Source organism: Pinus tabuliformis, chromosome 7 (assembly GCF_031772625.1).
Source record: "Pinus tabuliformis cultivar Carrire ecotype Pingquan chromosome 7, CPIR1, whole genome shotgun sequence".
Lineage (NCBI taxonomy): Eukaryota > Viridiplantae > Streptophyta > Pinopsida > Pinales > Pinaceae > Pinus > Pinus tabuliformis.
In genome coordinates this window covers 1,286,729,795-1,286,801,883 of record NC_142293.1, presented here as the reverse complement: position 1 = coordinate 1,286,801,883, position 72,089 = coordinate 1,286,729,795, and positions in this window count along the sequence as shown.

Here is a 72,089-nt window from a genome sequence, read left to right as displayed (position 1 = left end):
ACAAAGGATTGTAATAGGGTATGGACAAGATATGAAAGGTTGATGACAATAGTAGCATGATCATTTTTGAAGACCTACATTGAAGAGGAAGTGGATCTAGTTTGAAATGTTGTGAAAAGTGGTCCACACAAAGTTGAAGAAGGAGGTTGGTGCCTTAATTAGGTTGTATCCTACTACTAGTGACTACTTGCACATCTTTAGAGGTTGGTGCCTCAATCAAGTTAGTGCCTATTGCAAGTGGCTACTTGCACATTTTTGAGGTTTGTGGCTCAATACGGCGGTAGCCTATTGAAAATAGTTGCTTGCACATATTGGGTGTGGGAGAAGGTTTGTGCCTACACTCTATGTATTGAATTGAAGAATAAGAAGAATAATTTGTAGTTTTATCCCGTAACAGGTTCCACGTAAAAACTTGTGTACTCTTGTGTTTATGTAGTGATGGATTCTTGATGCATCATTTCATTTGTTTTTATGATGTTAATTGTTATGATGCACTATTTCATGGTTAATTATTGATGAAAAGTATTAAAGTTATAATCTTGTTGTTACATTGATTCAACCCCTTTCTCATTGTAATCTTTAGTCTAACAAATCATCTTTTGGAATATCACTGGCCTTAATTGCAAAGGAAAACAGAGGATCCTCAAAGAAAAATGGTACTCTAAAAACCCTGTAGTCATGATGATTCAAGAAACCAAAACTTCAAGTGATGTAATTACCAAGTTGACAAGCAAATGGGGAAGAGACGACAGACAAATTGTTATTGATGCTTAGGTACAATCAAGCAATCTTTCCATTATATGGAATGCTCATGAAATTCTCATTCCTAAAATGTTCATCTCCTTTTGAATAATCACCGTCAAATTTCAACTCATTAGCTCAACCAAGACCTATTACCTATCCAACGTTTATGGACCACCCTTGCCTAAGGAAAAATTCGTCTTCCTCCAATCCATTTCAAGCACCTACAATCTGTTTTCCCCTTCTCCCCATATCCTTGGTAGAGATTTCAACCTCATAAAAACCCTGGAAGTAAAGCAAAGCAAAATAAGAATATTTGATGTATATTCCATTCATTTTAAAGAAACAATGGTATCTTCTCACCTAGTAGATATCAAAACTACAAATGGAACTTTCACTTCGAATAACAAAACAGGACGATCGTAACACCAAGCTTCTAAACTAGATCATTTATTAGTCATGGAATCCATTATGATCTGGGATATCTTCTTAGAAGCATCCATACTCTCAAGTCACAACTCATACCATTGGCCTATATGTCTAAATATTGACATAAAGTCTTGACCCATAATAGGCCCTTTCTCTTAGAGAAGTTTTGTCTACAACACCTATACCTTCAAGCTTACATAAAGTACTGATGGGAGGAACAAACATCATTGGAAGGTACATGAATGTACAAGCTCCAATAAAAAATTAAATACATTAAATGACAGCTTAAGGTTGGAACAAAACCAAATTCAGTAACATTTTGGAGGAAAAGCGCAGAATGGAAAAGAAGATGGAGGAAATACAATAGGAAGTATTCTATATGGCTGATCATAATCATTAATTAAATAATAGGTTTCCACTCTCACTAATCTTGAGGAGTTCCAAAAGTAGGAAGAAATTCTTTGGCAAGGGGAAAACACAACACTTTTCCACAAATCCATGCTTCAACATTGCCATCACAATTGTATTTCATCCCTCAAAAATCCTAAAGGAGTGAAATTGTAGGAACATAAATTTATAGCCCGGGAGATAATATGTTATTATCAAGATATCCTTACTAAACCCATTTCCAACAAACGCCAAGCAATCCAACAAAATACTAAGCACACCCCCTCCTTGGTAACTCAAGAACTAAATGATGCTTTACTAAGAGAAATATCTTTTGAAGAAGTGAATGCAACAAATGAAATGATTCCAGGTAACAAATCCCCTAGACCAGATGACTCCACAATATAATTATTCCAATTTTTTTGGTCCACAGTGCATCAAGATGTTTGGCAGATGGTGGAGGGATCTAAACAAACATGATCCATCTTAAAATCTTCATATGCCACCTTTCTCACATTGGTGCCAATAAAAAATAAATTGGAGGACCCTAATGGATACAAACACATTACTCTTTGTAATGTCATTTATAAATTCATCACTAAAATCATGTCAAATAGGCTCAAAGCTCTCCTTCCAAAGCTCATCTTACCAGAGCAAATAGGATAGTAGAAGGTTTCTAAATACTAGATGGCATCATGGTTACCCATGAAACCATACAACCTTTGAAAATATAAAAAAACAAGGTATGTTGCTTAAACTAGATATTTAAAAATCTTTAGACAAGCTAAATTGGCAGTACCTCTTCAACATTCTCAGAGCTTTTGAATTTAGTGAAGACTTGACAGACTAGATTAGAAATTTGTTATCATTGGCCTTCTTTTCCATTCTGGTCAATGATTCCCCTACCAATCCATTTAAATCCTCCTGAGGCATTTGACAGGGAGACCCACTCTTGCCTTTCCTCTTCATATTGGAAGCGGAAGGGATGGGGAGAGATCTCAAAGAAAAAACTACAGAGAATAAAATCAAAGGTTTACGCCTATTAGGAGAGGACCTCCCAATAACTCATCAATTTTTTTTTGATGATATCATGGGCATGGGGACTCTTACCATTCACGAGGTGCTCAACATTCATGCACCAACCTCAATCTTACAATAACTTCATCGAATACAACACTCCTTCCTCTCGAGAGATACCAACTTAGAAAAAAATGGTCTTGGTTGCATGGGATAAACTTTGTCTGAGGAGGATTGGGTTTGTGTAGCCTCACCACCATGGAAATAGTAATGGTAGAAAAAATATTGTGGGGTGGATACAAGGAGGCTTAGATCTCTAGAAATACACTGACATTGAAAATATTCCCCCCACATGCCCCCACAACATCTTATCTGAATTCACTCTCCACTCCTTAGCTCATCTATATGGACCCTGGCCAAAAAAGGAGTGCTCCAAATTTAGTAGCATTTCTTTTAAGAAGTAAAGGATGGTTGCACTACTTTTTTCAGGGATGACTCATGATAGAAACTCCCTAAACTCTGAGATCAATAACAGTTGAACAATATGCATATGCAGATGACACCCAATAATTAATAAAACTAATTTATTACTAGATTGACTCATATGCAAGTCAACAATGGAGACATTGGTTACCATCAAAAGACTAGCATCCCAAGCCAAAGGGAGAATTGTAGCAAAAATTTTGGTGTAATCTCCAACAAATATTAATCCCTTACTCCTCCCATCCAAGTAAACTTATATGGGGCTACAATTCAAAAGGTTATTTTCCCATACATGAAGCCAATTATTTGGAAGTTGGCCATCAATAATTACCAACAAATGAGTTTCGGATCAAAATTTGGTAGAAAAACACATGGAAAAAAAATTCCTCTTTTTTTGGCTCCTAATTCAAAACAAGACCTTAACATGGGACAACATATAAAAAAAAACCATGAGGGACCTTCTAGATGCCCCCTCTATCTTCTCAATGCAGAAAGTATTGAACATTTATTCAATAATTGTGACTTCCCTAACTACCTCTAGCTTTGATTGGAAGAATTCCTCACCCACTATGATTGGGACCCTCTTAGTATTCCCAACACCATCATAAATTGGAGCAATCATGCCTTATCCAATTCCATTTTCAACTGTATTTGGACACTCTCTCCCAACTTTCTATTATGGGAAATTTGGAAGGAGTGTAACCATTGAATATTCAAGCGATCCTTTACTCCCCTCAACTCTCTCTCGTATTTAATACTTAGGAATATAAAATAAACCATTATTTCCTTCCTTGAGTCCCCCCAAGACTAGTAAATTTATGGTCAAGAAACCTAGCTCCTCAACAATTGGTACCTGGTTCCTTCTCCCCCTTTCCTTTCACCCACAACCTCTCACTCACCTAATATTACTATCCCTAATGTCTAGTCTCTCCTTACCTTCTCCTTCCTCAAATCGAATTTTGATGATGCTTCAAAAGGGAAATTGGGTCCAACTAGTTATGGTGGTGTTTTTAAAAACCAACTCTATCTTCCACTCTTCATATAATCTGGTATGCTTGGCCTCAACAACAATGATTCTGTAAAACCCACTACACTCATAACATGAATAGATATAACACAAATTCAAAGATTTTCCAAGCTCTTCATGGAAGGGGACTCCCAAATTATTGTCAACATGCTTTGCAAACTCCAAAATGGCACTCTTGTTCACAAAATTACCAAAAAGTTGGTGATTGTAAGAATTATTATATAGGGTCTCCTCCCTAATCATTAACATCCCAGTCATTTTTCCTTCCCATGTCTACAGGTTGGGGAATAAGGTTTCTAATATGTTGGATAATTATGGAAGTTTTGACTTTTCACCCAATATCTCATCCACCTGGAGCCTCCTACAAGGCTCTCCTCTCAAGAAAATGTGTTGGAAACTTATACAAAAAGACATGTTTCTCTTGGTTGGGGTGTTATCTAAGCAAAAGGTTGGGGTCAGAGACCTGGGGATGTGGCAACATGTCCCCATAGTGGATGTTAAAGGTTTGGCTTGGTACAAGGTGACACCACTTGAAAACACTCACATGGTCATTAAACACCTCTATAGGATTCCACACTCATCACATATTCTTCGACTATATCCTTATTCTCCAATATGTACACCAGAGCCTCTCTCATGTGAAGAATCATTCTATGCAAATTCCAAGCATTGAAACTTCACTCTATGTTTTGGCACTCCACGATTTTAATGATGTTAGTCATCAAAGGATCTTGTTTCATAAGCATTTCCAAGAAACGACATTTGTGATAAATTATTGGGTTCCTCTATTGGTTCATCTTCCTTTTAGTCACAAGATATTTCTAGGTGAGGACCTACATACTCTGGTTCATCTATGAAAACCTAGTGATGAAGGGCCTTCAGTTCTGAAAAAAATTGCTATTAGTTCACTCAAGGGATTTTCTTTGCAAAGCTACCACTCTTTCCCTACAAGCTCGTTGGTAACTCTATTTTTTTCAAGATTAGAACTCAGTTCATGAATGGTTATAATATCTCTCGATGTTGGACAAAGTATATTGCCACCATGGAACTATTTTATACCTAGCAAGGAGACATCTACACATGATCACACCTCTTCCTTTTTGGTTCCTTATTTTTTTTTTTCTATCCATAGTATCATTGCTTAGACTACAAACCCCTATGGTCACTTGGTGTTAAGACTCTAGTTGATTCTATGTGCACTTCCTCTCTAGGATACCCTCTCCCCTTCATGGCTCTCCTTCTCTGATACAATGCCCCCTTCAAGGCACTTTTCCTTGCATCTCCCTTCCCTTCTCTTATGTCATCAATTAATCCCTCCTTTTTTAACTAGCTACTTCGTGGCTTTGTCCTGCTCCCCTGATTGTCACAAGCATGGGTCTCTATCAACCCCATTATGTCCATCTTTTTGTCTTTTGGCCTTTTCTCCTTTCTTTTCATCCCATCACATGTTAATGTAGTCATATCCATAGGGGAGTGGCAGACTACCAAGAATGTGCTAGTACACATACTCATAACTTATTAAAGGAAAGTGTTGCTTGGTTTAGAGAGATTACCCTAGGACTTATTCAAGACGAGCTCACATATGCCATGAGAGAGGGGACCTCCCAAAGGCACCACCTCTCGGATACCAAGGTTCTAACTGAGTTGGTTGATCGAGTGTTGGACATGGGGAATACACTTGGGCGCTTTAACTAGTACATGCACACAATGGATTTGTATTGGTATATGAAATTTCTCTTAGGAAGGGTTATCTTGGGTACACATGAGCATCAAGAAAATATTCTTCACTCCATGGAACACTTGCACCGTCATATGAAGAACCTGGATCAGTGGTTGGAGTGCATTGAGCAACACCTTGGCATACCTCCCCCAACTAGAGGCACTCCAGACAAACAATAAAAATCCCATCCAGGTCACATTTATTGATTCATACCCCTTAGTTTCATCTCTTTCTATGTCCATGGTGTCTTTTTTTTTTTTTCCATGGCCAAAAAGGCTCATATTTTAGTGTTAGCTGGAATTCTACGAATAGGTTAGAAAAAAGTCCATTTTTCTATTGGTGATCGAAAAAAGCTAACAACAAATGAGGATAATAAAACCCTAATTATAATTATTTTAGTTTCTCACACACAAATCTGTAGAAGAAGATATAGTGACACAGGAGGCTACATCCTCCTTCGTGGGAGGGTCCTTAATTTGTATCCATTTTCTGTAAACTGTGGTGGCTTTCTCTTTTTTCGGTATGCAATGGGAAGATATATGGAAGATAACTCAAATGGAGTGTTTGCAAGATCGAAGTTTCGATGATGAAAGTGATCACGGTAAAAAGAGTGAAGAAAACCTCTCGATTTATAATAAAATGCTAGATTAGTCTTGATATGGTCAAATAATAAAATATTTGGTAAACTAAATCAAGGTCTAATTGTTATGAGTATTTTATTATTTTTAGGAGAGGAAAAAATTAAAGAAATAGTCCATAATATTTATTTATTTGACTAACTGGAAAATAAATGATTAATTGAGTTAATTAATAAAAGTGGGTGAAATAATTAATAAACAAAAATGAGTTTATTAATTATTTCTAGGTGAAATGGTCAAATGAGTTAGAAATAATTATTAAATAATGATTTAATAAGTTATTTCCAATGGAAAGGTGAAATTGTTAAGGAATAATCCAAAATAATGATTTAATTATTCCTATGGAAACGGAAAATGTGGGTGAAAATATTTTTTATTATTTTCACATAAATGAGTAAATATGAAAATAACATGAAATGAAATAAATTTTTGGCTTATTTTCATGTGTATAAATTATTTAAACGAAAATAACTTGGAAAAAGTGGTTCGCTATTATTTTCTTTGGTGAAAGTGGGTTTTAATGTGTAAAACCCATACTACATGGTGTATTTTGATTAACCTAGTAAAATATGGCTAGATGATCATTTTTTAGGTGATAACAGATTCCTCCCCACTATTTGAGTTTCAGGAGCACATTGTATGACCAAAATACATTGTATTTTTCCTTTCAAGAGAAATAACAGGAGGTCATAGAGAGAGAGAAAGCCACTTTAGCTAAGGGAAGGACCACATCAGGAGGAGGCGAGACCTACTTGTCAGTAAAGAGTCTCTAGGTGGTGTGTACATGATCTCAATGAGGCAGGGGAGGCATACCCATACTCGTTAAGACAATTGAGTACAAATAATAATGATGTTCCCAACAAAGTGGGTTTGAGCAAAAAAATACATAGTATATGATGTGTTGGCACCAATGGGCCACAAAATGATACAATAATATGGAGAGTCCCATATATATGTGCATGGAATAAAAAGGTCAGGTGTAATACAACGAATGTTGTTGAGATGAGTACATAGGACCAAATGCCCCCCAAGCTAATGAGATGGAAAGATCACAACCGAAAAAGCCGCATTGAATAGGAAAAGACTCTGAAGATCTGAATGAGGCAACTGAAGGAGGAATCATGTGGTGGAATCTGCGAATAACGAAAACTGAGCTAGTCAAATCAATTGAACTGTATTTGAGGCTAGAAAATGGACTATAGATTGTCGGCCATGTGGGGACTGCTTGACAGGCAACCCTCTCTTGAGGTTTAGGAACATCTCACAGATGCTTGGGGAATGCTGGTACAATTTGATGAAGCAATGAACCTTCAAGTGTATGATTATCAATCATGTGATAATGAGTTATATTTGAGCATGAAAGAAACAACCAAGTCAAAGGGAAATTATGGTTCCCTTTGATTGATCTAAGGCACTCGATAATGAAGAAACTATATCCAAGGTAGACTACCCTCTAAGCTGCTCTCCTGGAATAAATGTGTTGAAGTAGATAGGGGAAAGACCACAAGTGTTGAGGAAATGACGAGTCTGAAACAAAGGCACAAGGAAAATAGGATAATGTGACCAATATGACTAACACCAAGGGTTGAGAAGAAAGTGGTATGATGGGTGGGCTTATGACTCCCTTTACAAGAGCTTAACATGCAAAGTTGACATGACAGTGACTGAAAGAGTTCCAAAGGGGATGGTCAATTACTCAGACAAAATAATTTCAAAGATAGATCTGAAGGTCAAATCTCAACAATATAGGATGGGTACGATACAGATAGTGTTGGCTTGTTGGGGCCTGACCCAGGTTCGGAGTTAATTAGCCAACAAATACTTGTACTACTGGCCCTTTTGGCAACAGTCCGCGGAGCGTGGATTGAGGTCTCACCCGAAGAAGTATGGGGGGATGCTGGAACCAGGTTTCCGCACCCTTGAGATGTCTGAGGGGTTGATTTAGTCCAACTGTGAATACTTTCATGTAGGTTACTTTGCGCCCTTCCCTAGCCTGCGAGGCCTTTGTGGCCTGGTTATATTTGTCTTCGCGTAGCCCTAACTAGGGCTGTGAGGCTTTCGCGCTGCTAGAGTAGTGATCTGCGCTATTTCCCCAAGTCACCCCACGGATATTACTTATCTTCTTATGACAGTTAGTTATCTTTGCATCAACAGATACCTTATATTATATTCACTTATTCAGCACATTCATATAAGTTCGCGCAACAAATAAATAGTAAACTTGCAATTCATACCCAATATACTTCAATGCAATAAATAGGAAAAGATACATAGAAATATGGTAAACTTCTCTCTATTAATGCTTCCAATAGTTATAGACTCAACCTGCCCCACGCACTCAGCTGCAGGGGTCCGCGCACTCAGCTGCGGACTACTAGGCCTCTGTGCACTCAGCTGCAGAGCCTTCTCCTACTCTATGACCTAAAGACACGACTCTACACTTCGACTCAATGTTTCATGGATTGATTTCCTTAGATCATTGTTATCTCTTTTACACTTAGAGCCTCGCTCTATTTATACAATCCCATGGTCCTCGGAACATGGGTAGATCTCTCAAACCTACATTACATTACAAAAATGAGGGTGGACAACCCTCTGACTCATTTACCATCTGTTAGCACCTAAATCTGCCTTAGGCTGAAGGAAGGCAAAATTCAGGGTAACCACAAACCACGCTCTGTCTGGTAGCTAGCCCTACCAAAACAAGAGAGGGCTCTCTCCGAGTCACACTTAGCGAATAAGTAAACGGAATGGTCTAAGATGACTAACAATGAAATAATGATCTTAGGCTAGTAAGTAAATATGGATACAAGAAACAATTTTTTATGAATGACTGAGTTTCTGGGATGGTATGGGACCAACGGACAACAATGAGCAGAGAATTTAATACAAAGGCACAGATTACTTCGTGAGGCAAGGCAGGCTGAAAGTCTAGCAATTTAGTTTGAAATAACGCGGAATGGAGGAATTTCTTAGGAGGGTGAAAAGGGCATAAGTACATGAATCCTTTTCAACAGAAGAAGAACACTGAACATGAAATTTTCCCACAGGCAGAGCAATAAAATTGAATTCTACCTTATCTAACTTAGAAAATTTCACTGGAAATGAATATGAAATGAACTGTGAAACATTACGAAATGCATATGAAACATAAGAGACACATTTGCTACACTCACAACCACATGAATCTCATGAAACAAAGCCGCTGCCTTTCATTAATCCTCTGTCAAAATATACAATGAAGAACTGAGTTTCTCTCCCACAGTCTCCCAGAAATTACAAGCCAACCCACCCTTTGCAAATAGTTTGCATACAATATATAGAATGTGCCATGAAGAGATAGAACGCCCAAGGGTTGGGGAGTTACTCGAATCATTACAAAATGGAAGTGGAAAGCCAACCATTAGCTACAAGTGCAGCGTTACAAACATGACAAATGGTTGGGTGACCGTTTTCCTTCCTTTGCCACTTGGATAGAAGCCAATCTGGAGTGAAAATACCTTAAATTATGCCTTAGGTGCCAAAAAAACTGAAATGTAGATGAGCGGGCCCACTTGGAGAAGTCGCGAATCGAAATTTCGCGAAACAGAGGTAAAATTGGGCTTTTTCCCTGTATGCGCCGTGCCACTTTGGAGCCTGTTATGAGGTACTTGCAGGAGTCCAAAATGTGCCCAAGTGTGCTTGTTGGAAAGATTGTCCTGTCTACTTTCTAACCCAGGTGGAATTTCTAAATTTGGTGCTCATTTTCCCTTCCAAATCTTCATTCTCCCAAGACTGCTTCCTGTGTGTCAAAATAGGGGCAGAGAGGTCATTTTTTGGGTGTTTTTTACCTCCTGGAGACTCAGATCTTGCCCAAATTTCTTGTCCAAGCACCAGTAGTCATGATTTTTCATGCTGAATCCAAAAATGCAAACCATTCTTCATTTGGAGCTCCCAATTTTTAGCGCCGCGCCACAGGGAGAAAAAACCTGTGTTTTGCCCAAAAATTTGTCATGTGACCAAAATTTCCCCAAATTTCTTGAAATTTGGGCTGGAGGTCCTCTATGAAGTGCTATGCTGTGCCAAGGAAGCTTCAGCCAAGATTCGAAGCCGATCTTGCTCTTTTGCCTCTTTTGTTGCTTTGCTCAATTTTGCCTTCAAGCTCTTTATCCGGGCCTTTGCACTCATATTTCGTGCCCTGTAATGGAAGGCCATGTGTCTCAGTAAGGCATGGTCCTTGTCGGCCTTGTCCAGCAGCCTCTCCAAGTGCATGTTAACTCTCTCGAGATTGGCCTCCCGATCCTCATTGATCTCTTGCTCCAATGATGTGAGCTCAACTCTTCTCCTTTGTGCAGCTTGGTGATGCTCACGAATGTTTTGTAGCTCCATAATCGCCTGTTGATCCTCCAGCTGTTTGTTCCTCTACTCCAGGTATTTCATGTTCCACTTAGCCCTCTCCAAGTCAAGGGATAAGGCCTCAATCTCTGATTGCTGCTCCTGGATGATCTCTCTAAGCTCTGCATTTGTCGGTTCTGTATCTATCTCATCATCATGAAGGAGAACAAATTCTGTCTCTCATTCACCTGATGGCTCACCTGAAGGCCCCTCATCATGCATTGGCTCCTTACCTCTGTCCTGTTCCTGTGTCGTTGATGTAGGAAGCGAGGCCCCTTCCACCCCGGGTGGAGATAACACTCGCTTTGCCGCTGCAAACAAATGTCTACTGCCTCTCTGATAGGTGATGAATACTGGCATAGTAGCAGTCTCATGGCGCTCATACTGATGAGAAGGACCACCTATCTCATGCTCTGCCTCTGATACTACCTGTGGAGTGCTAAAGAAGTCACGGGAGATGAAGTCCTCCCAAGCAATTCCCTGCAATCCCAACTGATGATCCACCAAAATCCGGATAAGAGCAAAGTGATAAACACTGTTAAGCTGCTGCTAAGGGGTCTTATGCTGCATGAAATTGTTCATCCTCTCTATGTTCCTGCAAATGAAAAATGGGAGGTTCATCATCCACGCCATGGTAAAGTGCATGAGCAACCTGATGTGATAGGCATATAGGCGAGAGAACCTCCCCTCACAACTGAAGTACTTCATGATCAATTTCATGAGCGGAGCATACTCATATTTCAAATACCTGAATGGGAAGACTCTTGTGAGCTGCCTCAAACAACTGGCCTTAATGTAAGGCTCACAGTATTTCCTATCCACCTTCTTCTTTTTATGCCACTGTTCTCCAACATTTGGTATGCCTGTTGCCACTGAGATAGTTTCGAGTGTCAATGTGAAGGTGACCCCGACCAAGGTAGACTGAACTCCATGTAGGTGAAGCACAAAAAGACGGGCCAACTCATGATGAACTCTAACATTAGCCACCCTTTGACAAAATTCAAAACATGCTAGGTGCTGGAAACATGACATAGCAAGAGGGCATGCCTGCAATTCAGTGAGGGTGTTTGGCTCATCCCTAACATGTTTGCCACTCTTGTGATGTCTCCTGGGAGCCTGTTCTTCCGGGGATGTATCACTTTGAGTCTCCACCTCATACTCTGATGAACCCTCAGATGCCATGACTGTTGTTTATGTACTGTACTTAGGTTTCCCTTTGATGATGGTGAAGTTGGGTGTTGTTTTTGTGATATCTGCCACCAAGGGGAACAATGAAATAAAGGGAGTATTAGGAGGGGAGTAATGTGATGGGAATAGGGGTTATGGGGAGAAATTGGTTTAGGGATATGTAGGGGGTTTGGGTATTTGATAGTGTAGGTTTTTTGGTGTTTTAATGAGGTAGGGTTTGGTGTTTGTATTGACCAAATAGTGGAGGGATAAGGAATATGAGTTTGGTAGTATTTTAGGGTAGTGGGAATAGGAAACAATAGCATAGGGGGATAAGGAAAAATGGTAAGGAAGGAAAATGGAACCTTGGCATCAACACCACACTTATACAACCCTAGCAACAATGACTTTTTGGTATTTTCTTGTGGTTGGTTTTATAAGTTTTTGTTGCATTCAATTATAGGCATAAAACCACCATATCATTTATGAAATTTGATAAACAAGTGATGTTATAGATCCTACCTTGCAATTTGATGGGCTTCACAAAAGATTTGAGGAAGTTTGGCAAGGTTTTGAGCGCTTTGTCTGTGTGCGCTGCGCGCAAAACCTAGTGCGCCGCACTAGTTAGAAAAATACACTGTGGGCCGGCTTTGTGTGCGCTGCGCCCTCTGTGTGCGCCGCGCCCCTGTTTATATGCGCTGCGCCCTGAAATCGCCTCCAATCTTGCTCCAAACCACGCACGATGCACACTCAAACCTTTGCAATGTTTCCTTAAGCACTTGATTTGAAAAATGACTTTGATTTTGGTGGGAACTTGTATATAAAGTCTTAGAAGTCATGGGTTAAATTTTGCTTTTTCAAAAACCCATTTTTCTAATGTTATGTTTTGACACTTTTTCCCTGATTTAAAGCAACACTGATTTTCACTTTCCCTTTGAAATTTTAGCTCAAATGATGAAATTTTCGGCACTCTTTGCAGGGATTGCATGACAGGGCATTTGGCCACGGAAACCATGATTGCACATGAAGAAATCAACTGAAGACTTTTTTGGAAATTTTATCATCAATGACACTGCTTGACTTTTCCTCAAAACAGAGTTTTGAAGAACAGTCGCATTTTATCAGTATGATGATGAAACTCTCTGAATCATTACTTTGTAAGGGCATCACTCTGGCCTGCATGGCTTTACTGGACATATTTAAAGACAAAATTGATTAATACCTAGACCTAATGATCAAAAATGACTTTTGTCCATTAAAGGACTAGACCTTGACTCTCATGGACTTTGGTGATCATTGACAAAAGACTAAAGCCAGCAGGAGCCAGACATGAGGGGAAATGACTAGCATGACCTTTTCCGTCAGATTATGGCATGCCCTTAGCGGAATGTAGCTGAGTGAATGGAGCGGGACACCTAAAAATGAAATGCATAAAGAGTTTTGATTTCTGACAGAGGACTGACCAGACCGAATCTAACATTGGCTCCAATGGGGGATGGTAGCTCCTTGGAGGTGCCAAGAACGACAGATCTTTGGGTGAGCAGATAGTGCCTTCTTCCATTGGGCTATGGAGTCATTATTTCGACAAACAACACAAGACTTTGACACATTTATTGACTGGAACTTGACTTAAACCGACATTAATTATGAAATCAACATGACTGAAAAAACTGACTCAATGCAAAAGGAAATGACTCATGACTGACTTAACTAAAACAAGAACTGACAAAAATTATTCAATGGCAGCAGTCCATCAAGAGTCGAGGGTTTCAAATTATGATGTCAACCACCTGCATATTAATGCAATATGTACAATCATGTGTAATTTGTCCTCCAATATAACCAATCAAGCAAATGCCTTCTTGATTGATTCTCCTGATCAGATCTCCTGGTCAACAACAGATACTGGTAACTGGGCATCCAAAAACATGGTCGACCATGATCTCCTTCATCACTGAATACTGCAATAATTACCTTCATTGCTGACTGCAACAGATTTGCCATTGGATCATGAAAAACATGAAGATTTACCTCCTGTTTAGGAAACAAGATGTCTTTTTCTTTTGATGTTGATCTTCCTTCATAATGTTCTTCAGAAAAAGTATGGTCCTGGTCCTCAAAAATTTCTGAACAAGTGGATGAGCAGATTTCCTCTTCAAAAAACATTTCAAAACATGAGACATATGAGGAAGAATCTGAAAGGGAATCCTGAATAGTCTGGTCTGCTGAAGTCTGAATATATGGTAGGTCATCTTCATACGATATGACAGCCAGATTCTCATTACATTCATCACATTCATCAATCATGAGAAAAGCAACTTCAGATGTTTTTTGAAACCTAACACTAACATTTCTATCATCTACCATAAATTCATCCAGAGGAACTTTTTTACTTGCTTGAGCAACGATCTCATCTTGCTGTTCATGAGCTAACTGGATTACCTCTTCATGAAGACTGTGTTTTGCTGACATGAGAACATTCGGATCCAAAACTCTGTCTTCTTCATCCCAGATGATTTCAGTAGCAGAGTTCTCTTTCATGGTACTTAGTACAAGGTTTTCTTGGTCATCACAATCTGAATCTGAATCTGAGATGGGTGACTTGACATTATCACATTCTGGAATTAGAACTGGACTTCTTTGCATGCTGTCTTCTTCTATGGATAGATATGAACCGACACTTTTTCTTTCATCACTTTCAGCCATATGGAACTCTTCAACCTGCTGATCTATTTCATGTAATTCATGTTAACTGTCAAGATGCAAAATTCCTTCATTTTCCACCGTACAAAGATCTTGATTCTGCTGCAACGTTTCCTGAGCATCTTGATGGGACTCCTTTAGTTTCTCTTCATGTTGCTGAAATGGATTCTCGTACAAGGCTTCCATGATCTCATCATCCATAAAATTATCATCCTCATAGTATTTTTCAAGGCTTTCAATAAAAGTAGAAGCATGTTTGCAACAATCATGAACTAGATTTAATGATGGATAAGATTCTTGATATCTTTCAATGAACAAGGCATGAAAATCCTTTAAACAGTAAATACAAGCAGGCGGCAAACTTTCATACCAAGATTGGGCTTCACCTTCCAGAGTGGCCAGGAATATCTTCATCAAGCAATCTTCAGGAAAATCAACCTTCAACTTGCGAATATGCATGTGAAATCGAACTAGATGTAAAGCAGCGTCCTTCTTACCATCATCTTTAAACGTAGGCAGATTCCTTGACCAATCTACCTTCGGAATTTTATTTGGAAAACCTGGGATGTGATCTCGGCTCATGGGAGCGTATCTTCTTGCAACCCGCTCCATTTTGAAAATCTCAAAGCTACTGATCTCTCTGCAGTGGAGTCACCATGAAGGATTGATTGCTGGATTCTTCAGTGAATGGAGTCGCCAGGTGAATGATTTCAGCCTTCTTATGTCTGATCACTGTTCACCATCAACAATCAGCTCTGAACTTGAGATATGTATTGGGGCAAAACAATCTTCGAGCAAACTATTTTCTTCCCCAGTATGGTCGCCACTATGTTAGCACCTAAGTCTGCCTTAGGCTGAAGGAAGGCAAAATTCAGGGTAACCACAAACCACGCTCCGTCTGGTAGCTAGCCATACCAGAACAGGAGAGGGCTCTCTCCGAGTCACACTCAGCAAATAAGTAAACGGAATGGTCTAAGATGACTAACAATGAAATATTGATCTTAGGCTAGTAAGTAAATATGGATACAAGAAACAATTTTTTATGAATGACTGAGTTTCTGGGATGGTATGGGACCAACAGACAGCAATGAGCAGAGAATTTAATACAAAGGCACAGATTACTTCGTGAGGCAAGGCAGGCTGAAAGTCTAGCAATTTAGTTTGAAATAACGCGGAATGGAGGAATTTCCTAGGAGGGTGAAAAGGGCATAAGTACATGAATCCTTTTCAACAGAAGAAGAACACTGAACATGAAATTTTCCCACAGGCAGAGCAATAAAATTGAATTCTACCTTATCTAACTTAGAAAATTTCACTGGAAATGAATATGAAATGAACTGTGAAACATTACGAAATGCATATGAAACATAAGAGACACATTTGCTACACTCACAACCACATGAATCTCATGAAACAGAGCCACTGCCTTTCATTAATCCTCTGTCAAAATATACAATGAAGAACTGAGTTTCTCTCCCACAGTCTCCCAGAAATTACAAGCCAACCAACCCTTTGCAAATAGTTTGCATACAATATATAGAATGTGCCATGAAGAGATAGAATGCCCAGGGGTTGGGGAGTTACTCGAATCATTACAAAATGGAAGTGGAAAACCAACCATTAGCTACAGGTGCAGCGTTACAAACATGACAAATGGCTTAGGTGACCGTTTGCCTTCCTTTTCCACTCGGATATAAGCCAATATGGAGTGAAAATACTTTAAACGCTACCTTACGTGTCAAAAAAACTGAAATGTAGATGAGTGGGCCCACTTGGAGAAGTCGCGAATCGAAATTTCGCGAAACGGAGGTAAAATTGGGCTTTTTTCCTGTATGCACCGCGCCATTTTCTGTGTGCGCTGTGCCAATTTGGAGCCTGTTTTGAGGCACTTGTAGGAGTCAAAAATGTGCCTAAGTGTGCTTTTTGGAAATCCTGTCCTGTCTAATTTCTAACCCAAGTGGAATTTCTGAATTTGGTGTTCATTTGCCCCTCCAAATCTTCATTCTCCCAAGACTGCTTCCTGTGTGCCAAAATAGGGGCAGAGAGGTCATTTTTTGGGTGTTTTTGACCTCCTGGAGTCTCAGGTCTTGCCCAAATTTCTTGTCCAAGCACTAGTAGTCGTGATTTTTCATGATGAATCCAAAAATACAAACCATTCTTCATTTGGAGCTCCCAATTTTTAGCGCCGCGCCACTGGAAGAAAAAACCTATGTTTTGCCCAAAAATTTGTCATGTGACAAAAATTTCCCCAAATTTCTTGAAATTTGGGCTGGAGGTCCTCTATGAAGTGCTATGCTATGCCAAGGAAGCTTCAGCCAAGATTCGAAGCCGATCTTGCTCTTTTGCCTCTTTTGTTGCTTTGCTCAATTTTGCCTTCAAGCTCTTTATCCGGGCCTTTGCACTCATATTTTGTACCCTGTAATGGAAGGCCATGTGTCTCAGTAAGGCATGGTCCTTGTTGGCCTTGTCTAGCAGCCTCTCCAAGTGCATGTTAAATCTCTCGAGATTGGCCTCCCGATCCTCATTGATCTCTTGCTCCAATGATGTGAGCTCAACTCTTCTCCTTTGTGCAGCTTGGCGATGCTCACAAATGTTTTGTAGCTCTATAATCGCGTGTTGATCCTCCAACTATTTGTTCCTCTACTCCAGGTATTTCATGTTCCACTTATCCCTCTCCAAGTCAAGGGATAAGGCCTCAATATCTGATTGCTGCTCCTGGATGATCTCTCTAAGCTCTGCATTTGTCGGTTCTGTATCTGTCTCATCATCATGAAGGAGAACGAATTCTATCTCTCGTTCACCTGATGGCTCACCTGAAGGCCCCTCATCATGCATTGGCTCCTTACCTCTGTCCTGTTCCTGTGTCTTCGATGTAGGAAGCGAGGCCCCTTCCACCCCGGGTGGAGATAACACTCGCTTTGCCGCTGCAAACAAATGTCCACTGCCTCTCTGATAGGTGATGAATACTGGCATAGTAGCGGTCTCATGGCGCTCATACTGATGAGAAGGACCACCTATCTCATGCTCTGCCTCTGATACTACCTGTGGAGTGCTGAAGAAGTCACGGGAGATGAAGTCCTCCCAAGCAATGCCCTACAATCGCAACTGATGATCCACCAAAATCCAGATAAGAGCAAAGTGATAAACACTGTTAAGCTGCTGCTAAGGGGTCTTATGCTGCATGAAATTGTTCATCCTCTCTATGTTCCTACAAATGAAAAATGGGAGGTTCATCATCTGCACCCTGGTAAAGTGCATGAGCAACCTGATGTGATAGGCATATAGGCGAGAGAACCTCCCCTCACAACTGAAGTACTTCATGATCAATTTCATGAGTGGAGCATACTCATATTTCAAATACCTGAATGGGAAGACTCTTGTGAGCTGCCTCAAACAACTGGCCTTAATGTAAGGCTCATAGTATTGCCTATCCACCTTCTTCTTCTTATGCCACTGTTCTCCAACATTTGGTATGCCTGTTGCCACTGAGATAGTTTCGAGTGTCAATGTGAAGGTGACCCCGGCCAAGATAGACTGACCTCCATGTAGGTGAAGCACAAAAAGACGGGCCAACTCATGATGAACTCTAACATTAGCCACCCTTTGACAAAATTCAAAACATGCTAGGTGCTGGAAACATGACATAGCAAGAGGGCATGCCTGCAATTCAGTGAGGGTGTTTGGCTCATCCCTAACATGTTTGCCACTCTTGTGATGTCTCCTGGGAGCCTGTTCTTCCGGGGATGTATCACTTTGAGTCTCCACCTCATACTCTGATGAACCCTCAGATGCCATGACTGCTGTTTATGTACTGTACTTAGGCTGCCCTTTGATGATGGTGAAGCTGGGTGTTGTTTTTGTGATATTTGCCACCAAGGGGAACAATGAAACAAAGGGAGTATTAGGAGGGGAGTAATGTGATGGGAATAGGGGTTATGGGGAGAAATTTGTTTAGGGATATGTAGGGGGTTTGGGTATTTGATAGGGTAGGTTTTTTGGGGTTTTAATGAGGTAGGGTTTGGTGTTTGTATTGACCAAATAGTGGAGGGATAAGGAATATGAGTTTGGTAGTATTTTAGGGTAGTGGGAATAGGAAACAATAGCATAGGGGGATAAGGAAAAATGGTAAGGAAGGAAAATGGAACCTTGGCATCAACACCACACTTATACAACCCTAGCAACAATGAATTTTTGGTATTTTCTTGTGGTTGGTTTTATGCGTTTTTGTTGCATTCAATTATAGGCATAAAACCACCATATCATTTATGAACTTTGATAAACAAGTGATGTTGTAGAGCCTACCTTGCAATTTGATGGGCTTCACAAAAGATTTGAGGAAGTTTGGCAAGGTTCTGAGCGCTTTGTCTGTGTGCGTTGCACGCAAAACCAAGTGCGCTGTGCCCTGGGTGTGCGCCACGCCAGTTAGAAAAATACACTGTGGGCCGGATCTGTGTGCGCCACACCCTCTGTGTATGTTGCGCCCCTATTTATATGCGCCATGCCCTGAAATCACCTCCAATCTTGCTCCAAACCACGCATGATGCACACTCAAACCTTTGCAATGTTTCCTTAAGCACTTGATTTGCAAAATGACTTTGATTTTGGTGGGAACTTGTATATAAAGTCTTAGAAGTCATGGGTTAAATTTTGCTTTTTCAAAAACCCATTTTTCTAATGTTATGTTTTGACACTTTTTCCCTGATTTAAAGCAACACTGATTTTCACTTTCCCTTTGAAATTTTAGCTCAAATGATGAAATTTTCGGCACTCTTTGTAGGGATTGCATGACAGGGCATTTGGCCACGGAAACCATGATTGCACCTGAAGAAATCAACTGAAGACTTTTTTGGAAATTTTATCACCAATGACACTGTTTGACTTTTCCTCAAAACAGAGTTTTGAAGAACAGTCGCAGTTTATCAGTATGACGATGAAACTCTCTGAATCATTACTTTGTAAGGGCATCACTCTGGCCTGCATGGCTTTACTGGACATATTTAAAGACCAAATTGATTAATCCCTAGACCTAATGATCAAAAATGACTTTTGTCCATTAAAGGACCAGACCTTGACTGTCATGGACTTTGGTGATCATTGACAAAAGACCAAAGCCAGCAGGAGCCAGACATGAGGGGAAATGACTAGCATGACCTTTTCCGTCAGATTATGGCATGCCCCTAGTGGAATGCAGCTGAGTGAATGGAGCGGGACACCTAAAAATGAAATGCATAAAGAGTTTTGATCTCTGATGGAGGATTGACCAGACCGACTCTAACACCATCTTCTTGCTCTGCACCCCCAAATTGCGGAGTCTTTACAATGGAATTAGTCCAAACTTGGGCATTAAGCCCCAAAACTTGCCTTGGGGGGAGCCCACACCCAACAGGCCCCCAACACAAACATCATGACTCGTCCTCAAGTCACTCTGTCAGTGCAGAGATTTTCGCATGGAGACCTCCCAACGTTGCTCGGATGGCTGCAAGGTCAGTAACGAACTGGGCGACTGCCTGATGTATCTCCTGTACGTGTTGTTTCGAGGACGCGATGTCGGAACTGCTCCCCTGTATCTGTTCCTGCATCCCCTACATCTGTGCGAGCTTGCCTTCAATTTTTGTTGTGATTATGAAGGCCTCGTCGATCCAAGGCTAAACACGCGCCTTCAAAACTGTTTCTTTGTGTCGCGCTGCGTCTACTTGCTCTTTAAGCGCTTTGGCCTCTTGCATTCGCGCGAGCCTCTGAGTGAGGGCCACCATTTGCGCGGTCCCTTTGACGTTATCATTCTACTGCTGTAGCTCACGCGCCTCTAATTCTAAGCTCTGTATGTTCGGGTCCTCCTGCAGATTTGTGAGGACCTTGAATGATTCTTCCAACATTCTGGTGCAGTCCCTTACTGCACTTCTGATCTCCTCCATCCCCGATGTAATGGCACTGGCGCATTGTTCCGTTACCTCTGGAGGAGTTGAAGGTTGCGCCTTCAACCATAGCTCTGCTATCTGAAGGTTCAGGTCCAACTGAACCTTGCCCATTTCTTCTCGTGCCTCATGCACCCCTCCTGCTAATATTTGGATGCACGCCTCTGCTGGCGCGTTTGCTGGGATGGCCAACTTAGGGACCATCTGGAAGGCTTCTTCAATTACCTATACCATTTGCCTATTCTGAGACACGACCTCGTCGCGTTGCAAGCTCAACTGCTCCATGTTGATCCTCTGTTCACTCAATACCTGTAGTGCGTGGCTCTCCCTAGCCTGTAGTTCTGCAGTAATCCCATCCTGCAGAACATAGAGCATCTCCCCGAGGGAGTGCAACCATGTTGATCCCTATCCCCTTCAGTGTACTAACCGTAGGCCTGTTGGCCTCATTTGCTGTAACCAATACCTGTTATCACTCTAGGAAACTCTCTGAGATTGTAAATCAGAGATGCCTGGTAACATATAATCTTCAATATTGTTCTCTGAACTATTGGAATGAAAGATGGTTTGGATCAAGTCGGATAACCATTCCAGCTCTATTCACACTCAAGACATGCATGAACACCCCCAACAATACAAGGCTTTAGACTGCTAATGCTCAATAGTTTGTAGATTAATGGATAGATGGAGAACGCTGACTATGCCAGAAGATAGCATACATGGACTTATATGAATGGCTAGCTACAGGATGTAAAAGAACTCACTGACTATACTGGCAGATGCACATATAATCACACATATAAATGGCTAGCCATAGGTAGCAAAAGAAGCTTGCAAATATAGTATATCAAAGCAGAGATAAGATGACAGTTATCTGGCCTTAAACACACAGAAAACCTGAACAAACTATTCAAGTGCAAGCATAGAACAGAAGAGAAATGGACATTAAACATGTAGCAGCAAAAGAAGCTTGTATTACTAAAGACTGCAGATGAGAAGCTTGAGAAAACAGGGGAGGAATAATCTCCAAAAGTTGAACCCTTGTTACATTTAGTTTTCTGCCTTTTATAGGCCCTTTACAATGCTCCTGAGCTCTCTAGAAGGCTCGGAGTCTTAGACTTGTCTGATCTGTCCCATAGCCGTTTGATTCCCTCAATAGGCAGGCATGGCTCGGAGGTTTTCCTCTTCTGACAGAGGAATAACCATATTCAGATGTTTAGGGCGGCCTGTTGTGATGCATGGGAGCTCCCTCGTGCCAAAGATGCCCCATCATGTTTGTTAGGATGACTACTGTGATGGCCGGACTGTTAATGCTTCGTGATTTGATTTGATTTGGGTTGAGGCATGTAGTGGCCCTTCTCCTTCCCTTTCCGAGCTCTGTTTTCCGGCCGCTGCCTTTCCACCGAATCCTTTTTCTGGTATGTAACATAACTGCATGATTCCTTTAAGGATGGCTTGTCGCTTGAACCTGCAATGGAGTGGCTATCGTTCCTATGAAATCTCTGCACCGGTCCTTTTCAGACAATAGCTGTGAATGTTTCTTTTCTGTTATTGTGTCTGTTCGGGTCATAAACAACGAAACACTGCAATATTGCTAAATCCTGCCCATTTCTGCTTCTTTCGGACTTCAAAAATCCTCAAACATGGTTTAACTTTCTATCGGGTGCGCCCTTTATCGCTGTCGCATATCATAGCCGGCCGATCCTTGCTTTCCTTTACATTTGCAAATCCATGAAAAAAAGCTAGAAACACTGAGGAATTTCCTTTGGCGGACTTCAAAAAATATATATTTCACTTCCGAACCCTTTCGGATCCGAGACTCATCGCTATCGGCACTCGCCCAAGGCTTCCTTTGAAAGTCCTTTATCGACCGAAAACATATCAAATACATTGAAAATGGCTTGCGCGCGGACTTGAAATTTTATAAAAATCATTTTAAATGCCATCGGGTCCGACCCATCGGGTCGCACGCATGCCTTATATAAAAGCCCCGCCCCTTTGGTTTTGCCGATAGCGAAAAGCCGATGCAGCGTGAGTCGTTGATCTGTGCATGCGATAAATGATCCTTGCTTAAGTGCTGATCTCCATTGCCACTGACCTTTTGAAAGTGCCGATTGCGATGCGCCGATGCGACCATCAGCGATCACTGATCGGCAGTGTCCCACTATCTGTAAGTCCTCCTCTGCGACCCGCCGATCCGATCATCGACGATCGTTGATTGGCGGTGTCTCGCGTCACTGCCACTGCCCGCCTGCGCCGATTGCGAAATGCCGATGCGATCTGGACCGTTGATCAGCCAGATCGAACGGCTGTCGCGCATTTGGTCCTTTAAGCCTGCTATTTGGGTTTTTGCATGGTTTTGGAGTGTTTTTGCCTCCCGATAGTGTATTTCCGCCCTCCCAAGGGCTTTCCTCTTGCGATAGTTCTGATCGGTAGAAGGCCTTAAGAGGATTTTGAACACTTCCATGTATGCTTTGAACCCTTTTTAAGCACCACCAAGCGGATCAAGCCTGTCTCTAACCATAGGGAATCCTCGCTGTATAGCAGAGCTAACACTGGCTCCTTCTGGGGATGAGATCCTCCCTGTGAGGTCTCAAGAACCTGCAGATCAATGCCTTTCCAGCAGCAAACAAATTAGCCAAAATTCCTAGTGTTCCATTGGGCATGGAGTCTACTACACCTAAAAAAAAAAACTGATAAAAGCACAATATTTACAGCTTTAAGGCCAAAGACCTTAAATCACATAAATTTTTAAAAACCGCCCATTAACTGGGCCATCAAAAACTGTTTCTCCTCCCATACTTTTCAGTATGAAGGTATTGTTCCCTTGAATCTGTGAAATGATGAAAGGGCCTGTCCAGAGAGCATCAAATTTCCCATGATTGCCTTTCTTTTCTTTAAATGCATCCCATTTCAGAACCAAATCCCCAACCTGCAAATTATTTCTTTTTGCCTTCTTGTCAAAGGCTTCCTTGATCTTTTTCTGATGTGCTGCAGCTTTTTCAACCAACTGTTCTCTAATCTGATACAACTCTGTTAAATCAGTGATTCTACTTGCCATATCATCTTCTTCATCCTGCTCTGTTTGGAGAAACTTTGCCACAGGGAGGGTAAGTTGAATAGGAAAAACAACCTCAGTACCATACACCAGCTTGAATGGAGAACTTCCTGTAGATCTCTTGATGGTCACTCTGTCCGCCCAAAGTGCATACTTGAGCTTGGCATCCCAATTCTTTTTATTATCCTCTAACAGCTTCTTAATTATCCTGACCAGACTTTTATTAGAGGATTCTGCTAGACCATTCCCTTGAGGGTAATAAGAGGTGGAATGAACAAGTTTAATGCCCATTGAATCACACATTTCCACCAACTCTTTAGCCCTGAATGCTACTGCATTATCTGTTATTAGCTTATGTGGGCAACCAAATATGCTAAAAACGTTTTCAGTTAAAAACTTCATGACCACATTATGATTAGCTTTCCTTGTAGGGATTACTTCAATCCATTTTGTAAAATAATTAGTGGCAACTAATATCCACCTGTGCTGGCCACTGGAGTGTGGGTTAATTTCACCAATGAAATCCAAGCCCCACTGCTGAAAAGGTCCTTTTGCAATTATTGGTTTTAGGGGCAGGGATTTTAACTGCTGCTTACCTTCAAATCTTTGGCACTTGTCACAGGATTTAACAAAAACAAATGCATCAGAAAATAGAGAGGGCCAATAGTACCCAGCTCTGAGAATCTTATGGGCTGTAGTTCTCCAATAATGATGTCCTCCACACATGCTGTCATGGAATTACTGCATAACCTCTACTGACTGTTCTTTGTCCAGGCACCTTAAAAGCACTTCGGATGGATCCCTCCAGTAAAGCAAGTTATTATTGATGCAATATTTTGTTGCCTTGAGCTTTAAAGTTCTTGCTTGACTTTGAGAAAATTCTGAAGGAACTTCTAGCTTTAGAAGGAAATTAATTATTTCAGCATACTAGTCGCATGAAGCTAGATTCTCGGCCACTGATTGTTTTCTCTGTGATTCAGCTGTTTCATCTTCTTCTGTTTGACCATTTTCTGCCATAGTGAACAAGAAATCGATATCCCAAGACCTACAATTTTCTTCAGCCAATAACTTGGCAAGCCCCTGACCTCTTACCAGCTTGGTGGGCTTTGGCTCTATGTTAAACTCTATCATTTTTGCAATCCATTTTGCTCTTTTTCCATCAGCATCAGGTTGCGTTAAAACATCCTTTATTGCAGCAGAAGGCACGTATGTAATTATCTTGGAATGCAAGATATACACTCTAAAAGATTTCAAAGATTTGATAAGAGCATATGCCTGCTTTTCAATAATATCATACCTTAGTTCAGCATCCCTCAAATTCTTGCTGAAAAAAGCCACTGGATGCTCTGGACCTTCTTCATCTTGCTGCAACAGAACAGCTGCAATGGTATCCTTAGAGGCAAATGAAAACAGGTGAAACTCCTTGCTATAGTCAGGGCTTATTAATGCGGGAGCTTCCATAATAGCCTTCTTAATGGACTCGAAAGATTTTCTTGCTGCATCAGTCCATTTTACCTCTGCTCCCTTTTTCAACATGGAGGTTACGTGCTTGACTAGCTTTGCAAAATTCGGAATGAACCTCCTTACAAAGTTAATTTTGCCCAGAAAAGACTGTATATCTTTCTTTGATCTTGGGAGAGTCAAAGCCTGAATTGCTTTGACTCTTTCTGGGTCAACTTGAACGCCTGCAGTAGACACTACATGTCCCAACAGCTTACCTTCTTCCAAAGAAAATTGGGATTTTTTGGGATTGACTGAAATTCCAAACCTCCTGCACTTCAAAAACACTCTTTTCAAATGCTATAAATGATCATGATGGCTGCTGGAATAAACTGTTATGTCATCAAGGTAAATTAGCACAAATTTGTCCTTCTCTCCCACAAAAGCTATATCCATAGCTCTCTGAAAGGTGGCTCCAGCATTCATCAGCCCAAATGGCATTTTGGCATACATGAACGTGCCCCAAGGAGTGGTGAATGCAGTCTTTTCTTGATCATTTGGGTGCACAACAATTTGATTAAAGCCTGAAAATCCATCTATAAAAGACATTACTTTGGCTCCTGAGACTTGTTGCAACAAATGCTCCATTTTTGGCAGAGGATAATTATCTTTTTTGGAACATTTATTTAGATTCCTGAAATCAACACACAGTCTGATTTCTCCACTCTTCTTCCTCACAACTACCAGATTGGCCACCCATTTAGAATATCTGAGAGGCACTATAATCTTAGCAGCCAACAACTTTTTAATTTCTTTCTCAACCAGAGGAAGGAGCATAGGATTCATTGGTCTCAGCTTCTGTTTGAAAGGTATGGTGCCCTTCTCTAAAGGGATTTTATGCTGGATGATATTCTTATCATAGGTTTTCAGGTCACTATATTCCCAGGCGAAGACATCAACAAATTGCTTCATTAATTTGCAGTATTCAGAACTTTGGTCAGCAGATAGATGAGAAGACAGCTTTATATATCTAGGCTGACCTGGACTCCCTATATCATGCTGACAGACTTCAGATGGATCTTCTTTTTGGGCAGCCTTGTAGGGTACATCGTTTTGGTCAAACAGTCTTTCTAGAGGAATTAGACCCTTAGGAATATGATTGCTGGGAAGCTGAACAATGCTATTCTTGCCAATCTTATTTCTAAGCTGGGACTTGGGATTTTCTAACAAAGCATCATTATTTTGGTCAATTTTCATTTCAGAGAACTCATCAATGACTTGAAGGAACCTATTTATCTCGTCATCGTCATCAAAAACCTTCCAATGGTGGACATTATCAGGCAAGGAGGGTCTATATTTCATTTGTACCTCATAAACTAGTTTGGGAGGAGATGGAGGGATGAACAAACTAGCTGAAATAGCAAGGGAATCAGCAAGCTGATTTTGGGCTCTAGGAATATATGAAATGCAGAAAAAATAAAAGAACTCTTTGACTCTTCATACCTCATCTCTATATGCTCTCAGCCTCGGATGCTTTGCTTGGAATGTTTTATTTACTTGCTGAATTATCAGATCAACATCTCCAAATACCTTCAGATTTTTTATTCCTCTGTCTTTGGCTTCATGAAGGCCCAAGAGCAGTGCTTCATATTCTGCTATGTTGTTTGTCACCTGAAAAACCAGCTTTAGAGACAATTGAACTCTTTCTTGTCGTGGAGATACTAGCACCACCCCTGCTCCTGCAGTCTCCTTGGTACATGCTCCATCAAAGAACATCTCCCAAATATGACTTCCTATATCATGCTCGGCCTGAGCTGTTGGTTTCCTGATCTGCAATGAGGCCTTTTGAGATTCTTCTATTTGGAGAATGCATGCTCCAAAATCAGTGTCCACTGAATATATGGGGTGGTTTAAAGGATTCTTTTCATCACTAATGATATATGCCAGTTGTGCTTCTCTATATAACCTCCTGCTTTCTCCTCCAAACACTGGGATAATTGCATAAGATAGATCATTCTGTAATGTCCCACCTAGTCTCTTAATCCACCCTCTAGACAACAACATACCAAACTTAGGAGGGACATCAGCGACCACTATATCCATCATCATGCTCTTCATGGGCAGCTGGGTTAGGGAAATGGCTAAATCTTTAATCAATCCCAGACATTTCACCTTCCTTGAATCAAATGAGAATAGGTCATGATATGGTCTGGTGATGTCAAGGCCTAACTCTTCCATGACAGTTTTAGGCATCAGATTGTGACTGGCACCTGTATCTAGGAGGCAGTTGTGGAGAATTTTGTCATGAATGGTCAAGGAGACATAAAAAGATGGGGAATTATCCTTGGCAGGTTCAGTCATTGGGCTTAGCACAACTGCAGGCCTATCGTCTTGCAAATTGACAGAATCAATGGAGGTTTGTCTAGATTCTAGTTCAAGGGCTTCAAGGATGGGTTTTCTAAATAATTCACTCTTCACCAACTCAGCCAGAGGCATAGATATTTTCAATTTCTGAACTTCTGACTCAAAACTAAAAGAAGAGAATACTTTATCAGTAGTTTTTACCTCTTGAACTGGAGCTTTGAGGATGACAGGATCAGCTGCTGGTCTTCTTTGCCTGGTATTCTGTGGCACTGTTCGGGCAGCAGCTTCTTGTGCGACATTTTCTTTGGCATTCTTTGCATTGGATCTTAGATTATATTTTTGCTGCTGCTCACCAGATTGCAGAACAGCGCCGCTGTCCCACCTTTGACTGTCTTGCTCCTGCAGCAAAGACTCTTCGTATGCAGCCAATGTCAAAAAGGCATCACTGCCTTTATCTTCCATACAGAGAATTTCATCCTCATCTTCAATCTGTTCCTCCTCCATGACCACATTTTGGAAAGGAGCCTTAACTCTTTGATCTTCGTTAGTTTCTTTACCCCTCTGAATGATTTGCGATTGTTCGCTTGTTCTTCTAAATGGATTCGGATTTCTTGGTGCAAATGTGCCTGGGAGCCTTGTCTTCCCAGAGTTCTGCTCAACCTCCAGCTTAGAAATTTTAGCAGACAATGACTCGATCATTCTAGTCATTTTATCAAGTTTGGTATCTGAGGATGAAGCAGAGGAAGAAGAAGCCTCACCTCTCTGCCTCCTTCTATCAGCGTGACTTTTGAGCTTTTCTGCAGCCATAATGTTAGATTCGACCTCTAGTGCCGCATCCTACATTTCAGCTAGGGTAGCACATCTTCTTTCTCTCAATAGCAAACAGAAATCAGAGTCAAAGGCACTGGCGTAGGCAAGTTTGGCAGAGGTGGGGGTAGGCTTTACCTCAGCTGGTATCTTACTATACATACGGTTGAATCTTTTATTAAAATCAGGCAAGGATTCCCCATTTTCCCTCTTCAGGTTTCCAAACTCCGTATGATAGTATAGCAGGTCCTTTTTATCTCCCCAATGTTTTAGGAATGTATCATCTAAAGCTTCGATATCTGCTATAGATCTTGAGGCTAGTTCTCTAAACCATTTCCTAGCCTCCCCATCTAGACTTTGGACAAAGACTCTCATCCACACATCGTCTTCACTAATATCCAGATTATTAGCATAGCTATAAAATGAATCAAGGTGTTCTTCAGCAGTGACACCTTCAGTCCTAGTGAACTTAGGAATATACTTCTGATATTCTCCAGTGGACATAGCATTCAAAGGAGTGGGCAGTATTAGAGGTCCATACCTAGCGGCTATGATTCTTTCCATTTTGGTGGGTGCTTGCGGACCTGCCATAACTGTGGTGGCTAAAAGGGTACCAAGAGTCTAAAAGACGGAAGGCAGAGGAGTGATTTGTAAGACCAAAGGAGTATGGTGAATAGAAGGTGGGGTTCCCTTTGGGCTAACAACAAAAGGAGAAACTATAGAACAAGGAACTTTATGAATTTCTGAGAGCTTTTCTTCACTACTAGTATTTGAATCTGTACCCTTGACCTGTATTTGTTCTATTGCAGGATCTTCCTGAAGAGATATAGAGTATTGTTTAGGTTTACCTGAACCCGATGCTCCTTTCTGCAATACTTTCTTCTTCTTGATGGTCTTTCCCGGGTCAGGTGCTGGGTCAGCTTGCGATTTCTGAGGATTTCTCCGAGTATGCCTCACAAACTGAGCCAGAACTTCAGTGTGGAGTCGCCAAAGGATGGTCTTCCACCAATGGAGTCACCAGACAGATGATTACAACCAACGTCTGTGTTCAAACCTTGTCTGTCATCAAAGCTTGAAACTATGTCGTTCTCCCAGGGAAGCTTGAACTTCGATTCTTCTTTCCCGGCAGTGGCGCCAATTAATGTTATCACTCCAGGAAACTCTCTGAGGTTGTAAATCGAAGATGCCTGGTAACATATAATCTTCAATATTGTTCTCTGAACTATTGGAATGAAAGATGGTTTGGATCAAGTCGGATAACCATTCCAGCTCTATTCACACTCAAGACATGCATGAACACCCCCAACAATACAAGGCTTTAGACTGCTAATGCTCAATAGTTTGTAGATTAATGGATAGATGGAGAACACTGACTATGCCAGAAGATAGCATACATGGACCTATATGAATGGCTAGCTACAGGCAGTAAAAGAACTCACTGACTATACTGGCAGATGCACATATAATCACACATATAAATGGCTAGCCATAGGAAGCAAAAGAATCTTGCAAATCTAGTATATCAAAGCAGAGATAAGATGACAGTTATCTGGCCTTAAACACACAGAAAACCTGAACAAACTGTTCAAGTGCAAGCATAGAACAGAAGAGAAATGGACATTAAACATGTAGCAACAAAAGAAGCTTGTATTACTAAAGACTGCAGATGAGAAGCTTGAGAAAACAGGGGAGGAATAATCTCCAAAAGTTGAAACCTTGTTACATTTAGTTTTCTGCCTTTTATAGGCCCTTTACAATGCTCCTAAGCTCTCTAGAAGGCTTGGAGTCTTAGACTTGTCTGATATGTCCCATAGCCGTTTGATTCCCTCAATAGGCAGCATCGCTTGGAGGTTTTCCTCTTCTGGCAGAGGAATAACCATATTCAGATGTTTAGGGCGGCCTGTTGTGATGCATGGGAGCTCCCTCGTGCCAAAGATGCCCCATCATGTTTGTTAGGATGACTGCTGTGATGGCCGAACTGTTAATGCTTTGTGATTTGATTTGATTTGGGTTGAGGCGTGTAGTGGCCCTTCTCCTTCCCTTTCCAGGCTCTGTTTTCCGACCGCTGCCTTTCCACCGAATCCTTTTTCTGGTATGTAACATAACTGCACGATTCCTTTAAGGATGGCTTGCCACCTGAACCTGCAATGGAGTGGCTATCGTTCCTATGAAATCTCTGCACCGGTCCTTTTCAGACAATAGCTGTGAATGTTTCTTTTCTGTTATTGTGTCTGTTCGGGTCATAAACAGCGAAACGCTGCAATATTGCTAAATCCCGCCCATTTCTGCTTCTTTCGGACTTCAAAAATCCTCAAACATGGTTTAACTTTCTATCGGGTCTGCCCTTTATCGCTGTCGCATATCATAGCCGGTCGATCCTTGCTTTCCTTTACATTTGTAAATCCATGAAAAAAAAGCTAGAAACACTGAGGAATTGTCTTTGGCGGACTTCAAAAAATATATATTTCACTTCCAAACCCTTTCGGATCCGAGACTCATCGCTATCGGCACTCGCCCAAGGCTTCCTTTGAAAGTCCTTTATCGACCGAAAACATATCAAATACATTGAAAATGGCTTGCGCGCGGACTTGAAATTTTATAAAAATCATTTTAAATGCCATCGGGTCCGACCCATCGGGTCGCACGCATGCCTTATATAAAAGCCCCACCCCTTTGGTTTTGCCGATAGCGAAAAGCCGATGCAGCGTGAGCCGTTGATCTGTGCACGCGATCAACGGTCCTCGCTTAAGCGCTGATCTCCATTGCCACTGACCTTTTGAAAGCGCCGATTGCGATGCGCCGATGTGACCCGCCGATGCGACCATCGGTGATCGCTGATCGACAGTGTCCCACTATCTGTAAGTCCTCCTCTGCGACCCGCCGATCCGATCATCGGCGATCGCTGATCGGCGGTGTCCCGCGTCGCTGCCACTGCCCGCCTGTGCCGATTGCGAAATGCCGATGCGATCTGGACCGTTGATCGGCCAGATCGAACGGCTGTCGCGCATTTGGTCCTTTAAGCCTGCTATTTGGGTTTTTGCATGGTTTTGGAGTGTTTTTGCCTCCCGATAGTGTATTTCCACCCTCCCAAGGGCTTTCCTCTTGCGATAGTTCTGATCGGTAGAAGGCCTTAAGAGGATTTTGAACACTTCCATGTATGCTTTGAACCCTTTTTAAGTACCACCAAGCGGATCAAGCCTGTCTCTAACCATAGGGAATCCTCGCTGTATAGCAGAGCTAACAGTACCCTTTCTGGCAGCACTATTGTGTTGGTCGTACGAGGGCGCAACATTTCCTTGGCTGCGGCTATTCCTATTGCGAGGCTGGTCGAGAGAGTACCAGCCTAAGGAGTGTGTACCTGCAACTCCTGAATCTATGCTCGGAGGGCCCCCAACACAATCTGATTCTCCTCCAAAAAGTTTTGGAGGGCCTTTATGGTGACGTTGCGCACCATCTCTCCTATATCATGCAGATCCCCCTCAGTAAGGGTGATCAGGTCGATAGACAACTTAGACGCTTTTACCTTCTTGCGCAACCCCATCTTCTCTCTCGGGCGTTGGTGCTTCAATAGTGTCGACGCTGTTTGTGGGTTCACACCGCCCTCTTATACCTCTGTTTCCATCTCTTGCTCTTGCTCAGGTGAAGGTGACTTCTGGCCCTCGTGCACCTTATCTGCTGCCTTCTATGCTGTTGTTGCGACCTTTTGTTGTTTTGCTACTATCTGCGCAACGTCCTGTGCCTCTTGTGCCTTTATTGCGACTTCTTCTTTCCTTCTTTTTTCCGCCAACTACGCCATGTGCAGTTTTGCCTCCTCTTCCTTTTTCTGCGCAATAGACTTTTCCAGCGCAGAGATGTCTGGAGCGTGCCACTCCGGTGGCCATGTCTCATGTATGTCGAAGATTACATCATCTGTGGCTATATAGGGTAGTTCGTTCCACTTCCTTGCAGGGTCCTTGTGCGCCCTGAGGTAGATGTGATGAAAGTTTGCTTTAAACTTTGCGAAACTTTGCAGGTTGTTCTAGACAGTGGGTGATAACCGCAGCTTGCATTTAATCCCCATTCTGATGTTCATCTCCATGAACACCCAAAATATTTTACTATCGCGGATCTGGTTCACGTCTTTAGTGGCCTACAATGAAGCGTACTTCGCAGCCTCTGAGAGATCCCTTTCAGTTGTGGGGAACTTGCTGTCCTCAGGCAATTCCCCAACCATCAGCACTATGGACAACAGAAGCCATGCATAGTTGAAAATTTTTCCTTGTTCCTATGCCTCGCGACAATTCTCTAGGAACTCCTTGCACAAGAATTCAGACCAATTAAATTGGACCCCCTCTGCGCACTGTTCGGCAAGTGCAACCACCGGCACGGGCACCTCATCCGCGCGACACTTCCGCATGACCTTACTTGCCAGTATCTGAGTCGCAACTCTGACTACCTTGTTGTTGATATTGGAGATTACGTAGCCCCTCTTTTTCTTCTCCAGCTTGTATTTCTTTTTCATGGCCTTCGCGATGGCCAAATCACTGCTCTTCCCTCTGAAATGTCTGTTGGGTCTTCTCCTTTACACGGGAGTTGGGTAATTCGATGGATTAGGTGGTCCATGATGGGGATGGGCTCCTCTAGCCACAAACACCCACCATGCACCAGGTAGAGCAGCTGCCTGATGACGAAGATAGTCACTGGAGCACAATGGTAATGCGACACCCAGAGCAGGTTCAACAACCTTGCCTTTTTGACTCCACGTAACCACTTGCGTGGCTCCAACTCTATAACTCTTGCCGCGGTGTGTTTCTTTGGCTTCATGAGGTGCGTGGTCACCAAGTGAGGGAATTTCTCGTGGTCAGCGAGATCCCAGTCTTTGAACTTTAAGCTCAGCACCCTTCCCAAGTGCATTCCTTCAAAAATGATATCGTTTGGGAGGAGCGGAGTCTGCAAAGAGCTCTTTCTCTCATCGAGGTCCTTGGGCACCTTTGCCTTCCCCTTCCGTGGAGGGACATATGTGGGCAGCTTGGTTAGAGGGACCGTGCCCTCGGTTTCTTCCTCCATGCCCTCGTCCTCATCCTCTTCAATTATGATATCCTCAAGGTCTTCTTCCTCCTCATCGGTTTCTAGGTTAACCACTTTCCCTTTTTCCTCCATTGTTAATCTGGTTCGCAGCGGGTTTCGAGGGGACACACGCACGGGAATCATGGGTTGTTTATCTTTCTTCGGTCTCAGCATGTGCAGTGATTTAGGGATTTCCGCAACAATCCCGATGCTCTCAGGGGCATCTTCTATGGTCATGGCCTGCGTGGCTTCTTCAGTGGTCATCTCTGCGATTTCCCTGGCTTCTTCAGACGCTGCCATCTTGTTCGTCCAGAAATCTCTCAACCGTTCAATCAAGGGCTCAACCAACGCTCTCCACAGGACAAATAGGTCTCAGTTTGGAATACTCAGGGCGCACGATAGCTCAATTTGCAAATGACCAAGTGTTGTTTGCTGGGCAACCCTTTGTAATTTATAGCGCCTTTTGAATTTGAATTCGACCGTTCCCCCCAAATCCGGTCCATTAATTCTCCCTTGGCGGTAGATTTTCCCAAATATTACCCATAAATCTCGTCTTAAATGCATGCCACCTGCTCCATTTGGTCTCAAGTCAAGCATCACATCGTGAATAATGACTACAATGGTCACTTTCCAGCCAACTCGCATGGTAGCGCAACCCCCCTTGTGCGGTCGCAGACCTTGTGACACTTTGCTCCTGCATGCGCCCCGATATCGTGTAGCTCTCGGTAGAGTAGTTTATAGTCCCGTGCCTCCTTTCAACTGCCTGGAGCGCTAAGACTGTACTTCCCATGGCTAGTCAGGTGGTTGTGCCACCTGTATAGGGTTTCAACTGGTCATCCATCACTTTTCCTGGAAAAAATCCGCCTTTTATTTTTACTATTTGCGTCATGCACTTTACCATATGCATCACGCCACCATGGGTGATCCTTTTAGTAATATACGGTCCAATCCAAGGCATTAATCTGATCAACTCTCGACGGTAGTCCCCAAATTCGTCACCGTAGTTGTGTGCACCTTGTTTTATCACCCTGATTTTCTTATCGAGAAAATCCTTCTTTATTTCTTCCTCAAGCTTCTTGACTTCCGCTTCCACCAGATCGCTTTTCTCCCTTAACCGCACCCTTACTTTCATGAGTTATTGGAGCCTAATATCACCATGTCAGATTTCTTCCTTGGGTCCCAAGCGTTCTGCTTCGTTCAACTGCGCGATCCCTTCTTCCAAGGCTCCGCGAATCATCATATCTACCAGTGCTACTATGCGCGGACTAGGCATACTGTACTCTATTGGGACTACAGTGTTTTCTCCATAGGCCAACCTAGAAGGTGTATTCCCCGTCAGTTTCTTTCATGTTGTCCTATAAGCCCATAAAACTACTAGTACGCACAGGTCCCAATCACTTTGCTGCGCATTATATACCCTGTTCAGTGCTTTAAACACTTCGTTAAAGGCTTCTACGTGGGTAACCTTCTGCACACTTGTTCTTTCCACAGTTCGTCGTCCCAACTGGAGGGACCATTCATGCAATTTCCTTGCCAACACCTGCTTATTGACCGTGTTCCCGAACGCAAAGTCCATGTGCATCCGCGTAGGTTGTTTACCATATGCTTGTACCCACCTGGACAGATGTGTGCGTGGATCATCCCGTCCATCATTCTTGTCTGTTAGTCGCATCTGAGGCTTCCCAAAACACATGCACATCATTCTCTTGCATTCGCGCTAGTCCTCAAAGCTTCCTTGGTGTGTACCCCACCACCTCACGGGCGTAGTGCATAGTACCCATTTCAAAGCCTTGAAATGTTGCCGTTCTAGTACCTCTCTTTCAAATCTGTTCAGGAAAGCATCTACCTCACTTAACCCATCATAAGTAGGAAGGTCCCTTACTTCCGTCGATACGCAATGCAGTGATCTTGTCATCATATTACAGTTCAATGTGGTCACCTCGTGCAACCGGTTCTTCCATCACTCTATTTCCTCATCAGAATCCTATGTACAGGAGCTTTCACGCTCCCATGAGATGCGTCCATCCACGGTGGTATTTACCTAGTCTTGCTCTTGTGCGGTTATCTTATAGATTTAGTCCAAATCGTTGTCGCTTTCACAGTTGTGCACTAGCTTCGTGTAGCGTGATCCTTCTGCAGGGTCCAAAGGTACGACTACGCGCAGAGACTTTTTCTCGAAAATCATCTTGCGCTTCTTCAGATTTATCACCCCACTCATGTCAGTGGCCTAATCGATTCCTAATAGCGCAGGGTAGGGATTGCTGTTATCAACAATCTCTCTCACTTCAAAGTCTGCTAGCGTGCTTTCCCCTTCAATATCCACGATGATTCCCTGCAATCTCCCCATGGGTATTATCTTTTGCTAGTTCGCCATTCGCAGCTGGACAAGAGGCCATTGCAGTGTAGGCCTTCCCATGCGCTCCCATGTCTGCTTCGACAGAACGTTCGCAGTTGACCCTAGGTCCAGAATTACTTCATCCATCTCATATTCTCTAATCTGTGCGGTCAACCTCATTTCTCTTCCCGTCCTCGTCACATGCTTTCCAATCTTCCAGACTACGCGCGGTTCTCTTGGCGTGGTCCCATCACATCTATTTATGAGTTCCTGCAATCCCTTTACAACCTTGCTGTCACGCAGTAGCTTCATGCATGTTTCGAGGAACATCGTGAGCATTGATGGGTCCATTTCTGGCTCTGGTTTGTTGTTGCTTCCTGAAGTGGACGCATCAACGAAGCTCTTCCTAGCTTCCATGAAGGTTTCCTTAGCACGCTCCAAATCAAACTCTGGTTCTTTCATCGGAGCCTTATGAACCAAAGTACTATCTTCAGGCTGCTTGCCTTTATCATCCCCTATCGTAATTCCACTTCAGAGCACAATGTTCATGTTAGGGTCTTCCTTGCACAACTCAGACCTCATCATTTGCAGGTTCTGAGTCAGGGGAGGTTGGAGCACTCCCTTGTCGCGCAACCTTGCTATGAGTGCGGGACAATCCTCCATATCATGATCAAACAAGGTAAAACACAAGTATGATGGATGTGTCAGATTCGTACAATCATGAGAATAATGTCCTGGCCCCCCGCAGTTGTAACATATCAACTGTCTGCAACCTCTTCCAGGACCTCCACCTTGGCCTCGTCCACGCCCCTAAAATCCGGTTTGCACCACTCCTGTGTTCTGGTCAAGTGGTCGTGTTTTGGCCTGAACTTTGTAGATGGGAGTCCTATCCATCATCAGCTCATAGCTTCTACAGGTGCACTCATTGTGTCCAATTGATCTAAACAAATTATAGAACAACTGTTGCGAATTCTGTGTGTACTTCTGTAACAAATGGCAATTGTCCATAACATGATTTCCTCCTATTTGACAAATCGTGCACGACAAAGTAGGCGCCTCTAGGTGTTGCTTGTGCATTTGGTCTTAACGGCATCGGTCCTCCTCCCGCAAGGTAATTCATGAACACTAGGCAGTGGTCCTTGTCATGACCCTGACCCTTACATTTAACACAACATACCTCTTCGTGCAATTCTGGGTGAGTTTTCCTGTCCTGTTTCAGACTCTGCATCTCAAGACACAAGTTTTTCAACTGCGCGTCAATTTGCTGAACTCCCAGGTTAGGATCCTATATCAGGGTCTCATGCAGCCTCATCGTGATCTCCAAGGCCTCTACCTGAGTTGTTAACCTTTGTTGTGACAGTGCGTTCCTTAAATGCGGCGTTAGCAATGCTACAAACCATTCGCGGCGCTGTCCATTCATCAAAGTCATATTAGCTTTGAAAATTGTGCACTTCAGTCTCTGATCTAATTCTCGTGGGGTCTTGCCTGGTAGCATCGTGATATCCTTGAACCCAATGATCGAATGCGCCTCTGACTTGGGCCTGATAAATTCTCTGTTCAGCGCAATTTGGATATCCGCAATTCCTGCATTTGGATTGTTATTAGAATGCTTAATATACCAAGTCAACAAACGATCCTACAGAGCACTGACCAATGTTGCTTTCTTTATGTTTTCATCTATAACTTCTTGCACTTCCCATACATATTTTATCGCGAACCAAAACTGGTCCGGATCTTCATTTCCTACTCCCTTGAACACCGGCAACTTTATCGCGCTCGCCATATTGACTTGCGGTGGTGGCGGAGGTGCTACGGGCGAATATGGGGGTGAAGGCTGTGAAACTAGTGATCGTGTGGGTGGGGGTGGTATGTGCGAAATCCTCTGCCTTATCAAATTGATCGCACTGATTGGTGAGACCTTCACAAGCTCCTCCTCGTCCCCTCGCAGAGGTGAAATCAAGGGGCTAGTTTCTAGTTCTGCACTACCTTCATTTCTATAAATTCTCCCACTTCGCATAGCATTTTAATCCAAGTGTTTAGAGACTCAATGTACTTACCTCATGGTCCTTTGAGAAAGCATCACTCTGCCTCGCAATAGCTGACTGAAGTATCTATCACGAACTCAATAATGAATCCTCCTATAATTCGATCAAGCCAATGATCAACAACACGCACGATCTTATCCTCCGACACTTCCAATCTGTGCACCAACTCTAGGGTCCACATGATAGGACTGTCGAGCTTGCACCTTCCTTAGCTATCTTCTAGCTTTGCTATCCACTCATATAGCTTAGTAGGGAAAGATGCGAAGAAAATTTCGTAGATCTCTGTGTACAGGTAGCAGTCTAACCACTCTTCTTTTGATGGTCGTAGATCCCTATTCTCCTGCATCGCGAACTTGTGAATTCTCCTGTCCAACCAGCTTTAAATTTATTTCTTAGTTGGATGCCAATGATACGACATCGGACATCTCTATTCAGATTCTGGTCCCGGCAAGGGAACCATTTGTTGGCTTGTTGGGGCTTGACCCAGGTTCAGAGTTAATTAGCCAAACAAATCCCTATACTATTGGCCCTTTTGGCAATAGTCTGTTGAGTGCGGACTGAGGTCTCACCCAAAGTAGTATGGAGGGATGCTGGAACCAGGTATCTGCACCCTTGAGATGTTTGAGGGGTTGATTTAGTCCAACTGTGAATACTTTTGCGTAGGTTACTTCACACCTTCCCTGGCCTGCGAGGCCTTCGCGGCCTGGTTATATTTGTCTTCGTGTAACCCTAACCAAGGTTGTGGGGCTTTTGCGCTGCTAGAGTAGTGATCTGTGCTATTTTCCCAAGTCACCCCATGGATCTTACTTATCTTCTTATGACAGTTAGTTATCTTCACATCAATAGATACCTTATATTACATTCACTTATTCAACACATTCATATAAGTTCGCGCAACAAATAAATAGTAAACTTGAAATTCATACCCAATATAGTTCAATGCAATGAACAGGAAAAGATACACAAAATATGGTAAAACTTCTCTTTATTAATGCTTCCAATGGTTACAGACTCAACCCGCCTTGCGCACTCAGCTGCAGGGGTCCGTGCACTCAACTGCAGACTACTAGGCCTCTACGCACTCAGCTACAGAGCCTTCTCCTACTCTACGACCCAAAGACACTACTCTACACTTCGACTCAATGCTTCACAAATTGATTTCCTTAGATCATTGTTATCTCTTTTACACTTAGAGCCTCGCTCTATTTATACGATCCCATGGTCCGCGAAACATGGGTTGATCTCTCAAACTGACATTACATTACAAAAATGAGGGTGGACAACCCTCTAACTCATTTACCATCTTCACGCTCCGTGCCCACAAATCCCAGAGTCTTTACAATGGACTTAGTCAAAACTTGGGCTTTAAGCCCCAAAACTTGCCTTGGGGGGATCCCACGCCCAACACATAGTTGTTGACATACTGTAACAAGACTCAATGTGGTTCTGAACAAACTCCATGGGACAAAGTGATGACTCATCTCTGATGCTCTAAACAAGGGCGACTCAATGATGCTGCCACTAACACAACTAAGTATAAGTGGTACAAGGCCCTATCGGGGTAAAGCAAGAGGTTGTAATAGGGGGTAGTCTGAGGGGACATGAGATGTTGACATGAAAATTAGAAATGCAAGTGATGGCTCAAGTATGAAGACAAACCATATTCCCAATGTGAAGGATATTGAATGCCATGGGCATGGAAATGCAAAGGGGTAATGGTGTTGGAGTTCCCATGCGAGATAGGATCTAGCGCTTGATATATAGCAATGAAAGATATAATGGGTTGATCCACGTACTGAAGTGTGGATCTCTCTAAGGTGATATCAACTGAATGATAGGCAAGTGCAATGAATGGAGTGATGTTACTGATGTGTGAAATGCCACAGAGAATGGGACCAAAGGAGACCCTAAAAACATGAGTAAATAGTGGTTACTCACGATTAAAATTGACACATAAGTCAACAAGTGCAAAGACAAGGTGGTGTCAGAGTATGAACACAAAATATGAATAAATTTGATTGAAATAGGAGACTTGACACCTCATGTAAAAAATGACTTCCAGATGAAGTTTGAAATCAACAGAAATTAAGATAGACCCATTATAGAGCTCGAAAATAGATATCCAATGACGTCGACAGTTCAACGAACGTAAATAGTATGAGCTCGTAATGGCCAACGAAAAAATGGTGGATATTTCCTTTATAAAGGGTTTTCCCTCCAATTCTAATTCATTTGTGAATTTGTCCAGTGGAGAAGTTAGAGACAAGGAAAATGATCTATCTTGTTGAGATCGTAGCATACAAATCGGCCATTGGAATTTGGATGTATGACTTTCAAGTAGGTTCCCTATCCATACATGTCTAAGAATGACCTCAATGCTTCTTGGAAGAAATTTTCTTGGTGCATAACCAAGGGAAGAAAGGATGAGGGAATGAACTACTAGAGGTGGCCTACATTCATCCCTGCCCTCCAAGTCAAACATGGGGACAGGGTGGTAAGTGTGGCATCACATAGAGTAGAATGTTTCAATATATGGTATCAATAATCTACTATATGTGATGTGTAGATGGCCCACCAGAGAGGCTGATAGGTCAAACTAATCATGAATTGAGAGGATAATCAACCTTACATAGATCTTTGGGGTCTAGGTCGAGAGTTGATAAAAATCAAAAGAAAAAATGGGCTAGAGGGGCCATCATTCCCCCAAGCATAAGATGTTGTTCCCCAACAGATGATGATGGGAGGGGTTGATTAGGTATGCACAGGAGGGAATGATTCCCCCTACTGGGTGTGCATGTAGCATGCTATGGACATGTCAGATGTATGTAGAATACTTGATTCCAAACACTTGTATGGGTTTTTATAACACATAATATAATTATGCATGATGTGTATAGTTGTCATTTGTTTATGGTTTGGTTATCTTCTTATGGATGCATGTGATAAATGCCAATTTGGAATGTTGTTTGGAATGGTATTTGTTATCACTCAGAAATTTTCCCTCGAAGTTATCAGAAGAAGGAAAATACCTAGGTAACCACAAACCAATCTTTTAAGTATAGGCTCTAGCCAACCTATGACTCAAAGAGTGATCTCTTTATATAATTTAGCTTTGTTTGCTGAGATTTTAGGCTAGTTCTTAAAGCTCAGGGGGTTTTGGATTTGTATTGGAAGTTGGACGGTGGAATCCATAAACAGATGGATATAATGATGTCTCTGGCTATTGGGCTATGGATTCAAATAAGGGTAGCAAAATTGGGATTAAATCATTAAAGGGAGTGTTCAATGGGCAAGCTAGCAGAGTGAAGCATAGGTTTTAGCTTGAATGGGTGAAATGATCTTAACTAGGGTGAGAGAGCACTTAAGAATCCTCAAACCGAGATTAAAAGGAGGAACAGAGGATGATCATGAGCAAAGGGTAGTTAAGAATCCTTTACTATAGACCAGAGGGAAACTACCTGAACTAAGGAGAAATCAAGAATTCCTTAACTTGGATAATTTAGCAAGTTTTGAGATATCAGTCCATATTATAGCATTTAGATTTCAGATACATTTAAGATTATGGAAAAACTTTTAAAGAAAAGTGACAACACAAAAGAATATACTTGTTTGTATTTCGCACTACACATGAATCCAGTGAAATGTCTTTGCTTTATTCAATAATCCAGCTTGCTGGTCCCAACAGTGATACAATAGCTTATAGTCTTTGATCAAGAAAACTCTAGAAATGTCTAAGAATCCACCACACATACTTTGAATTATGAAGTATTTATACAAAAAGTTATTACAAAATATCTCAAAACAACTTGAGATTTAATCTAAGAAATACAAATATCTTCTTGCAAGAAGATAGAGACAACTAATGAACTGTGTCATGATGTCCCTTTTATTATGGTTGTGTTGGCCTTTATTATTGAATTTGTAGCCCTTTCTGCTGGCTTGCAGTTGTGGAATTTCATTCTGGAGTCTTCTTTACTTTCATCTTTCAACTGATACTCTTTAACCCTGATACTCTTTGACCTTGTTGTGCTGTTTTTACCTGTTTTACCTGGCTGTTCTGTTTTTACTGTGTAGTAAATTTATCCCAGTAAATCTGTCATTGTCTCCCACCATTCTGCATCTGGTAATTTCACATTCACCATTCTCCTGTAGATTTCATCAGCTTCAGTATACTTGGCAAAATTGGGCTTGGTGAGGAACAAATGTTTTATCTCATGCTCAAGGAAAAACAAGTTCTCAAATGTGTCATATAACACTTCGCTTGTTGGCAGGGATTTTATGGATGAAGAACTGGCTTGTTCCTTAGCCAATTTTTTGAGTCTATCACCATAGTCTAACTGTGCCATGAGATTTTCAGTGATAACCATAGGACTGGGCAAACCTTTCTCCCTAAAACTTTGGAATTTAGTCATGAACCTATCAATGGCTACCTGCATATTGTGGCACTTTTCTTCCAAATTAAGCATAAGGTTCCTTTTGGAAAGGACCTTCCTTATTTCTGAATTGGTAGCAGTCCTATCTTCTATATTTAGCTCATGGAGCTCATATATATTCTTGTTGTTGAGGAAGTGGATGAGTCTATTTGCATCCTCTGGCTTATCTCCCAACTCCTCTTTCACTTTCTGGATAGCTTCTGTAGCTATCTTCACTTACTTTGTTTGTTCAAAAATAACTTGGATTGATGACCAAATATCAGTGACATAATCAATGATATTGGCCCACAACATTTCATTGGTTTGTCCAAGTGGTTTGTCCAGTGTTAAATCCTTCTCTAGGATTTTGATTCTTTCACCCATTGTTTGGGCCTTTTGTGCTTCTTCTTTCTGATTTAGTTGGGCAAGTTTGCAGTCTGTTTCTAAACTTGCAACCTTTTCTCTTAACCTGTTCATTTCAGTGGCCTGGATAGACATCTCTTCCACGGCTTTGACTAGTTTTGCTGCTTTCTCTCTTGATGCTGATGTAGACTCTGTTGTTACAGACAAGGTTGTTGCAACTGGAGCTGTAGGTGCCAAAGATGCTGCTAGTGTGGATGGCACTACTATGGATACTGTGGGGATAACATTTGTTGAAGAAGTGGCCACATCTACTTGTTTTAATTGGATCAAAGCATCCAATTCCTTTTGAGTCTCTTTTAGTTGATCATTCAATTTCATGACCAAGTCCATGAGTTCTTCATGCCCCTGCTGGGCTTTTAGGAATTCTAGTGTTTGTGGATGCTGCAGCTGGGGTATTTTCAATTGCCTCTTAAGTGCAGCAATAGCATCATTTTTCTTCTTAATAAGCTGCTCTGTAGCTTTTATATCCTTGGGATCGTGTCCCAATTCAATCACTAAGTCCTCTAAGGACTTGATCCTTGTATCCTTGGCCTGTGAGGAGGCCTTCTCTAATTGGAATTGAGCTGAGATGTTGTTTAGAGAGTTCTGTAGCTGATGGGAAGCTATTGCTTTACCTGTCAGGGTGGAGTATATCATCTCTCCAGCCTGTTTGTGTAGTTCAATCTGGTTTATGGGATGAATATCCATTGCCAACACTTCAAAATCTACCCTTATGAAATCTAATGGTGTCTTTGGCTGCTGGGCTATAGGCTTAACGAAGGTCATTTGCAGCTTTCCCTCTTTAATGTCAAAGGCTGACATTAGCCTTGTTTTATTGGTGGGAGTCAGCTTCAAGTACTGAGCATATGTTTGGGCCTTAAGCCTCTCATTTCTAGCCTTGATTTCTTTATATCTTTCCTTGATATCTTGGTCTTTGTCAGCAGGAATTCTGAAGGAAGACACTTCAACACTGAGCTGCCTTTCCAACATCTGAGTTTGTGATGTGGAAGGCTCTTGCATGCCTCCAGATGGAGTGGTAGGCCTACTTCTTTCCACTCCTGTATTTGTGACCTCAGCTAAGTCTTCAGTATACTCTTGCTCAGAGGCTGGATTTAGCCTTTGCCTCTTGTTTGATTCCTGCTTGTTATAGACATTTTTGTGCCTTGCATCTCCAAGCATGAAATGTACATAAACCAAGGGCTCCTAAGTCCCTAAAAGTGTTGTTCTAACCCCTAAAGGAACAAGGTCAACAAATTACAGCTTCTCCCAGAAGTTCTCCACCAGAAACTGCTCAGAATAAGTCAAAACAGGATCATTTCAGCTGCTCCACTGGCTAGCTGCGTTGCATAGCACCTAAATACACTAGCTGGGTGTGTTGCAACGCACCTAAATGCACTATGAGGGTGCGTTGAACGAGAAATGACAAATGGCAGTGCCATTCCGCGAGGTGGAAAGACAATGGAAGCTTCCAGAATCTTCTCCTATGACACTTGCCTCACTGAGTTCGACCAAGGATGAGTAAGAGGCTTTCAGTCTCCAAGTGGAAGCAAGAACTGACAGAGAGAAGACACTAATCAAATCACAGGCTGACTCATCCTCCTTGCATACATCTATATATGGATCCCTCATCCCAGAGATCCAGAGGCTGGAATTTTGTACATTGCAAGGAATTGCTGTTGGTTTTGAGATAGATATCAGAGTATTGGGTGATTTATGCTTTGTTGGAGGTGAAGAGGGGCTTCTTTGCTGGGAGGTTGATGCTGGGTCAGGAATCATCGGTTGTAACTCCTCCTTGATCTTCTTGTATATCAATAAAAACTATTTGAGTTTTTCCTACATGCTTGTGTATCATTGATGCTTGTTACATTTGTATGGTTAGCTTAAATCTGATCCTAAGCTGTTTATGAATATAGATCCATGTATTTGTATAGTTTTCTTCTTCTGTGATCTTACAGGAACTTGGCGAAGCTGGGCAAGTAAGGGAGCAGGTAGCTGGAAGCTGTCAAAGAAGAGAGCGATTGGATCAAAGGATTAGCGCAAGACACAGGTCGGTTCTTTCTATCCCCCTCTATCTTTAATTCATAAAGGAAATACAAAAGTAGTTTTATCTGTTTGTTTCTAAGGCAGCTGTCACACCTTAGTGGGATAGAGCAGTTCATAGTAGACACTTTTCCCGGTAACAAAATGGCGACTCCACTGGGGACGATTGTCTAATTAGTTTGTTTGTGTATCTTTTGTTGTTTTTTTCATAAACTTATAAGCAGCATTCGAACTGCATTTGCCATAACAAATGCAAAGTAGACATCTGCTGCTTCAATCCATTCACTGGATCTATTTATGATTTGAACGGCTGATTCACAAATGATCTGATTTCCCTTTGTGATAGCTCTTAGACCCTCCTTAGATCTACCCCCTGATTGTGCATTACTGATTGCTTTTACTCGGCCAAAAACCAAAGACTAAACTGCAAATCGTGACCCAGAACCCGGACAGATTCTCGTTTCTAGCCCAGCGCAGGTACTGTTAAGAGTTCCTGCATTTCAGCGCACTTCCCGAAAGGGCAACCTACGCTGCAATCCAGTTTCTCTGTGTTACAGGTGCGCTGATCAGACTAGCCCTGTGCAGCTGAGGTTCTTGTGCTTCATTCTTTCCAGTTTTGTCTCTGATTTTTGCAGCCGGTGATTAGTATATGTGTCTATTCAAAAACCCCTTTTCCTTGCTGTAATTCCGCCTCCTTTGTACAAAAGAACTTTAGATGTTTTTGTGTGTTTGTTGAGTCGTTTACAGTTTTCCATTGCAAAAGTAGAATAATCGTACTGTCGTCCTTTGATTTAGGTCTGTCGCAAGTGTCAATTTCGATCATAGGAGAAAGTTTGATTTTTGTTGATGGTCGATTATACTTGTACTATTGGCTTTGGTCTGAATTTGGGATTTTCTAGTGTCAAAAACGAGTGTTCATTTCAAAATCGTAAAGCGTCGTAATCGTCTTTATCTTTTGATTTCAGAAAGAAGCTTGTTTGTGTTTGTCGCTTGAAAGCAAATTCAGATTTGTACATCAACTTTCTTTTTAGCATCAATGCTAAGAAAGTCGAAAACAAATACATGCATGTGCATTTGCATATTGACAGTCTGTTTGGCTTGATTTAGGAAAGTGCATTTACAGTGTGCTCTTTGCTCTTTGTGAAAAGATTGTGTCTTTCTTTTCCCCTAGTAGCTAGGATTTTCATTGCAGAAAAGAGATAAAAAGTTTGTTTATCATCTTTAGATTGCATTTTAGGAATTACATCTACATCTCGTGGTGAACCCAAAAGGCAAACTTCATAAGAAATATCAACTTAAAATAAATTCAATGAATCTAACAATGCTTTGGAACTTAACACACAACATTTAGAGGTCTAGGCTAGAGACGTATTCCGGCGTCGTAAAGCCTGGTAACTGTTGTCCTCACTGATGGTTGGGTGATTCCTCCACTTTGAGACGATAAGTGCCAGTACGGACTAGTGCTCCCACGTACCGTCGAGTATATTTTGGGAGACCCCTATAGGCTTAAATCCTTTATCCATAGGAAGCCGTGTCTGCCGCCCTATCGATTGCAATGCACTGAACACAACATTCGGGAAGATTGACTGCCGTACCGTAAAAAGTATTCTGCAGTTTTGCGATTGGTTTGGTACTCCCTCTACCTAGATCTCCAGAGTAGTCCCTTTCGTTCCTTTTTAGACTCCTTAACGGAAAAGGTCCATCTGAGCACTTGTCACTTCAGGCTCATTAAAAATCGAAGGAGACTAGAGTCATCTTTTGTTTTTTCTCGACTCTTAAAAACTGAAAAAACAAGTTGTGTCAAAAGCGTCTAAAATTCATTTAATTCGGAAACATACTTCCCCTTTTTATTTTAGTTGATCGAGTAATCCGCAATCGTGGAAGAAAGTCAATTGAAACCCCATCGTTCGCGGAGGCTTACGAGTCAACCGTCTTTGTCTCCGGAATCAAAACCAGTACGGACAAAGCGAACTCGTTTAACCAGTTCCAAATCTCCTATTAAAGTTAGAACAAGTGTTCCAACGATATCAGAGACTCCGATTACTCAAAACATTTCTAGAATCCCTGCCTCTACAGAAGAAGTTCAACAGCCACAAAGGGATAGTGATACTGATCCTAGTCTGAGAGTAAACACTTGTGTTACCGAACCAGTTCCATCTACAACCGGTTCGGAGAGTCTTACTCTGCAAACATCTGTCGCTGTCGATTCCATACCTTCTTCGGCACCAGAAATATTTTATGGACCTGACGGTCTTCCCCTTCCACCTGGTCTGATTCCAATTGAAGAAATTGTAGAAGATCCTCAAACAAGTACTCCAACGGACTTTGGAGTCGGGATCACTCTATATCCTTCTTCATCAGAAGTTAGTTTACCACCAGCGGAAGCTCCTTTAGAATCGCTAGGTAATCTTTTGGATAGACTACAAATGTCTGAGCAACCGTCAACATCTAGGACTGTGTCATCTGACACAGCGACGGTAGAACTCCCTGCTATCACTCCTACAATGTTCACCGGCATACCATCTGTCCCGACTAGCTCTCAGCCGCTAGAAGGAGCCCATTCAGGGGCTATTACGACAGTATGGTCCGTTCCTATTTGTTCATCCGGAATAATATCCGGAAACTCTTATGTTGAGTCTCCACAAATTGATCCATTTGGAGGTCAGTTTGGGCAGTCCAGTCCCCAAGGGCAAACAATCCCCTTGAGTTCCGGATTACCACCGTATGGGGGGCAATATGCCCTTTCATTATCCCCTCCAGGAGGATATCCATATAGGAGTTCACAACAAAATTTCGGTTACATTGGAATTACGTCAAGTGGTTGGGTACCTATACTACCTCAACAACCAAGAGTTGTGTATTCGATGCAACAATGCGTACCTATGTCGAATATCCCGACTACGCCAGCTATTGTGACGGTGTCACAAGTTCAAACGCTGCCTGTTGTATGCCAACCTCAGGTTTCTCAGGTTGTAATGCAACAGCCCCTTGACCCTGCGACTCAACCACAATCACCGACTAGTGGGGCGACACAGGTCCAGACGGGTACAATTACCCCTCACCTTGGTCCAACGGTTAGTATAATGCAACAACACATGGCTTCACAACCATGGCTGGTGCAATACCAACAACCGCAATTCCAACAAGTATACCAAGGTTCTGAGTAGCAAATCTTTGCGAATAGTGGACAGCCATACATTCAAAATGGTCAAAATCAACCATTTTACAATGGTCATGTCCACCAACCTTACCAAACATACCAGCATCAAATGCATTATGCTGGTATGCAAAGACCAACTGCTCAGGCAATCCCATCTTATCCTGGGTATGCTTCACCTAACCTGAATCAACAGTTACCCTTTGTGGTAACCTTAGAGTTACCTGATTTAAATCGGTTAACAAACGATCCAATTGCTTACGCCCCTTGGTGGCCAGCGATTCCGCATAAACTTCCATCAGATATTCCTAAATTTAATGGAAATCTGGGCGAAGATCCATCGAATCACGTGATGACTTTTCACCTATGGTGTTCATCAAACACCCTAAATGATGATTCGATAAGACTTCGCCTCTTTCAGAGGACGTTAAAGGGTCCAGTGGCAAAATGGTACATTGAATTGCCTAGAGCTTCGTTCGACAACTTCAGTACCTTAGCCACAACCTTTTTAACCCATTTTCAATTACCAATAAGGTACAAAACGGGAACAGAACTTCTTACCAACTTCAAACAGACAACGGCCACTCACATATCTGATCATATACATGAGTGGCGACGTCGTCGTAGGATGGTAAAAACATACGTCCCCGATCAGCTATTAGCTGAATGGTTTATCAAGTCATTACTACCTTCCATCACGGAAGATGTGGCAAAGGGGGGAGTCGTAACAGAAGAGCAAGTTATCGCTTGTGCACAATATCTGGACTTGATTTACACTCAGTCCGGCACGCTCTACGACAAAATACCTGACGCCTCTAGACCGGAATTCTCAATTCCTCCTCCTCCTAAATCAAACAATGACTCTCATGTCGGCGATGGCGTGATTGGCACGACAGACACGAAATCGAAAAAGGCTACATCCAAAAAGGCCCGTAAGATTTCAGGTCAAAATACAAAAGAAGAACTTCTTGCTTCGGAAGTAAATGCCGTATCGACAGATAAAGGCAAAGAAACCAAACAACCAGGAAGCAAGAAGAAAGGCAAAGGGAAGAAGAAGAAACAGGAAGAATCATCACCTGAAAAATCTTCTTCAAACCCTCCTGGAAATAGGAAACCAAAAATCCATGCTTTATATGCGATGAGGATCATTGGACCACAGACTGTCCATACAGAGCTGAGATTAAAAAATTCTTCAAGAATTCAAAAACCTCCGCGGTGTTAACTGATCCGTTTCCAAATCTAGGAACAAATCTGGTTGAAAGTGGAAATTCTTCCCCGTCTCAAGTGCTAATGTTGTCGGTTTCAAAACAGCAAAATGATGCTTTGATATCGACAAGGAACAAAGATTATGGGAATCCACAGCTATCAAACAACAAGGATAAAGATCAACCAAGTAGTTCGACAACAACTTCGACAGAAGTTGTGCCACCCATCATCCCTGAACTAACGATAAAACCGCCAAAGGGAGTAGTACACAAGTTGACATTTAATCCCCGTGCTAGAGCGGCACAACATTATAACATAGTGGAAGATTTGGCCCAATCGCCATCCGCTATGTCGACTCTTGAAGTACTACAAAATTTCCCATCCCAAAGGCAGGCTTTATTATCAGCCATTGGTGGGATTGACCCAAAGGATCCCAATCTTGTATCCTTCGATCATAAAGGATACGATCCTCAGTTACCAACTCAACTAGCTTTCCTTATTCAAGTGAAAGCCCTCAGCAAAACTGTTCATCGAACAATTATTGATGAGGGGGAATCTACATGCATTATGTCGATGAGTTGCTGGAAAACTTTAGGATCTCCAACCTTGTCGCGATCTTCGACGACATTAAAAGCATTCGACGGAAGGACATATACCCCATATGGTATCCTAAATAACTTGAAAGTTGAACTAGGAGGGAAAACGGTAGAAATAGATGTTGAAGTCATCGATGGGAATCTTGATTACAACATCCTACTAGGAAGACCATGGATTTATGCCATGGCGGCTGTTGTGTCGACCTATTTTAGAAAGATTGCATTTCCCTTTCAAGGAGGGATTACAATCGTCGATCAGCAAAACTTCCTCCCCAATGGTTCTCAAGTTACAGGAAGCATTCCCATGATCCATGGAAGCCCCCATTCGCTTCAGAATATTGGAGTAGGCCTACTAAAAGATCCTATACTAATGGGAACTTTCGCTCTTCCACCTCCAATCAATCTGGCAGAAGTAGCGACGATAGGAACCTGCAACATGATATCTTCTACGAAGATCTCAGAAAACGATATCGACATGGATCATGCAGTGGTTTTGCCCCCAAGCCCAATAGAAATATTATAGCAATCAATGTTTCTAGCATGGGAGGCAAACCCAAATCAACGCTCATCAAGCGTTTGGATAGATAGGTCTAGAGAATATGGTACTCCTTCAGATCCTTGGTCGCGAGTGCATGTCACCGACGAAGGAATTGTCCAATCTATGGTAATTGAAGGAGCACCATATTCTCTTCTTCCGGATTGTGAAGAAGATACTCAAAATGACCTTTATCATCCTTCAGTCTTTGATTTTCTATCGAACACTGTAAATACGGTGGATTCCGAGTGAAAATTGTCCAACATTGAAGAAACTATAGCCATAAATATCTCGACCAAAACAGATGTTGTAGAGAATATTTATGTTGGCAAATGTTGTTCTCCTTCAGAACTGGAAATATATAACGCTCTTTTTCGCGAATTCAGAGATGTCTTTGCTTGGTCATACAGTGAAATTCCAGGCATTGACTCGAGTATAGTTGAACACGAAATTAAGATGTATCTAGATGTCAAACCAGTACGACAACGGCTAAGGCAGGTGCACCCAAAGAAAGCCGCTGCCATTAAGGCAGAAGTTGAAAAACTTCTCCATGCTGGTTTCATCTACCCGGTTCCTCTAACCGATTGGGTATCGAATATTGTCCCTGTTATGAAAAAACAAGGAACAATTAGAGTGTGCGTCAATTACAGGGATGTAAATCAAGCTTGTCTGAAAGAAAACTACCCTACACCCTTCATTGACCAGATAATTGATGAATGTACCGGATGCGAAATCTTTTCATTCATGGATGGATTCTCCGGGTATAATCAAATAAATATCCGCCCACAGGACCAGTCAAAGACTACATTTATTTGTCCATGGGGCACATTCGCATATTGAAAATTACCCTTTGGTTTAAAGAACGCAGGGGCAACGTTTCAGAGGGCAATGAATTATGCCTTCCATGACATCAAAAACATCGTTCAACCATACCTCGACGACCTTTCGGCTCATTCATGAAAGCGGACTGATCATCCACAGCATTTAAGAGCGATATTTCTACGTTGCCGACACTACAAGATACGACTCAATCTGCACAAATGTGTATTTTGCGTCAGTTCTGGTCGTTTACTTGGCTTTGTAGTCTCCAAGGATGGGATTCGTCTCAACCCATGTAAGGTCCAGGCAATCATAAATCTGGCTCCACCTTCAAATTTGCTTCAGATTTAGAAACTCCAAGGGAAAGCAAACTTTCTGAGGAGGTTAATTCCAAATTACGCCGAACTTGCTAAAGGTTATACACGTCTTTTGAAAAAGGAGGTACCCTTTGCCTGGGATCAGGTCGCGCAAGCTTCCTTTGATGCTTTAAAAGATTCCCTGATGAAAGCATCATTAATGTACGCCCCTGATTATCAAAGAGACTTTAACCTGTATCTGGATGCAGCAGATACGACCATAGCAATGGTTTTAGTTCAAGAAGTCGATGGAATTGAGCACCCTATATATTATTTAAGTAAAAACTTAAATGATACAGAAAGCAAATATTCTTACGTTGAAAAGCTAGCACTTGCAGCTGTTCAAGCGATACAGAGATTTCGACACTATGTCCTCTTTCGGAAAACTACCATTCTGTCAGATTGCAACCCCATGACTTATATATTGTTGCGACAGTTACTGGGGGGCAAATACTCAAAATGGATAGAAATCCTACAAGAGTTTGATCTGGAATTTGTAAAATCCAAGTCAAAGAAAGCTCTAGTTTTCGCAGAATTATTATGTGATCTCCCATCGTCGTCCAACGATGAAACATCCGAAGAATCAATCGTGGATGAGAGCTTGTTTCTGATATCTACAAGCAATGAGTGGTATGGGGATATAATCATTTATCTCCAAACCCAAAATTTTAGGCCAAACACCTCACACTCTGAACAAAAACATATTCGATACCAAGCAAAAGACTACATGATCGTCGGTGATACACTTTACCGTCGTGGTATCGATACAGTTCTGAGAAGGTGCCTCACCCATGAGGAGGCCAAAAAAGTCCTAAATGAGTGTCATTCAGGCGCGTGTGGGGGGCATAAATCTGGATATGCTACAGCACAAATTTTTTTACGAGCAGGATACTTTTGGCCAACAATGTTCAAAGATTGCATAACCGCAGTCAGAAGTTTCCATGCTTGTCAAATTTTTGATAGCAAAACCAGAAGACCACCCACACCTCTACAGCCAATAGTTGCTGTTGGGCCATTCGCCAAATGGGGCATCAATTTCATGACATGTAACCCCACCTCGACCGGGGGGCATGGGTATATCATAGTCGCAGTTGACTATCTTACCAAATGGGCCGAGGCGATGCCTACATTAGATAATACTGGTGAAACAGCTGCCCTCTTCTTTTTCAATCATGTAGTCGGCAGATTCGGCGTACCGCAGGCTATAGTCACAGATCATGGATCGCATTTTCGCAATCACATGATGATCGAATTAGTTGCCAAACTAGGGTTGTCTCACGACAACTCTACTCCGTATTATCCGCAAGCCAACGGACAAGTTGAAGCGATCAACAAGGTCCTGAAGCACATGCTGCAAAGGATGATCGGAGTTCACAAAAGAAGGTGGCACCTAATCCCGTACTCAGCCTTATGGGCTTACCGAACATCGGTAAGGAATGCAACCGGGTTCACACCCTTCCAACTGGTATATGGCCTGGAAGCAGTCTTACCAATCCAGTGTGAAATCTCGTCTCTCAAACTCGCAATTGATCTCCTCCCCGGAACTTCGGAAGAAGAGGCTCGTTTCTTGGAATTAATCCAATTGGATGAAACCCGTCATGACACCGCTTTGGCTAACGAATCCCAAAAGAAACGAGTCAAGGCGCAGTTCGACAAAAATGTCAAACCCCGTGTCTTCTTAGAAGGTGACTTGGTCTTGCTTTACGACCAAGAATCCGATAAATTAGGAGCAGGTAAATTTAAGTGTTTATGGATGGGCCCCTATATTGTTAAACGAGTGTTAGCGAAAGGAGCCTACGAGTTAATGGATTACGACAGAATTCCACTGGCACAACCCCGTAATGGGTTGTACCTCAAGCGTTACTATGCGTAATGGTAAACAACATGCTTTTGTTATGTTTTTGTTTTCGCTAAAGTGTTTGTTTTGGTCGAGTAATCCACTTTTTACATTTATTGTAGATGTCAAACCTATTGGAGCCATGTGTTGGATATGCCGACGGAGCGAGTCGTAGTTCGCGGAACCTGTCCTCCGCAGCCTGGGCCATTTTTGATCCAAGCGGCGAGTTAGTAAGTTTCAGAGGTGTATGTATTGGTCGATCAACGAATAACATCGCTGAGTATAGCGCGTTGATAGAACTTCTCTCTGATGCCATCACTCATGGTATACGCCGACTAATTGTCAGGCTAAACTCACAACTCGTAATACTACAACTCAATGGTATATATTCCGTCCGAAACCTAGCTATTTATCGCATGTTCCTAAGGGTTAAGATTTTCGAAAGACAATTTGATCTTATTCAGTATCAACATATTTCCAGAAACTTAAACACATTAACTGACTCATTAGCAAACTATGTGTTAGATAGACATTTGTAACATTTATAAAAAGAAACACGTCATCAATGTTTCGCATGTGGATCATGTAACTCAACCAAAATAAAACTCCGAAAATCAAAAATATATATAACTGTTTATGGTTTACACATAATGTTCTGTAACCAAGACAAAATCGGTCAAATGACCCAAAAAATCAAAATGCTAGGGGGCTCCCTAGTCTAATGATGCTCGTGATAGCAAGTCACAGCCTGTGTGATCATGCGTAAGAGACGAGTCCATCGTCTGGGCACACCAGTAGTATGCTGCTGTAACCGCAAAGGTAGCTCATCGGTCCTCACATCTGGAATACCGAGAGTGAGGCCCTCAACTTGCTCCTACAAAGCTGTGAGAGTCTCGGCCACATTGAGGTCACGAAGAACAGCTCTTCCGACGGCCTCTCCTGTTGGGGCAGCAGCTGGTACTCTCAGGCGAACTACTGGACGAACAGGACCAACATCTACATGTACACATGAGTTTGATTAAAGTCTTGATAGAATAAAGCACAAGAACATTACAAGAAAAAAACGATAAACAACAATACGGTCAAAGATTTTACCAATGGCGCCCCACTGCTCGCCATCCGGCAGTACTAAATCTGGATCACCCCGGAAGTCCATGCCAATATATGGATACTTAGAATAAACCATCTCCTGACAATCAAACCACCTGAAGAAGGTATCAGAAAATGAAATCTGAGACTGGCCAGCATGCCTAGACATATGGTCAACCGATCTCTGCATATGTGGTTCAGTAGGAGAAGGTAAATCGAGTGCAATGTACTGCGGCTGCATCAGTGGTATCTTCTCCAAGGAAAAGGCGGTCAAAATAGAACCATACCCAAAGTTCTTCAATCTCCCGTTCTTTATCTTGGTCAACTGTTCTTTCATCACAAGAAGTACTGCGTCGCACCAGTTGAACACCTTCGGTTGGAGGCATTCCAAGGCATGCTGCATATAAGATCGATTGGCTACATGAAGAGACGCACTACCGGCCATCCTACCAAAAGTAAACAGAATAATCCTAAGGGACCTGTCAGTGACATCACGGATGATGATCTTGCCGTCTTTACTCGGCTGAGATCCTTCTCTACAGTACCGGCGGACATAATCTCTCACAGAATCGCCTCCTCGAGCCGAACCTGACAAAGAGATGGGGGCACCCCGCCTCGACAAGCCAGTCAAGAAATAAATGTCTACTGCAGTCAAGGGGATATATTTGCCCCTAATCTGGAAAACCTGGTTGGTAGGATCCCAAGCATCGAGCAAATACTGCAGTAAGTTGATCTGCTGTCTCATGCAAGAAATGCGAAAGAACTTCAGCAAGCCACAATTCCGTAGCGCGTTCATTGTAACTGGATCATGTAGGGCAAGCAGGTCCTCTTCTTCATGCTCACGTTCTCGCCATGTAATGGTCATCTTACTCCAAAGACCTCTGAAAAACAAACAAGAGAGGAGTTAGGTCCTGATTTTGGTGAGAAACAGGCAAAAATTCCATCAAAAATTGTGCATCAAATTCCCTTTTTGCGCCCAACGCACCTGCAGCAGTGTTCTAGGTGCGTTGAATGTCAGATAGCCTTTAGACATGCCAACATTCAGCGCAGGTTTCGATACACTGAGGGTGCGTTGATGGCAGAACGAGTTCCTCAAACCCCGGGTGCTCAGAAAAGCTAGGAATCAAGCTCAAAATGCAAAATGGAAACCATGAAATGAAAGAGCTCAGGTTTAGCTCCTACCTGGTCCAGACGGCGCCGAGAATCGTCCACAGAATCTCCCGAAATCAACTGATGAAAATCGAGGGGGAAAAGCACCTCCAAAGCTCCAACAAACCAAGTTCAAATGAAATGGTAAAATGAGAAAAAACACTTTTTAATTACTTTTACGTAGTTCAAAGTAAAATATTAGCGTTTTAACTCGTTTTCAAGCAAATATTGTTCATTTCTGACTAGTTTGATGAAGCAGTTGAAAATACAATACGATCTTTGAAAGAACAAAGCTGTTTATGGTAAAACCAAAACAAGACCATCCAATCGCGCAGTGTTACCGCGAGGTTCAAGCTCGTTAAAAAATAAACCCGAACCGAGCAAATGTTTCCACCCGCATTTAAGCTCGTTAAAAAATGAACTATTCCCCGGTAAATAACCACCGTGAATGTAGTACTTCAGCCATTAAAGCCTTGGTCGTGTTTGCACCGTCACCTCCACTTTTTCATTGGCCGATCATTCACCTCCATTTGATTGTTTACAAATTTTGAGGAACAGTTGCGAAGAGTGATTTCCCTAGCCATCCTTGTGACACTGCCGCGATTGGAAAATTCCAAACCTTACCTGGAATCAGCTGCTACCCATTTTATCACTCGTTCCTCAAAAGACGAGTCTCCTTTAAGCTCTTTTCAACTGACTCGTAAAATATGAAAATATTGCCGAGCCATTGGCCTCTCCAACTCGTTAAAGGGACAGGAAGTGCTATCCCTCCTCTAGATTTTAATCTTTTTGGACCTGAGGAATTTTTACACAAAAAGATCGAGCGCTTGTTTTGTTCGGCTCGTTAAAACTATAGAAAATTCATCCCTTCTGTATTGTTTTATACTTTTTCGGACTTAAGGGATTAGATGACGAAAAAGGAATTTTGGAGTTACCTTTACGTACCTTTTCAGACTCTCTAAAAATGAAAAGGACCGAGTTATCTTTGTCGTTAAACTCGTTAAAAAGATTAATAGCGACAAACTTGTCTTTAGAAGAGAACGAGTTTCACTATCGCTAGGCTCGTTAAAACATAGCGATGGGTTTGGCCGAAGGGCAACTTATAGAACAAGCATATGTTATCCTCCTCAAGCTTGACAAAAATAAAGAGGTACTGGTCAGCAATGACTGGGGAAAAATTGGGAAGAAAACTCAAAGAATCTTTATTGGTAGCAAGTCGCTCTTGAACATGACACTTCCACTCCGTGTCCGAGTCGGGTTGGGTTGTTTCATTCACCGGTCACATCACCATGGTCACGCCATACCATCCACATTTGGGGTTAATGCTACCAATCCATCACATAAGTGTCGCCGACATGTTCAAGAGAAGTCATCCAGAGAAGTCACCTGTGTCCCACCCACTACCATACATTATACTCCATTCTTTCATGACTGCCATCCTGAACCGTATATCATCAGATTGTTTTCACCTCCATCAAAATCATTTGCTCCGTTCCGTGTCATTGATGTGGGATTCATTAAGGCCCTCCTTTGACGGATCACTTCTTGTCGACATCAGCTCATTATCCAAGAAGTTGGTCTAGGAACAACCCATTCAGTACTTTGAAGCTTGCATGCCTCAATGGCAAGTTTCTCACTTTCGGCGACAGGTTTACATCAATGGCCTTCGACCGAAAGATTTTGCGTGGTGTTCGACGCCAAGTCCTTTATTCACACCACGTGAATTTTACTGTACTACCTTGAGGGTAATTATCATTATCAGTGATTCCTCTCGCGCTCGTTAATAGTTTACATCATTGACTGGTAATCAAGCGATGTCTTTCCATGTTCGACTTCAGAACATTTCTCACATGGATCGACTTGTACTTCGAGTGAAGATCGGACGAGATTGAAGACCCCGGATCTAGTTTCATCCATCCGGGCTACGGTATATATTCAGGAAAATAAAGACATTAAAATGTACAGCATTGCAGCACAGATAATCATCCTACCAAAAGGATGATGGCTCTATCAGAATCATCAGTCTACAATCAGACGATTGTCTGTCCTATGTACATGAAAATGAATCTATAAAGCTGAGCATGGGAATGCCCGCCTCAGCTAGATCATGAAAAACAATATGAAGATAATGTATTGTATTGTATCTTATTACACGTCTCCTCCCAGCATTGAAAGAACTTCGGATCCTCATAATAAAGCATTTCACCCGATTAACGGCCTCATACTTTAGGGGGCAACTGTTATAGACATTTTTGTGCCTTGCAGCTCCAAGCATGAAATGTCCATAAACCAAGGGCTCCTAAGTCCCTAAAAGTGTTGTTCTAACCCCTAAATGAACAAGGTTAACAAATTACAGCTTCTCCCGGAAGTTCTCCACCAGAAACTGCTCAGAATAAGTCAAAACAGGATCATTTCAGCTGCTCCACTGGCTAGCTGCGTTGCATAGCACCTAAATACACTAGCTGGGTGCATTGCAACGCACCTAAATGCACTATGAGGGTGTGTTGAACGGGAAATGACAAATGGAAGTGCCATTCCGCGAGGTGGAAAGGCAATGGAAGCTTCCAGAATCTTCTCCTATGACACTTGCCTCACTGAGTTCGACCAAGGATGAGTAAGAGGCTTTCAGTCTCCAAGTGGAAGCAAGAACCGACAGAGAGAAGACACTAATCAAATCACAGGCTGACTCATCCTCCTTGCATACATCTATATATGGATCCCTCATCCCAGAAATCCATAGGCTGGAATTTTGTACATTGCAAGGAATTGCTGTTGGTTTTGAGATAGATATCAGAGTATTGGGTGATTTATGCTTTTTTGGAGGTGAAGAGGGGCTTCTTTGCTGGGAGGTTGATGCTGGGTCAGGAATCATCGGTTGTAACTCCTCCTTGATCTTCTTGTATATCAATAAAAACTATTTGAGTTTTTCCTACATGCTTGTGTATCATTGATGCTTGTTACATTTGTATGGTTAGCTTAAATCTGATCCTAAGCTGTTTATGAGTATAGATCCATGTCTTTGTATAGTTTTCTTCTTCTGTGATCTTACAGGAACTTCGCGAAGCTGGGCAAGTAAGGGAGCAGGTAGCTGGAAGCTGTCAAAGAAGAGAGGGATTGGATCAAAGGATTAGCGCAAGACACAGGTTGGTTCTTTCTATCCCCCTCTATCTTTAATTCATAAAGGAAATACAAAAGTAGTTTTCTCTGTTTGTTTCTAAGGCAGCTGTCACACCTTAGTGGGATAGAGCAGTTCTAAGTAGACACTTTTCCCGGTAACACTGCTGCAAATCAGAGGTGGCCATTCCTGAAGTGGAAGCCCCTTCTCTATTTCTTTTTGGGATCTTCTCCTCATTCTGAGGAGTTTGCATGACTGGAGGGGTACTCATGGTTCTTTCTGGTTCTTCTGGTACCTGCAGAAAAGAGTTGTCATCAAGCTGCTTTTCTAAATCAATTAGAGCATTCTCTACGTCTACTCTGGTGCTTTCTTAGTCTATTAGGGTATCCTCCACCCATTCTTGCTAATTTGCATGTGCTTCTATTTCAAGTATAGAATGGTGGATGAAAGGTCCTAGCTTGACCTTTTGTCTCTTCTTTGTGATGAATTCCAAAGGATCATATCTCCAAACAAAACTCCTTTGGAAATTCATTCTCTGCAGAATTAGGTCTACTTCTTTCCCTGCCTGCATAGAGTTGCATATGAAGGGGCCTAGTTGGTATTTATTTCTAAATTGGCCTTCTTATTGGCATTGACGAAGTTTACTTCATCTGCATTGATGATTTGTCTATAACATTATAATGCAAACAACCTCATTGTGAGGTATCTTTGTAGCTTGTATGGTGCCAACATGCAACCATAAATCCTTGTTTTATTATGGGTCTGGTAAAGGTACCAGTTACCCACTTTGGTCTGTTTGGAAAATTGAAGGACTCTATTTCTGGACTGATTCTAGGAGGAGGGCTTCCAGTCAACATTGTCATGACTAGGCGTACAAATAAATCAACAAAATCACAATAAGAGTATGGAGACTGAGATTGGTGGATCAATGGGGTCCAAACAATGATTGACCTGGGCTGACCTTTGGTGTCTAGCTTCTGAAGGGTGAATGGGAACTTATCAGGTTGGTAATATAAGAACATATGGTATAAAACTGAGGAGTACTTGAAAACCATTTCATTGTTCATTCTAAGGAATCACTCATGCATCCTATCAGCTATAAATTAGGCATAGTCATAAATGACAACAGGAGGCTACCTTGGAGTGTAGACGGACATTAAGGCAAGGATTAACTCATCAATGTATTCACTAGTGGTGTACCCCAAAATGCAGGATATCATGGCTACAATATTTTGGCCCCATGGGGAAAAATAGCAGCTACATATGGGGGGGAGTCCTTAGGGATGTGTCTCTCTTCTCTGATGAAGGTTTGGAATAGTTGGGCCAATTTTGTAGAGCTAAGTTTGGGATATAGGTCCAATAGGTCTCCAATTGAGAGTGGGGTTAGGCTTGGTCCTGGTTGGAGCTGCAACATTTCATTAATAGACTCAGTAGTGATGGTGAAAAGGACCTTTTGGTCATGAGATATGACAGTTCTATGACTGAGGACATAGCAAGCAAAACACATATGAACAATCTCAGAAAAATGTGGACTTGGGGGAACTGGTACTTGGGAAAATTTGACTCCCAAAGGCCAATTTCATCATCATGGTTCAGGAACTTGTCCCTACTTTGGCAATGTACTTTGAGTGGAGACTCTTGGGTAGAGGTATCTTTTATTTGGAAATCTTTATCAGCTAAAGGGAGGTGGTCCAGGTCTAAATGAGGTGTAGTGATAGGCCTTACATCCATAGCAATTGGGGCAGCCACACTCAGTTCTTGTGGATTTGAGGATGGGGGGTGATTCAAAGTTTTTAGGGAAATGGAGGTGTTGTAGTTGTTTATGGCTCATAGGGTTAAAATTTAAGTAAATTTGACCTTTTTTACTTAACTAACAATGTCACGAGGGTGAATTGACTCTGAATTTGATAATGGAGTTGGAATTCCATAGTTAAATACTAATTGGGCAGAATTGACTGTGAATGGTGGTTGGAGTCAGCTGCAGAGGTTCGTACGGTACTGGTACGGACTGATGAAAGAGCTAGGCTATCTGCAACATCTGTGGAGCAATGGCAGAGGTTTGTGAGCAATTTGGATGTTTGCAGGGGTTGCAATGACTTTCTGTGTTCTCAAAGGCAAATGCGTGAAAAAGAGTGGAAAGAGGGGTAATTAGGCTTTTATAGGAACAACAATTAATTTTGGCAGGTTTCACTAATTAATGAACAGTGATGGTTTTCGATTGAAAGGGGGTAGTGGTTTTGGAGGGCCATCACACAGCGTTTGTGGTGCGGGCGGTATTTGGGAGGGGTCACCCGATTCCATTCAACGTTTGCCACGTAGCGTCGGGGGTTAGGGGAAAACCCGCCTTATCGGGCGGGTAAAGGGCGGACGTCTGGGCGGCCCGATATGATTGTGGGGCGTTGGATGTGGAAGAGGGATGATTAATGATGATCGGGAGATGGGAGTTACACGGGGGTGAATGATGGGATTTAATGGGGGGCCCCAGAATTTAATTGTAGTGGTTTCAGGATTAGTTTAAGGACTAATCTAGGTTTAGGGGATCGAGCCAGATTGTAATGAGGGATTAGGGACTGAGGGCAGGGTTTTAACGTTTTTTGCGAGATAAGGAGTAGTAACATAGCTTATAGATAAACTAAGGGGTGGGGTTAATTTATATGAGGGAGTTAAATATATACGGGATAATGGGTTTTTCAAGAATTTTATATATTTAATTAAAAAGTTAATATAAAGTTAAATGAGCGTAAGGGGTATTGTGCTTAGGTACATGAAATGTTGTGTGTTTTCCATATACCTAGTACTTAGGATAAATGTATTTGGTGGGTTTTTTTTTTTTTTTTTTTTTTTTTTTTTTTTTTTTTTTAAACATAAAACATGTTTATAAAGGGGTTTTCCTAGGCAAGAGAACTTAACCTTAGGAAAATGGGTTTTGTGAGGGAGATGAATGAATTATAAGGGAATTTAACACCTTTCCTTCTTAAGTCATCAAGCCGAGGGTCTGGTCCCACTAGAAGTTAGAGAAATGATCTGAGCCTTTCTGACTTAAAAGCTATAGGTATTAACATTTGTATTATGGACGGGAAGTTAGTGAGTGTCATGGGGGTTAAAATGAATGAGGGGATGTTAAGTAAACCAAATTTTTAACCATTTCTTTTGTTTTGTTTACCACTTATGCATATTTAAATGATGCATTTGGAACAATGACATAAGTGCTTTTTGTATCAAATGACATGATATTTCTGCAACCTTTCTACTACTTACCCACTTACTCATCCTACCATTTTTTCTTCACTTTATTTGGGTGCATTTAGGCTAGCAAACCCTTATCAATATTTTTCTTTTCTTTACAAAATAAGCTATCTAATTCTAACCTTATATCCTCTAAGGGCTGAGATTAAACTGATGAGATACTTTTATTCACTCTACCTATCTAATGATCTGCCAAGATTACACTGTTTGGTCAGATTTATTCACTACCTATAAACATAAAATTCAAATCGTTTAAACATTTTGACTATCATGGACTGTGGCATAAGTAACAAGCTGCACACAATCATTTATTATGCATAAAAAGTAAATAGTTGTGGCATTTTGACTTGTACACTTTCATGGTCTCTTTTTGTCTTTTGGGGTTCATATATTTCAATTTTTTTGACCTATTTTCATTCTTTTTGTCCTTTGATTATTCTTTTAGGACATACCCTCTTTACATTTTTTAAATTTTTAATATGGAAAACATTTGCAGAAAGCAAAGGTATGTACAATATTACAAGGTTCAACCTTAGTCATTCAAAATTATGACTCCTATTGGTATAGGAACCTAACAGTGGCTCCACTTGGCGATGGCATTTCCTGGTGAAATTTCAAGAACTTTGTATATTAGTAGCCTTTGAATTGCTGTTGATGTTACCTTGCAAGATTATCCTCTATGCCTCTGCATTATTGATACTTATGACAGTAAATCCTTAAAGCTTAGGGCCTTCTCTTTGGGCTTCAAGTTCAAAGATCACCATCCAATCCAAACTAAATTTTTTTGAAGAAAAATGAAATATGTACAATGGGAAGTAAAAATCAGTAGTTAAGTTCAAAATAATGTTTGAGAATTTGATCGTTCACTGGTCCACCTTTTGCTTCTACCATCCATTTCTCTTAGGAAGAAAGCATTACCTTTCCATAGGAAATCAAATTTCCCATGTTTACCTTTATCTTCCCTCCTTGAATCCCATTTTAGGACTTTGTCACCAACGTAGAAATATTCAGCCTTAGTTCTCTTATCAAAATTCTTTTTAATCCTTTCCTGCACAACTTGAGATCTGATATATACTTCTTCCCTGGTTTGTTGAAGATGTATTGTTTGGTTGATTCTTCTTTGGATACTATTTGGTTCAACTTGCAACTCTTGAAGCAACTTCATCACTGGTGTTCCCAAGGAGGATGGAAAAACAACTTCCATCCCATAAACTAGTTGGTAGGGAGAGGTACCAATTGATTTCTTAGTGGTTAGTCTATCTGCCCATAAGGCATTGACTAACTTTTTATTCCATGTTTTCTTATTGTCCTCTAACAAATTTTTGATGATGTTCACCAGACTTTTGTTTGAGGATTCTACTAGTCCATTTCCTTGAGGATAATAGGCTGTGGAATGGCCCAGGGTTATATGATACTTGTTGCAGAAATATATCATTCTTTTGGATTTAAAGGCTGCTGCATTGCTAGTAATGAGCTTAGTTGGACATCCAAAGCTTGATAGAATGTTGGTTTCAAGGAAGGTTATGATAACAGTGTCAATGGCTTGCCTTGAAGGTATGGCCTCTATCCATTTTGTGAAATAGTCTGTGGCAGTGAGGATCCATTTGTGTTGGGCAGAGGAAGGTGGGTGAATTTCACCAATGAAGTCTAAAACCCATTGTTGAAAATGTGTTTCAGCAGAGATTGGCTTAAGGGGTAAAGGTAGAAGCTTTTTATTTCCCTAAAAAATTTGACATTTGTGACAGGAGGTCACATGTTTCTTTACATTAGAAAACAAGGTAGGCCAATAGAAACTGGCTCTAAGAATCTTATCTGTAGTGGTTTTCCAGTAAAGGTGTCCTCCACAGTCACCTGCATGAAACTCCTGTAATAATTTGTCAGATTTATCTTTTAATAAACAGTTGAGAAGAATACCTTCATGATTTCTCCAAAACAAAGCATTATCTAATATACAAAATTTTAAGGATTTCATCTTTAAAAATCACCTTTTGGTCTTAGATAAGTTAGGAGGAGCTTGTAAATTCAGTAAAACATAAATGATATTAGCATACCATGGTGATTCAATAAAGGCCTGGCTGATTAGTGGAGTCGCCATCTCCTCTTCATTATCTATTTGTGCAATAAAGTTTATATCCAGGACTTGACAGTTTGATTAAGCCATGAGCTTGGCTAAACCTTGGCCCTTTATTAACTTAGTTGGTTTGATTTCTATGTCATGTTCTAGAATAGTAGCAATCCATTTTCCCCTTTTTCCATCTGGACCACCTTGAGTTAGGATGTCTTTGACTACTGAATTAGGAACATAGGCTACTATATGAGAATATAAAATGTACACCCTAAAATCCTTGATAACTTTGACCAAAGCAAAGGCTTGTTTTTCTATTATGTTATATTTTAAGGGGGCATCTCTCAGAGCTTTGCTAAAGAAAGCAATAGGTTGTTCATAGCCCTGGTCATTTTTTTTTTGTAGTAAAACTGCAACAATTGTGTTCTCAGAAGCAAAGGAAAATAAGATGAAATCTTTGTCAAATTTTGGACTGATCAAAATTGGTGTTCTAGTTAAGGCTAGTTTAATGTCTTCAAAGGATTTCTTAGCCTCAACAGTCCATTTTATGGTCGAATATTTTTTCAACATATTGTTCAGTGATCTAATTAATTCTGCTAGATTAGAAATAAATCTTCTAAGAAAGTTAATTTTCCCTAAGAAAGATTGTAATTCCCTAATGTTCCTTGGATGTTGTATCTGTAAGATGGCTTCTATTCTTGCAAGGTCTATTTGGATACCATCTTTTGAAATTATATGACCTAGTAACTTTCCTTCTTCTAACCCAAACAAAGACTTCTTGGGGTTTAAAGAAATTCCATATTTCTTGCATTTAATAAAAACCTGCCTTAGATGATCCAAATGTTGGCTATCAGATTTTGAAAACACAGTAATGTCATCTAGGTATATCACTAGGAAGTCATGAATTTCTTTGGCAAAGGCTATATCCATAGCCCTTTGGAAAGTGGCTTCTGCATTCATTAGTCCAAAAGGCATTTTCACATACATGAATGTGCCCCAAGGAGTAGTGAAGGCAGTCTTGGCTTGGTCATCAGGATGAACTAAGATCTGATTGTAACCAAAAAACCCATCTAATAATGAGATTCTGGTTGATCCAACTACCATTTGCAAAATATGATCCATTTTGGAGAGAGGGTAATTGTCTTTAAATGATACTTTGTTGAGGTTCCTAAGGTCCACATAGAGTTTGATCTCGCTAGTTTTCTTCCTAGTTGGCACCAAGTTTGAAACCCAATCAGAAAATCTGATTGGTGCAATTATCTTAGCATCATACATTCTCTGGATTTCCTTTTCAATTGAAGGTAATAGGACATGATTAATCCTTCTAAGTTTTTGTCTGAAATGTTTTTGATTTTATTTTATAGGGATTGTGTGTTGTATGATGCTGGTGTCATAAGACTTGAGGTCCTCATAACTCCAAGCAAAGACATCTTGAAATTCTCTTAGTAACTCAATGTATTTCACCTTTTCAGTTGGAGGTAATGATTTTGAAAGTTAATCAATTTTGGATTTTCATTAGTGCCTATATTACACTCCTCTATATCAAATTTCAAAGGTTCCATTTTAGGCTTTCTAGGAACATCATTTGAATCAAACAAGTCTTCCAAAGGGGTTAATCCCTTAGGTAAGAAATTGTCTTTGAGATTGATTACTTCAGTGTCTTCATTAATTATTTCATCAATCTCAACTTGCTCTAGGTTTTCTACATCTGATTTTGTAAATTTAGTGGGATGAAATCTATCTATCTCTTTACCTTCTATCTCATTTATTTCTATTTTGTTTTTAATGATAGGATCTATTGATGTGTCTGTATCTATATTGCCATTTACAAATTCTTCTTCTGAGATTAAAAAATTGTTTATCTGTCTGTTATCAGCAAATATTTTCCAGTTCTTAAAATTATCTGGAATTGTAGGTCTGTGCCTAACTTCAGTAGTGTACTGATGGTTAGGTTGAAAGGGTAACCTGCAGGTCGTGGTAAATATTGCTAAACTATGAGCCTGCATATTATGTTTTCTAGGAATTACAACAACCTTGGTTTCTAAGAAAGTGTTTAGTATTTCTACAATGGTTCCTCTGTAACAACTTAACCTAGGGTCCTTAGTCATATATACAACATTAATTTGTTTTATAACTAGTTTAGAGTCTCCCATGACAGAAACTCTTATAGCTCCTAGATTCCTAACTAATTTAAGACCTAAAATTAGTGCTTCATACTCGGCCATATTGTTAGTACATTTAAAATTTAGTCTGTATGCATGGCCTTCTGAGTGATCATTCTCTAGATTGTATATCCAAACTCTTGCTCTTGCTCCAAACTTATTGACTAACCCATCAAACTCAAGATGCCACAAAATCTCATGTTCATAATTCACGTCATCTGTTTCCACAAACTTTTCCTCATCTTGACTACCTTGTTTAGTGGAAAGTTCTAAAGCTTGGACAATTTCCTCTTGTTTTGAAACTGCAATTTCTTTTGGTTCTGTATCAACACTGTCTAAAAGAGTTTCCTGTGTTTGATCAACATTATACAAGATAAAAGAATCAATGTCTGAATGTATGGAGTAGATAGGAAAGTTTTGAGGTCGATCCTGGCTACTTACCATGTATTTCATTAAAGTTTCTCGGTACATCTTCTTGGGTTGTCCAAAAACAAAGATTGTTGCATATGATATATCAAGTTGTAAAGATCCTTGAAGTTTGGCTCCCCATGATCTAGATAACAACATGCCATACTTCGGTGGGATGTCAGCAACCACAATATCCATAAGGATGCTCTTGGCAGGATATTGAACTAAGGTAACACACAGGTCTTTAATCAACCCCAGACACTTTACTTGACTTGAGTCAAATGAAAATAAGTCCTTGTAAGGCCTTGTAATGTCCAGGTTTAATTTCTCCATTACTGATTTGGGCATTAAGTTGTGGGAGGCCCCAGAATCCAACATTGCATTATGAATAATTTTGTCATGGATGCTAAGGCTAATGTAGAAGGGTGGTATTCCTCCTTCTAGTGGTTTTCCATTAACATCTGGACCAAATATAAGTTCTGGTTGGTCATCAAACAGGTTAATGGAATCCTCATTTTCAACAATGTTCAGGGTCTGGTTTATCTGTGTTTTGTAAGTTTCGTTCTTGATTATTTTTATTAAAGGGACTGAAATTTTAGCTTAGCTACCTCTGCTCCCAAATTGAATGGCAAAGGGGCTTTCTTTGTTTGAGGGTTTTGAATTTTCACAGCAGGGATTTGAGTGGGATGGTCTTATTTTCCTTTATTGGGGACCTCTTTTTGTGAATTTTTCAATCTAGTGTTTTGAGGTGTGTCCACTAGTTTTTAGGGGGAATTGAAGTAGAGGGTTGATCATCAGAAGGTTTATTAGGGGTTATATCTACAATGGTGGGGCCAGAAGGATTCTGGTTTTGTCTGGGGAGAATTTGGAGGATTTTAGAAATCGGGGCCTCTTTGATTTTCTTGGGTTGATTTGGCATTGTTTTCTTAGTTTGGTTAGGGATATCAGACTTCTTTTTACTCCTTAGGTTATACTGTTTATGCACTTCAAAGATGGCAGAATCATAACCTTGTTTATAATCAAATGATTCTCCAGACTGGATTTGCAATTGCTGCAACATATGCAATTCCTGATCATCTTGGGTCAGAAAAACAACACCTTCATCATCTAATCCCATCAGGTTAATATATGTGTCTTTCTCTGGGTCTTCAAGATGGGATGTTTCTGCATAATTTTCTTGGAAAGGAGGCCTAATATTCTGATCAGGTCCATTTTTTCCAGTGTTTTGGTTTTGATTTTTCCTAAAGTTCGGGTTTCTAACTGGAGGTGCTTGTTGATTATCCCACTGGGGTTTCCTCTCTATATTCTCTATTCTATCCATTAACTTTTCCATGCCTTTCGCTAAGCTATCTATCTTAATGTCAGAGGGTGAAGGCTCATCTTTAGCTATTCCTCTTCTTTCATTCCTAACTCTAGCTCTTTTAGCTAATAAATTAGCCTCTACACTTACTACTACACTTTGCATATCTTCTAGGGTTGGGGGGTTTCTTTCCCTGAGCTGGAATGCCATGTCTGTGTCAAAACCATCAAGGAACTTTATTAATGCTAAGTTAGGTGGGGGTCTAAGATTAACTAGAATTACATTGTATATATTGTTAAATCTGGTGCAGTAATCTTGAACAGTTTCATTGGGTCCTCTCCTAATATTTTCATATTCTAAAATGATCTGTAGAGGATTCTTTTTCTTTTCCCATATATTTAAAAATTGATGTTGAAATACTTCTAAACTATCAATACTATTATCAGGCAGTGATCTAAACCATTTCCTAACATCACCGGCTAAAGTCTGAGAAAATAATTTCATTTGGACATCCACAATATCAATTTCATGAATTTCAAAGTAGTCGGTCATATTATTAACATGGTGTTGTGCATTGTAGTGTCCTATGCCATCAAATTGGACAATTTTACTCTGGTTTTCTGCTGGCATGGCACCAAGTGGAGCAGGTAAGACGAGGGGAGCATATCTATTTGCCATGGCTATAAGCTGGGAAGGGCTAAAATGTGAGGTTGGGGCACTGGAAGATAATACAGTAGTGGAGGATGAACCAGGACTGGTGAGTGGTAAATGAGAAGTGCTAGGTTGGTGAGGGAGTGAGGGTATGAATGGAGGTGGGGAATGGAATTCAGAGGTTGAAGGGAATAATGGTGAACTAAGAGTGGTTGACAATTGTTCAGAAAGCTCAAGGATCTTGGTAGTACTAAGGGATGATTGTGGTGAATTCAGAATGTACTCATCAATTGATTTGTTGGCTTTTTGGACTTCAAGGTCTGCAATAAACTTAGGATCTAGGACAATATCACAAATTTCACTTTCAGGCTTTGATTTAAATAGTGACAAATTGAATTGTTCATCAAAGGGAAGATCTTCTAAAAACAACCATTCACCAGGGCATGAATTAGCTTTAACTAAGGGTGTGTGACTAGCTGAACTTTCTTCTTTTTTGGTTTTCTTGAAATCAGGTTGGGATTATCAACTACTGGGGGAGGGTTTGGATCTGGGTTAGCCCTAGTATAATGAGTTCTCCTCGAAGCCAGAATTTCAGAATTTTTCTAATTGTTTTCTTTTTGTGAGAAATAACTTCTAATAAATTACTTTAAGAGGCTCAAAATACAGAATTAAAAATTTCTTAAAGATTTATTAGGACTGAGGGTTGTCCCCAGTGGAGTCGCCACTATGTTATCACTCAAAATTTTTCCCTAGAAGTTATCAGAAGAAGGAAAAGACCGAGGTAACCACAAACCAATCTTTTAAGTATAGGCTCTAGCCAACCTATGACTTAAAGAGGGCTCTCTCTATATAATTTAGCTTTGTTTGCTGAGATTTTAGGCTAGTTCTTAAAGTTTAGGGGGTTTTGGATTTGTATTGGAAGTTGGATGGTGGAATCCTTAAACAAATGGATAGAATGATGTCTCTGGCTATTGGGCTATGGAGTCAAAGAAGGGCAGTAGAACTGGGATTAAATCATTAAAGGGAGTGTTCAATGGGCAAGCTAGCAGAGTAAAGCACATGTTTTAGGTCCAATGGGTGAAATGATCTTAACGAGGGTGAGAGAGCACTTAAGAATCCTCAAAACAGGATTAAGAGGAGGAGAAAAGGATGATCATGAGAAAAGGGTAGTTAAGAATCCTTTACTATAGACTAGAGGGAAACTACCTGAACTAAGGAGCAATCAAGAATTCCTTAACTTAGATAATTTAGCAGAAAACATAAAAAATGCATAATAGTCAAAACAGAGTGCAGTGAAGCAAGTTCTGAGATATCATTCCATATTATAACATTTAGATTTCAGATACATTTAAGATTATGGAAAAACTTTTAAAGAAAAGTGACAACACAAAAGAAGATACTTGTCTGTATTTCACACTACACATGAATCCAGTGAAATGTCTTTGCTTTATTCAATAATCCAGCTTGCTGGTCCCAACAGTGATACAATAACTTACAGTATTTGATAAAGAAAACTATAGAAATGTTTAAGAATCCACCACACATACTTCGAATTATGAAGTATTTATACCAAAAATTATTACAAAATATCTTAAAACAACTTGAGATTTAATCTAGGAAATACAAATATCTTCTTGCAAGAAGATAGAGACATCTAATGAATTGTGTCATGATGTCCCTTTTATTATGGTTGTGCTGGCCTTTATTATTGAATTTGTAGCCCTTTCTGCTAGCTTGCAATCATGGAATTTCATTATGGAGTCTTCTTTACTTTCATCTTTCAACTGATACTCTTTAACCCTGATACTCTTTGACCTTGTTGTGCTGTTTTTACCTATTTTACCTGGCTGTTCTGTTTTTTACTGTGTAGTAAATTTATCCCAGTAAATCTGTCATTGTCTCCCACCATTCTGCATCTGGTAATTTCACATTCACCATTCTCCTGTAGATTTCATCAGCTTCAGTATACTTGGCAAAATTGGGCTTGGTGAGGAACAAATGTTTTATCTCATGCTCAAGGAAAAACAAGTTCTCAAATGTGTCATATAACACTTTACCTGTTGGCAGGGATTTTATGGATGAAGAACTGGCTTGTTCCTTAGCCAATTTTCTGAGTCTATCACCATAGTCTAACTGTGCCATGAGATTTTCATTGATAACCATAGGACTGGGCAAAGCTTTCTCCCTAAAGCTTTGGAATTTAGTCATGAACCTATCAATGGCTACCTACATATTGTGGCACTTTTCTTCCAAATTAAGCATAAGGTTCCTTTTGGAAAGGACCTTCCTTATTTCTGAATTGGTAGTAGTCCTATCTTCTATATTTAGCTCATGGAGCTCATATATATTCTTGTTGTTGAGGAAGTGGATGAGTCTATTTGCATCCTCTGACTTATCTCCCAACTCCTCTTTCACTTTCTGGATAGCTTCTATAGCTATCTTCACTTACTTTGTTTGTTCAAAAATAACTTGGATTGATGGCCAAATATCAGTGACATAATCAATGATATTGGCCCATAACATTTCCTTGGTTTGTCCAAGTGGTTTGTCCAGTGTTAAATCCTTCTCTAGGATTTTGATTCTTTCACCCATTCTCTGGGCCTTTTGTGCTTCTCCTTTTTGCTTCAGTTGGGCAAGTTTGTAGTTTGTTTCCAAACTTGCAACCTTTTCTCTTAACCTGTTCATTTCAGTGGCCTGGATAGACATCTCTTCCATGGCTTTGACTAGTTTTGCTGCTTTCTCTCCTGATGCACCTACTGCTGATGTAGACTCTGTTGTTCCAGGCAAGGTTGTTGCAAGTGGAGCTATAGGTGCCAAAGATGCTACTAGTGTGGATGGCACTGCTGTGGAGACTGTGGGGATAATATTTGTTGAAGAAGTGGCCACATCTACTTGTTTTAATTGGACCAAAGCATCCAATTCATTTTCAGTCTCTTTTAGTTGATCGTTCAATTTCAAGACCAAGTCCATGAGTTCTTCATGCCCCTGCTGGGATTCTAGGACTTCCAGTGTTTGTGGATGCTGTAGCTGGGGTATTTTCAATTGCCTCTTAAGTGCAGAAATATCATCATTTTTCTTCTTAATAAGCTGCTTTGTAGCTTTTATATCCTTGGGATCGTGTCCCAATTCAATCACTAAGTCCTCTAAGGACTTGATCCTTGTATCCTTGGCCTGTGAGGAGGCCTTCTCTAACTGGAATTGAGCTGAGATGTTGTTCAGAGAGTTCTGTAGCTGATGGGCAGCTATGGCTTTACCTGTCAGGGTGGAGTATATCATCTCTCCAGCCTGTTTGTGTAGTTCAATTTGGTCTATGGGATGAATATCCCTTGCCAACACTTCAAAATCTACCCTTTTGAAATTTGATGTTGTCTTTGGCTGCTGGGCTATAGGCTTAACAAAGGTCATCTGCAACTTTCCCTCTTTAATGTCAAAGGCTGACATTAGCCTTGTTTGATTGGTGGGAGTCAGCTTCAAGTACTGAGCATATGTTTGGGCCTTAAGCCTCTCATTTCTAGCCTTGATTTCTTTATATCTTTCCTTGATATCTTGGTCTTTGTCAGTAGCAATTCTGAAAGAAGACACTTCAACACTGAGCTACCTTTCCAACATCTGAGTTTGTGATGTGGAAGGCTCTTGCATGCCTCTAGATGGAGTGGGAGGCCTACTTCCTTCTGCTCCTGTGTTTGTGACCTCAGCTGAGTCTTTAGTATACTCTTTCTCAGAGGCTGGATTTAGCCTTTGCCTCTTGTTTGATTCCTACTGCAAATTAGAGGTGGCCATTCCTAAAGTGGAAGCCCCTTCTTTGTTTCTTTTTGGGATCTTCTCCTCATTCTGAGGAGTTTTCATGACTGGAG